Source organism: Bufo bufo, chromosome 4 (genome assembly GCF_905171765.1).
Source record: "Bufo bufo chromosome 4, aBufBuf1.1, whole genome shotgun sequence".
Taxonomy (NCBI): Eukaryota; Metazoa; Chordata; class Amphibia; order Anura; family Bufonidae; genus Bufo; species Bufo bufo.
In genome coordinates, this window is record NC_053392.1 from 15,558,763 (window position 1) to 15,629,590 (window position 70,828).

The 70,828-nt window shown below is 53.8% G+C and overlaps 1 protein-coding gene and 1 long non-coding RNA gene across 7 annotated transcripts; one reads left to right on the top strand and one right to left on the bottom strand.

The window, feature by feature from the left end:
• Positions 1–24,343: 24,343 nt before the first annotated feature.
• On the bottom strand, positions 24,344–53,160 carry CAD (carbamoyl-phosphate synthetase 2, aspartate transcarbamylase, and dihydroorotase). 6 transcript variants are annotated; one of them, XM_040426890.1, is made up of 45 exons: positions 53,027–53,160; positions 49,066–49,205; positions 48,395–48,524; positions 48,174–48,316; positions 47,960–48,101; positions 44,214–44,385; positions 43,591–43,776; positions 43,311–43,423; positions 43,081–43,229; positions 42,874–43,005; positions 42,567–42,800; positions 36,478–36,699; positions 36,033–36,221; positions 35,837–35,961; positions 35,613–35,746; positions 35,413–35,525; positions 35,092–35,339; positions 34,755–35,001; positions 34,515–34,613; positions 33,882–34,106; positions 33,619–33,801; positions 33,283–33,501; positions 33,018–33,185; positions 32,694–32,876; positions 32,455–32,559; positions 32,130–32,375; positions 31,963–32,044; positions 31,714–31,880; positions 31,470–31,634; positions 31,007–31,138; positions 30,727–30,928; positions 30,382–30,572; positions 28,764–28,904; positions 28,597–28,692; positions 28,346–28,490; positions 28,109–28,159; positions 27,517–27,561; positions 27,235–27,401; positions 27,054–27,128; positions 26,762–26,974; positions 26,565–26,690; positions 26,286–26,441; positions 25,406–25,507; positions 25,212–25,306; positions 24,344–24,847 (listed from the first exon to the last, which is right to left on the bottom strand). In XM_040426890.1, exons 1-45 carry the CDS (start codon positions 53,115–53,117, stop codon positions 24,745–24,747), a joined length of 6,792 nt encoding a protein of 2,263 aa, XP_040282824.1. In that variant the 5' UTR covers positions 53,118–53,160; the 3' UTR covers positions 24,344–24,744. The 6 variants fall into 6 exon arrangements, with proteins under 6 accessions (XP_040282824.1, XP_040282823.1, XP_040282827.1 ...); XM_040426889.1 differs by having other exon boundaries at positions 27,517–27,564; XM_040426893.1 differs by lacking the exon at positions 28,109–28,159.
• LOC120997007 lies at positions 27,701–36,728 on the top strand. Its single transcript, XR_005778010.1, has 3 exons — positions 27,701–27,838; positions 30,638–30,641; positions 36,718–36,728. It is a non-coding gene; the product is annotated as an uncharacterized LOC120997007 (long non-coding RNA).
• Positions 53,161–70,828: the final 17,668 nt, after the last annotated feature.

Below are 70,828 nucleotides of genomic sequence, written 5' to 3' on the forward strand. Positions count from 1 at the left end.
TATACCCTCCTCACCTCTCGCTCCCTCTCCTCCTGTATACCCTCCTCACCTCTCGCTCCATCTCCTCCTGTATACCCTCCTCACCTCTTGTTCCCTCTCCTCCTGTATACCCTCCTCACCTCTCGCTCCCTCTCCTCCTGTATACCCTCCTCACCTCTCGCTCCCTCTCCTCCTGTATACCCTCCTCACCTCTCGCTCCATCTCCTCCTGTATACCCTCCTCACCTCTTGTTCCCTCTCCTCCTGTATACCCTCCTCACCTCTCACTCCTTTCCTCCTGTATACCCTTCTCATCCCTCACTCTCTCTTCCTGTATATCCTCCTGACCGGTCACTCCCTTTCCTCCTGTATACCCTCCTCACCTCTCGCTCCATCTCCTCCTGTATACCCTCCTCACCTCTCGCTCCCTCTCCTCCTGTATACCCTCCTCACCTCTCGCTCCATCTCCTCCTGTATACCCTTCTCACCCCTCACTCCCTCTCCTCCTGTATACCCTCCTCACCTCTCGCTCCCTCTCCTCCTGTATACCCTCCTCACCTCTCGCTCCCTCTCCTCCTGTATTCCCTCCTCACCTCTCGCTCCATCTCCTCCTGTATACCCTCCTCACCTCTCGCTCCCTCTCCTCCTGTATACTCTCCTCACCTCTCGCTCCCTCTCCTCCTGTATCCTCCTCACCTCTCGCTCCATCTTCTCCTGTATACCCCCTCACCTCTTGCTCCCTCTCCTCCTGTTACCCTCCTCACCTCTCACTCCATCTCCTCCTGTATACCCTCATCACCTCTTGCTCCCCTTCCTCCAGTATACCCTCCTCACCTCTCACTCCCTCTCCTCCTGTATACCCTCCTCACCTCTCGCTCCCTCTCCTCCTGTATACCCTCCTCACCTCTCACTCCCTCTCCTCCTGTATACTCTTCTCACCTCTCGCTCCATCTCTCCTGTATACCCTCCTCACCTCTTGCTCCCTTTCCTCCTGTATACCCTCCTCACCTCTCGCTCCCTATCCTCCTGTATACCCTCCTCACCTCTCGCTCCCTCTCCTCCTGTATACCCTCCTCACCTCTCGCTCCCTCTCCTCCTGTATACCCTCCTCACCTCTCGCTCCCTCTCCTCCTGTATACCCTCCTCACCTCTCGCTCCCTCTCCTCCTGTATACTCTCCTCACCTCTCGCTCCCTCTCCTCCTGTATACCCTCCTCACCTCTCGCTCCCTCTCCTCCTGTATACCCTCCTCACCTCTCGCTCCATCTCCTCCTGTATACCCTCCTCACCTCTCGCTTTCTCTCCTCCTGTGTACCCTCCTCACCTCTCGCTCCATCTCCTCCTGTATACCCTCCTCACCTCTTGCTCCCTCTCCTCCTGTATACCCTCCTCACCTCTCACTCCATCTCCTCCTGTATACCCTCCTCACCTCTCGCTCCCTCTCCTCCTGTATACCCTCCTCACCTCTCTTCCTGTATACCCTCCTGACCTGTCACCCCCTTCTTCCTGTATACCCTCATCACCTCTTGCACCCCTTCCTCCAGTATACCCTCCTCACCTCTCACTCCCTCTCCTCCTGTATACCCTCCTCACCTCTCACTCCCTCTCCTCCTGTATACCTCCTCACCTCTCACTCCATCTCCTCCTGTATACCCTCCTCACCTCTCGCTCCCTCTCCTCCTGTATACCCTCCTCACCTCTCACTCCTCTCTCCTGTATACCCTCCTCACCTCTCGCTCCCTCTCCTCCTGTATACCCTCCTCACCTCTCGCTCCCTCTCCTCTTGTATATCCTCCTCACTCACGCTCCCTCTCCTCCTGTATACCCTCCTCACCTCTCGCTCCATCTCCTCCTGTATACCCTCCTCACCTCTCGCTCCCTCTCCTCCTGTATACCTCCACCTCCACTCCCTCTCCTCCTGTATACCCTTCTCACCTCTCACTCCCCTCCTCCTGTATACCCTCCTCACCTCTCGCTCCCTCTCCTCCTGTATACCCTCCACACCTCTCACTCCCTCTCCTCCTGTATACCCTTCTCACCTCTCACTCCCTCTCCTCCTGTATACCCTCCACACCTCTCACTCTCTTCCTGTATACCCTCCTCACCTCTCGCTCCCTATCCTCTTGTATACCCTCCTCACCTCACGCTCCCTCTCCTCCTGTATACCCTCCTCACCTCTCGCTCCCTCTCCTCCTGTATACCCTCCTCACCTCTCGCTCCCTCTCCTTCCTGTATACCCTCCTCACCCTCACCTCTCTCCTCCTGTATACCCTCCTCACCTCTCGCTCCCTCTCCTCTGTATACCCTCCTCACCTCTCGCTCCATCTCTCCTGTATACCCTCCTCACCTCTCACTCTCCTTCTTCCTGTATACCCTCCTCACCTCTCGCTCCCTCTCCTCCTGTATACCCTCCTCACCTCTCGCTCCCTCTCCTCCTGTATACCCTCCTCACCTCTCGCTCCCTCTCCTCCTGTATACCCTCCTCATCTCTCCTCCTGTATACCCTCCTCACCTCTCGCTCCCTCTCCTCCTGTATACCCTCCTCACCTCTCGCTCCCTCTCCTCCTGTATACTCTCCTCACCTCTCGCTCCCTCTCCTCCTGTATACTCTCTACCTTTCGCTCCCTCTCCTCCTGTATACCCTCCTCACCTCTCGCTCCATCTCCTCCTGTATACCCTCCTCACCTCTCGCTCCCTCTCCTCCTGTATACCCTCCTCACCTCTCACTCCCTCTCCTCCTGTATACCCTCCTCACCTCTCGCTCCCTCTCCTCCTGTATATCCTCCTCACCTCTCACTCCCTCTCCTCCTGTATACCCTCCTCACCTCTCGCTCCCTCTCCTCCTGTATACCCTCCTCACCTCTCGCTCCCTCTCCTCCTGTATACCCTCCTCACCTCTCACTCCCTCTCCTCCTGTATACCCTCCTCACCTCTCGCTCCCTCTCCTCCTGTATACCCTCCTCACCTCTCACTCCCTCTCTCCTGTATACTCTCCTCACCTCTCGCTCCCTCTCCTCCTGTATACCCTCCTGACCTGTCACTCCCCTTCCTCCTTTATACGCTCCTCACCTCCTGCTCCATCTCCTGTATACCCTCCTCACCTCTCGCTCCCTCTCCTCCTGTATACCCTCCTCCCCTCTCACTCCCTCTCTTCCTGTATACCCTCCTCACCTCTCGCTCCCTCTCCTCCTGTATACTCTCCTCACCTCTCACTCTCTTCCTGTATACCCTCCTCACCTCTCACTCTCTTCCTGTATACCCTCCTGACCTGTCACTCCCCTTCCTCCTTTATACGCTCATCACCTCCTGCTCCCATCCTCCTGTATACCCTCCTCACCTCTTGCTCCCTCTCTCCTGTATACCCTCCTCACCTCTCGCTCCCTCTCCTCCTGTATACCCTCCTCACCTCTCGCTCCCTCTCCTCCTGTATACCCTCCTCACCTCTTGCTCCCATCTCTCCTGTATACCCTCCTCACCTCTCACTCCATCTCCTCCTGTTTACTCTCCTCACCTCTCGCTCCCTCTCCTCCTGTATACCCTTCTCATCTCTCACTCCATCTCCTCCTGTATACCCTCCTCACCTCTCGCTCCCTCTCCTCCTGTATACCCTCCTCACCTCTCACTCCCTCTCCTCCTGTATACCCTCCTCACCTCTCGCTCCCTCTCTTCCTGTATACCCTCCTCACCTCTCGCTCCCTCTCCTCCTCCTCACCTCTCACTCCCTCTCCTCCTGTATACCCTCCTCACCTCTCGCTCCCTCTCTTCCTGTATACCCTCCTCACCTCTCGCTCCCTCTCCTCCTGTATACCCTCCTCACCTCTCGCTCCATCTCCTCCTGTATACCCTCCTCATCTCTCACTCCATCTCCTCCTGTATACCTGCCTCACCTCTCGCTCCCTCTCCTCCTGTATACCCTCCTCACCTCTCGCTCCCTCTCCTCCTGTATACCCTCCTCACCTCTCACTCCCTCTCCTCCTGTATACTCTCCTCACCTCTCGCTCCCTCTCCTCCTGTATACTCTCCTCACCTCTCGCTCCCTTCTTCCTGTATACCCTCCTCACCTCTCGCTCCATCTCCTCCTGTATACCCTCCTCATCTCTCACTCCCTCTCCTCCTGTATACCCTCCTCACCTCTCGCTCCCTCTCTTCCTGTATACCCTCCTCACCTCTCACTCCCTCTCCTCCTGTATACTCTCCTCACCTCTCGCTCCATCTCCTCCTGTATACCCTCCTCACCTCTCGCTCCTCTCCTCCTGTATACCCTCCTCACCTCTCGCTCCCTCTCCTCCTGTATACCCTCCTCACCTCTCGCTCCCTCTCCTCCTGTATACCCTCCTCACCTCTCGCTCCCCTCCTCCTGTATACCCTCCTCACCTCTCGCTCCCATCTCTCCTGTATACCCTCCTCACCTCTCGCTCCCCTCCTCCTGTATACCCTCCTCACCTCTTGCTCCCTCTCCTCCTGTATACCCTCCTCACCTCTCACTCCATCTCCTCCTGTATACCCTCCTCACCTCTTGTTCCCTTTACTCCTGTATACCCTCCTCACCTCTCGCTCCCTCTCCTTCTGTATACCCTCCTCACCTCTCGCTCCCCTCCTCCTGTATACCCTCCTCACCTCTCACTCCATCTCCTCCTGTATACCCTCCTCACCTCTCGCTCCCTCTCCTCCTGTATACCCTCCTCACCTCTCACTCCATCTCCTCCTGTATACCCTCCTCACCTCTTGTTCCCTTTACTCCTGTATACCCTCCTCACCTCTCGCTCCCTCTCCTCCTGTATACCCTTCTCACCTCTCGCTCCCTCTCCTCCTGTATACCCTTCTCACCCCTCACTCTCTCTTCCTGTATACCTTCCTCACCTCTCGCTCCATCTCCTCCTGTATACCCTCCTCACCTTTTGCTCCCCTTCCTCCAGTATACCCTATTCACCTCTCACTCTCTCTCTTCCTGTATACTCTCCTCACCTCTCGCTCCCTCTCCTCCTGTATACCCTCCTCGCCTCTCACTCTCTCTTCCTGTATACCCTCCTCACCTCTCGCTCCCCTCCTCCTGTATACCCTCCTCACCTCTCGCTCCCTCTCCTCCTGTATACCCTCCTCACCTCTCGCTCCCTCTCCTCCTGTATACCCTCCTCACCTCTCGCTCCCTCTCCTCCTGTATACCCTCCTGACCTGTTACTCTCCTTCCTCCTGTATACCCTCATCACCTCTCGCTCCCTCTCCTCCTGTATACCCTCCTCACCTCTCGCTCCCTCTCCTCCTGTATACCCTCCTGACCTGTTACTCTCCTTCCTCCTGTATACCCTCCTCACCTCTCACTCTCTCTCCTCCTGTATACTCTCCTCATCTCTCTTCCTGTATATCCTCCTGACCGGTCACTCCATTTCCTCCTGTATACCCCCCTCACCTCTCGCTCCCTATCCTCCTGTATACCCTCCTCACCTCTCGCTCCCTCTCCTCCTGTATACCCTCCTCACCTCTCGCTCCCTATCCTCCTGTATACCCTCCTCACCTCTCGCTCCCTCTCCTCCTGTATACCCTCCTCACCTCTCGCTCCCTCTCCTCCTGTATACCCTCCTCACCTCTCGCTCCCTATCCTCCTGTATACCCTCCTCACCTCTCGCTCCCTCTCCTCCTGTATACCCTCCTCACCTCTCGCTCCATCTCCTCCTGTATACCCTCCTCACCTCTCGCTCCCTCTCCTCCTGTATACCCTCCTCACCTCTCGCTCCATCTCCTCCTGTATACCCTCCTCACCTCTTGTTCCCTCTCCTCCTGTATACCCTCCTCACCTCTCACTCCCTTTCCTCCTGTATACCCATCTCATCCCTCACTCTCTCTTCCTGTATATCCTCCTGACCGGTCACTCCCATTCCTCCTGTATACCCTCCTCACCTCTCGCTCCATCTCCTCCTGTATACCCTCCTCACCTCTCGCTCCCTCTCCTCCTGTATACCCTCCTCACCTCTCGCTCCATCTCCTCCTGTATACCCTCCTCACCTCTCGCTCCCTCTCCTCCTGTATACTCTCCTCACCTCTCGCTCCATCTCCTCCTGTATACCCTCCTCACCTCTCGCTCCCTCTCCTCCTGTATACCCTCCTCACCTCTCGCTCCATCTCCTCCTGTATACCCTCCTCACCTCTCGCTCCATCTCCTCCTGTATACCCTCCTCACCTCTCGCTCCCTCTCCTCCTGTATACCCTCCTCACCTCTCGCTCCATCTCCTCCTGTATACCCTCCTCACCTCTTGTTCCCTCTCCTCCTGTATATCCTCCTCACCTCTCGCTCCCTCTCCTCCTGTATACCCTCCTCACCTCTCGCTCCCTCTCCTCCTGTATACCCTCCTCACCTCTCGCTCCATCTCCTCCTGTATACCCTCCTCACCTCTTGTTCCCTCTCCTCCTGTATACCCTCCTCACCTCTCACTCCCTTTCCTCCTGTATACCCTTCTCATCCCTCACTCTCTCTTCCTGTATATCCTCCTGACCGGTCACTCCCTTTCCTCCTGTATACCCTCCTCACCTCTCGCTCCATCTCCTCCTGTATACCCTCCTCACCTCTAGCTCCCTCTCCTCCTGTATACCCTCCTCACCTCTCGCTCCATCTCCTCCTGTATACCCTTCTCACCCCTCACTCCCTCTCCTCCTGTATACCCTCCTCACCTCTCGCTCCCTCTCCTCCTGTATACCCTCCTCACCTCTCGCTCCCTCTCCTCCTGTATACCCTCCTCACCTCTCGCTCCATCTCCTCCTGTATACCCTCCTCACCTCTCGCTCCCTCTCCTCCTGTATACTCTCCTCACCTCTCGCTCCCTCTCCTCCTGTATACCCTCCTCACCTCTCGCTCCATCTTCTCCTGTATACCCTCCTCACCTCTTGCTCCCTCTCCTCCTGTATACCCTCCTCACCTCTCACTCCATCTCCTCCTGTATACCCTCATCACCTCTTGCTCCCCTTCCTCCAGTATACCCTCCTCACCTCTCACTCCCTCTCCTCCTGTATACCCTCCTCACCTCTCGCTCCCTATCTTCCTGTATACCCTCCTCACCTCTCACTCCCTCTCCTCCTGTATACTCTTCTCACCTCTCGCTCCATCTCCTCCTGTATACCCTCCTCACCTCTTGCTCCCTTTCCTCCTGTATACCCTCCTCACCTCTCGCTCCCTATCCTCCTGTATACCCTCCTCACCTCTCGCTCCCTCTCCTCCTGTATACCCTCCTCACCTCTCGCTCCCTATCCTCCTGTATACCCTCCTCACCTCTCGCTCCCTCTCCTCCTGTATACCCTCCTCACCTCTCGCTCCCTCTCCTCCTGTATACTCTCCTCACCTCTCGCTCCCTCTCCTCCTGTATACCCTCCTCACCTCTCGCTCCCTCTCCTCCTGTATACCCTCCTCACCTCTCGCTCCATCTCCTCCTGTATACCCTCCTCACCTCTCGCTTTCTCTCCTCCTGTGTACCCTCCTCACCTCTCGCTCCATCTCCTCCTGTATACCCTCCTCACCTCTTGCTCCCTCTCCTCCTGTATACCCTCCTCACCTCTCACTCCATCTCCTCCTGTATACCCTCCTCACCTCTCGCTCCCTCTCCTCCTGTATATCCTCCTCACCTCTCACTCCCTCTCTTCCTGTATACCCTCCTGACCTGTCACCCCCTTCTTCCTGTATACCCTCATCACCTCTTGCACCCCTTCCTCCAGTATACCCTCCTCACCTCTCACTCCCTCTCCTCCTGTATACCCTCCTCACCTCTCACTCCCTATCCTCCTGTATACCCTCCTCACCTCTCACTCCATCTCCTCCTGTATACCCTCCTCACCTCTCGCTCCCTCTCCTCCTGTATACCCTCCTCACCTCTCACTCCCTCTCCTCCTGTATACCCTCCTCACCTCTCGCTCCCTCTCCTCCTGTATACCCTCCTCACCTCTCGCTCCCTCTCCTCTTGTATATCCTCCTCACCTCACGCTCCCTCTCCTCCTGTATACCCTCCTCACCTCTCGCTCCATCTCCTCCTGTATACCCTCCTCACCTCTCGCTCCCTCTCCTCCTGTATACCCTCCACACCTCCCACTCCCTCTCCTCCTGTATACCCTTCTCACCTCTCACTCCCCCTCCTCCTGTATACCCTCCTCACCTCTCGCTCCCTCTCCTCCTGTATACCCTCCACACCTCTCACTCCCTCTCCTCCTGTATACCCTTCTCACCTCTCACTCCCTCTCCTCCTGTATACCCTCCACACCTCTCACTCTCTTCCTGTATACCCTCCTCACCTCTCGCTCCCTATCCTCTTGTATACCCTCCTCACCTCACGCTCCCTCTCCTCCTGTATACCCTCCTCACCTCTCGCTCCCTCTCCTCCTGTATACCCTCCTCACCTCTCGCTCCCTCTCCTCCTGTATACCCTCCTCACCCCTCACTCTCTCTCCTCCTGTATACCCTCCTCACCTCTCGCTCCCTCTCCTCCTGTATACCCTCCTCACCTCTCGCTCCATCTCCTCCTGTATACCCTCCTCACCTCTCACTCCATCTCCTCCTGTATACCCTCCTCACCTCTCGCTCCCTCTCCTCCTGTATACCCTCCTCACCTCTCGCTCCCTCTCCTCCTGTATACCCTCCTCACCTCTCGCTCCCTCTCCTCCTGTATACCCTCCTCACCCCTCACTCTCTCTCCTCCTGTATACCCTCCTCACCTCTCGCTCCCTCTCCTCCTGTATACCCTCCTCACCTCTCGCTCCCTCTCCTCCTGTATACTCTCCTCACCTCTCGCTCCCTCTCCTCCTGTATACTCTCCTCACCTTTCGCTCCCTCTCCTCCTGTATACCCTCCTCACCTCTCGCTCCATCTCCTCCTGTATACCCTCCTCACCTCTCGCTCCCTCTCCTCCTGTATACCCTCCTCACCTCTCACTCCCTCTCCTCCTGTATACCCTCCTCACCTCTCGCTCCCTCTCCTCCTGTATATCCTCCTCACCTCTCACTCCCTCTCCTCCTGTATACCCTCCTCACCTCTCGCTCCCTCTCCTCCTGTATACCCTCCTCACCTCTCGCTCCCTCTCCTCCTGTATACCCTCCTCACCTCTCACTCCCTCTCCTCCTGTATACCCTCCTCACCTCTCGCTCCCTCTCCTCCTGTATACCCTCCTCACCTCTCACTCCCTCTCCTCCTGTATACTCTCCTCACCTCTCGCTCCCTCTCCTCCTGTATACCCTCCTGACCTGTCACTCCCCTTCCTCCTTTATACGCTCATCACCTCCTGCTCCCATTCTCCTGTATACCCTCCTCACCTCTCACTCCCTCTCCTCCTGTATACCCTCCTCACCCCTCACTCCCTCTCTTCCTGTATACCCTCCTCACCTCTCGCTCCCTCTCCTCCTGTATACTCTCCTCACCTCTCACTCTCTTCCTGTATACCCTCCTCACCTCTCACTCTCTTCCTGTATACCCTCCTGACCTGTCACTCCCCTTCCTCCTTTATACGCTCATCACCTCCTGCTCCCATCCTCCTGTATACCCTCCTCACCTCTTGCTCCCATCTCTCCTGTATACCCTCCTCACCTCTTGCTCCTCCTCTTGTATACCCTCTTCAGCTCTCGCTCCCCCTCCTCTTGTATACCCTCCTGCGGTGATACGTCACAGTGATATCGTGATATGAGCGCTACGGGAGCCGGCTGGAGCGCTCCGCTGAGGTGCCCTGGGATTTGTGTCACTGGTTTATATCACCTGCAGGAAGATCAAAGTGAGAATCATCACACTCATCATCCTGGCCTGCTCTCCGGGTCATCCTCCTGACTCATGGTAGTGTTTTATAATTGTATGTAGTATTTTTAGTCCTCTGCTCATCCCACAAGATGAGCTAAGATGACAGTTATCCATTAGTAAACCAATTGTCAGTCCTACCATAATGGCTGCCGTGTGAGCTCAGATCATGAGCCCAACAGAGGAGTCGAGACTGTGTGAGGGCAGACTGTGTGAATGTCGCTGATATGGAATTAACAGGAATAAATCTATACATAAATTCTGATTTTGTTTCGACCACCATAACACAGTCACATTTTTGGGTTCTTGGCCTGCAACGCTCTCACCTCTATTCAGGTCCAACTCCTTGGACCATCAAGGTTTACCAGAACATAATCTCCAAAAAATGTTCCAAAAAACGTAGGGGCGTCCTCCACCTCACTGGACAACCCAACCTCTGCATTTTCGCTAGTATTTTGGAGCGTGTGGAGGCAGTCTCACAATTCATGAATGGACAGAGATATTGCACCCTGTATGACCTTCTTACCAGTTCATGAGATGTAGCTCTACCCACTCAGTGATACACTTGGAAAGTACTGGCATCATGCGAAACATCACGGGAAGGACAGGTCATTACGTACCCATCGTCGACTGACCAAATAGGGATAATTATAAAAAAGTGGACATATTCTACATCTAACTTCACCAAAGTAGCTCCAGTGCCGAAAACATGGTCAACCATATAAAATTTGAGGATCTTCTGTCCTGATTCCATCATTCTTTGTAGGTTCTTATGGGCCTGAAATACAGTGAATGGAATTTACTGATATTTTCTTAAGGAGCGATAAGTGGATGTTGGGACCGCTGTGGGGTCCAACTCCACCCCATTCTTTTTCCCTAAACATCAGACTATATTACTTTAGGGATCTTTCCATACAATCGTCTGATTATAGCAAGAACCACAGGAGGTAGTAGAGGAAGACAGTAGCGAGGACTACAGGAGGCAGTATTGGAGGAGATCTACTACTAGTGAAAACCACAGGGGGCTGTATTGAGGAGCACTAATTACTAATGGGGTCCACGGGGGGCAGCAATGAGATCTCCATTACTAGTGAGGACCACAGGAGCAGTATTGGAGGGGACCTATTACTAGTGAGGACCACAGGGGGGCAGTATTGGAGTAGATCTATTACTAGTGAGGAACACAGGGGGGCAGTATTGGAGGGGATCTATTACTAGTGAGGACCACCGGTGGGCAGTATTGGAGGTAATCTATTACTAGGGAGGACCACAGGGGGGGAGTATTGAGGAGCTCTCATACCTAATGAGGACCACAGGAGGCAGTAATGAGATATTCAGTACTAGTCAGGACCACAGGGGGCAGTATTGAGGAGTGCTCATTACTAATAAGGACCATAGGTGGCAGTAATGGGATCTGCATTACTAGTGAGGACCACTGGGCAGTATTGGAGATGATCTATTACTAGTGACGACCACAGAAGGCAGTATTAGAGGGGACCTATTACTAGTGAGAACCTCGGGGGGCAGTTTGAAGGGGATCTATTATTATGGAGGACCACAAGGGAGGTAGTAGTGGAGGGGATTTATTACTAGGGAGGACCACAAGGAGGAAGTATTGAGGAGCTCTCATAACTAATAAGGGCCACAGGAGGCAGTAATGAGATCTCCGTTACTAGTGAGGACCACAGAGGGCAGTATTGAGGACTGCTCATTACTAATAAGGACCACAGGGGGCAGTAATGGGATCTGCATTACTAGTGAGGACCACAGGGGGCAGTAATGGGATCTGCATTACTAGTGAGGACCACAGGGGGCAGTATTGGAGATGATCAATTACTAGTGAGGACCACAGGGGGGCAGTATTGGAGGGGGATCTATTACTAGTAGGACCACAAGGGGGCAGTATTGGAAGGGATCTATTACTAGTGAGAACCAAAAGGGGGGCAGTATTGGAGGGGATCTATTACTAGGGAGGATCACAAGGGGGAAAAATGGAGGAGCTCTCATACCTAATGAGGGACACAGGAGGCAAAAATGAAATCTCCATTACTAGTGTGGATCACGGGCGGCTGTGGGGGGTGTATGGGGGTGCCGTATTGGAGAGGATCTATTACTAGTGAGGACCACAAGGGCCTGTAATGAGATCTCCGTTACTAGCGAGGACCACAGGGGGGTTGTAATGAGATCTCCGTTACTAGCGAGGACTACAGGGGGCAGTAATGAGATCTCCATTACTAGAGAGTACGACAGGGAGCAGTAATGAGATCTCCATTACTAGAGAGGACCACAGGGAGCAGTAATGAGATCACCATTACTAGTGAGGACCACAGGGAGAAGTAATGAGATCTCCGTTACTAGCGAGGACCACAGAGGGGTGTAATGGGATCTCCGTTACTAGCGAGGACCACAGAGGGCAGTAATGAGATCTCCATTACTAGTGAGGACCACAGGGGGCTGTAATGAGATCTCCATTACTAGCGAGGACCACAGGGGGCTGTAATGAGATCTCCGTTACTAGCGAGGACCACAGGGGGCAGTAATGAGATCTCCATTACTAGAGAGGACCACATGGGGCAGTAATGAGATCTCCATTACTAGCGAGGACCACAGGGGGGCAGTAATGAGATCTCCATTACTAGAGAGGACCACAGGGAGCAGTAATGAGATCTCCATTACTAGCGAGGACCACAGGGGGCTGTAATGAGATCTCTGTTACTAGCGAGGTCCACAGGGGGCAGTAATGAGATCTTCATTACTACATAGGACCACAGGGGGCAGTAATACGATCTCCATTGCTATTGAGGACCAAAGGGGGGCAGTAATGAGATCTCCATTACTAGAGAGGACCACAGGGAGCAGTAATGAGATCTCCATTACTAGAGAGGACCACAGGGAGCAGTAATGAGATCTCCATTACTAGAGAGGACCACAGGGGGGCTGTAATGAGATCTCCGTTACTAGTGAGGACCACAGGGAGCAGTAATGAGATCTCCATTACTAGTGAGGACCACAAGGGGGCAGTAAAGAGATCTCCGTTACTAGTGAGGACCACAGGGGGGCAGTAATGAGATCTCCATTACTAGAGAGGACCACAGGGAGCAGTAATGAGATCTCCATTACTAGCAAGGACCAAAGGGGGCTGTAATGAGATCTCCATTACTAGTGAGGACCACAGGGGGCAGTAATGAGATCTTCATTACTAGAGAGGACCACAGGGGGCAGTAATGAGATCTCCATTACTAGTGAGGACCACAGGGGGCAGTAATGAGATCTCCATTACTAGTGAGGACCACAGGGGGCAGTAATGAGATCTTCATTACTAGAGAGGACCACAGGGGGCAGTAATGAGATCTCCATTACTAGTGAGGACCACAGGGGGGCAGTAATGAAATCTCCATTACTAGAGAGGACCACAGGGGGCAGTAATGAGATCTCCATTATTAGTGAGGACCACAGGGAGCAGTAATGAAACAGGGGGGCTGTAATGAGATCTCCATTACTAGTGAGGACCACAGGGGGGCAGTAATGAAATCTCCATTACTAGTGAGGACCACAGGGAGCAGTAATGAGATCTTCATTACTAGAGAGGACCACAGGGGGCAGTAATGAGATATCCATTATTAGTGAGGACCACAGGGAGCAGTAATGACACAGGGGGGCTGTAATGAGATCTCCATTACTAGTGAGGACAACAGGGGGGCTGTAATGAGATCTCCATTACTAGCGAGGGCCACAGAGGGCAGTAATGAGATCTCCATTACTAGTGAGGAACACAGGGGACTGTAATGAGATCTCCATTACTAGAGAGGACCACAGGGAGCAGTAATGAGATCTCCATTACTAGTGAGGAACACAGGGGACTGTAATGAGAGCTCCGTTACTAGCGAGGACCACAGAGGGTAGTAATGAGATCTCCATTACTAGTGAGGACCACAGGGGGGCAGTAATGAGATCTCCATTACTAGTGAGGACCACAGGGGGGCTGTAATGAGATCTCCGTTACTAGCGAGGACCACAGGGGGCAGTAATGAGATCTTCATTACTAGTGAGGATCACAGGGGGGCAGTAATGAGATCTCCATTACTAGTGAGGACCACAGGGGGGCAGTAATGAGATCTCCATTACTAGCGAGGACCACAGGGGTGCAGTAATGAGATCTTCATTACTAGAGAGGACCACAGGGGGGCAGTAATGAGATATCCATTATTAGTGAGGACCACAGGGAGCAGTAATGACACAGGGGGGCTGTAATGAGATCTCCATTACTAGTGAGGACCACAGGGGGGCTGTAATGAGATCTCCATTACTAGCGAGGGCCACAGAGGGCAGTAATGAGATCTCCATTACTAGTGAGGAACACAGGGGACTGTAATGAGATCTCCATTACTAGAGAGGACCACAGGGAGCAGTAATGAGATCTCCATTACTAGTGAGGAACACAGGGGACTGTAATGAGAGCTCCGTTACTAGCGAGGACCACAGAGGGTAGTAATGAGATCTCCATTACTAGTGAGGACCACAGGGGGGCAGTAATGAGATCTCCATTACTAGTGAGGACCACAGGGGGGCTGTAATGAGATCTCCGTTACTAGCGAGGACCACAGGGGGCAGTAATGAGATCTTCATTACTAGTGAGGATCACAGGGGGGCAGTAATGAGATCTCCATTACTAGTGAGGACCACAGGGTGCAGTAATGAGATCTCCATTACTAGTGAGGACCACAGGGGGCAGTAATGAGATCTCCATTACTAGTGAAGACCACAGGGGGGCAGTAATGAGATCACCATTACTAGTGAGGACCACAGGGGGGTGTAATGAGATCTCCATTACTAGCGAGGACCACAGGGGGCAGTAATGAGATCTCCATTACTAGTGAGGACCACAGGGGGCAGTAATGAGATCTCCATTACTAGTGAAGATCACAGGGGGCAGTAATGAGATCGCCATTACTAGTGAGGACCACAGGGGGGCTGTAATGAGATCTCCATTACTAGTGAGGACCACAGGGGGGCAGTAATGAGATTTCAATTACTAGCGAGGACCACAGGGGGCAGTAATGAGATCTCCGTTACTAGCGAGGACCACAGAGGGCAGTAATGAGATCTCCATTACTAGAGAGGACCACAGGGGGCAGTAATGAGAACTCCATTACTAGTGAGGACCACAGGGGGGCAGTAATGAGTTCTCCATTACTAGTGAGGATCACAGGGGGCTGTAATGAGATCTCCATTACTAGTGAGGACCACAGAGGGCAGTAATGAGATCGCCATTACTAGTGAGGACCACAGGGGGGTGTAATGAGATCTCCATTACTAGTGAGGACCACAGGGGGGCAGTAATGAGATCTCAATTACTAGCGAGGACCACAGGGGGCAGTAATGAGATCTCCGTTACTAGCGAGGACCACAGAGGGCAGTAATGAGATCTCCATTACTAGTGAGGACCACAGGGGGCTGTAATGAGATCTCCATTACTAGAGAGGACCACAGGGGGCTGTAATGAGATCGCCATTACTAGTGAGGACCACAGGGGGGTGTAATGAGATCTCCATTACTAGTGAGGACCACAGGGGGCTGTAATGAGTTCTCCATTACTAGTGAGGACCACAGGGGGCAGTAATGAGATCTCCGTTACTAGCGAGGACCACAGAAGGCAGTAATGAGATCTCCATTACTAGAGAGGACCACAGGGGGCTGTAATGAGATCTCTATTACTAGTGAGGACCACAGAGGGCAGTAATGAGATCTCCATTAGGACCACAGGGGGGCAGTAATGAGATCTCCGTTACTAGCGAGGACCACAGAGGGCAGTAATGAGATCTCCATTACTAGCGAGGACCACAGGGGGCTGTAATGAGATCTCCGTTACTAGCGAGGACCACAGGGGACTGTAATGAGATCTCCGTTACTAGCGAGGACCACAGGGGGCTGTAATGAGATCTCCATTACTAGCGAGGACCACAGGGAGCAGTAATGAAATCTCCATTACTAGAGAGGACCACATGGGGCAGTAATGAGATCGCCATTACTAGTGAGGACCACAGGGGAGTGTAATGAGATCTCCATTACTAGTGAGGACCACAGGGGGGCAGTAATGAGATCTCAATTACTAGCGAGGACCACAGGGGGCAGTAATGAGATCTCCGTTAGGACCACAGGGGGGCAGTAATGAGATCTCCGTTACTAGCGAGGACCACAGAGGGCAGTAATGAGATCTCCATTACTAGCGAGGACCACAGGGGGCAGTAATGAGATCTCCGTTACTAGCGAGGACCACAGGGGACTGTAATGAGATCTCCTTTACTAGCGAGGACCACAGGGGGCAGTAATGAGATCGCCATTACTAGTGAGGACCACAGGGGGGCTGTAATAAGATCTCCATTACTAGTGAGGACCACAGGGGGGCAGTAATGAGATCGCCATTACTAGTGAGGACCACAGGGGGGCTGTAATAAGATCTCCATTACTAGTGAGGACCACAGGGGGGCAGTAATGAGATTTCAATTACTAGCGAGGACCACAGGGGGCAGTAATGAGATCTCCGTTACTAGCGAGGACCACAGAGGGCAGTAATGAGATCTCCATTACTAGAGAGGACCACAGGGGGCAGTAATGAGAACTCCATTACTAGTGAGGACCACAGGGGGGCAGTAATGAGTTCTCCATTACTAGTGAGGACCACAGGGGGCTGTAATGAGATCTCCATTACTAGTGAGGACCACAGAGGGCAGTAATGAGATCGCCATTACTAGTGAGGACCACAGGGGGGTGTAATGAGATCTCCATTACTAGTGAGGACCACAGGGGGGCAGTAATGAGATCTCAATTACTAGCGAGGACCACAGGGGGCAGTAATGAGATCTCCGTTACTAGCGAGGACCACAGAGGGCAGTAATGAGATCTCCTTTACTAGTGAAGACCACAGAGGGCAGTAATGAGATCTCCATTACTAGAGAGGACCACAGGGGGCTGTAATGAGATCGCCATTACTAGTGAGGACCACAGGGGGGTGTAATGAGATCTCCATTACTAGTGAGGACCACAGGGGGGCAGTAATGAGATCTCCATTAGGACCACAGGGGGGCAGTAATGAGATCTCCGTTACTAGCGAGGACCACAGAGGGCAGTAATGAGATCTCCATTACTAGTGAGGAACACAGGGGACTGTAATGAGAGCTCCGTTACTAGCGAGGACCACAGAGGGCAGTAATGAGATCTCCATTACTAGCGAGGACCACAGGGGGCTGTAATGAGATCTCCGTTACTAGCGAGGACCACAGGGGACTGTAATGAGATCTCCGTTACTAGCGAGGACCACAGGGGAGCTGTAATGAGATCTCCGTTACTAGTGAGGACCACAGAGGGCAGTAATGAGATCTCCATTACTAGCGAGGACCACAGGGAGCAGTAATGAAATCTCCATTACTAGAGAGGACCACATGGGGCAGTAATGAGATCGCCATTACTAGTGAGGACCACAGGGGGGTGTAATGAGATCTCCATTACTAGTGAGGACCACAGGGGGGTGTAATGAGATCTCCATTACTAGTGAGGACCACAGGGGGCAGTAATGAGATCTCAATTACTAGCGAGGACCACAGGGGGCAGTAATGAGATCTCCATTACTAGTGAGGACCACAGAGGGCAGTAATGAGATCTACATTAGGACCACAGGGGGGCAGTAATGAGATCTCCGTTACTAGCGAGGACCACAGAGGGCAGTTATGAGATCTCCATTACTAGCGAGGACCACAGGGGGCTGTAATGAGATCTCCGTTACTAGCGAGGACCACAGGGGACTGTAATGAGATCTCCTTTACTAGCGAGGACCACAGGGGGCTGTAATGAGATCTCCGTTACTAGCGAGGACCACAGGGGGCTGTAATGAGATCTCCGTTACTAGCGAGGACCACAGGGGGCAGTAATGAGATCTCCATTACTAGAGAGGACCACATGGGGCAGTAATGAGATCTCCATTACTAGTGAGGACCACAGGGGGGCAGTAATGAGATCTCCATAACTAGAGAGGACCACAGGGAGCAGTAATGAGATCTCCATTACTAGTGAGGACCATAGGGGGCTGTAATGAGATCTCTGTTACTAGCGAGGACCACAGGGGGCAGTAATGAGATCCTAATTACTACATAGGACCACAGGGGGCAGTAATGAGATCTCCATTACTATTGAGGACCACAGGGGGGCAGTAATGAGATCTCCATTACTAGTGAGGACCACAGGGGGGCTGTAATGAGATCTTCATTACTACATAGGACCACAGGGGGCAGTAATGAGATCTCCATTACTAGTGAGGACCACAGGGGGGCAGTAATGAGATCTCCATTACTAGTGAGGACCACAGGGGGGCTGTAATGAGATCTCCGTTACTAGCGAGGACCACAGGGGGCTGTAATGAGATCTCTGTAACTAGCGAGGACCACAGGGGGCAGTAATGAGATCTTCATTACTAGAGCGGACCACAGGAGGCTGTAATGAGATCTCCATCACTAGTGAGGACCACAGGAGGCAGTAATGAGATCTCCATTACTAGTGAGGACCACAGGGGGGCTGTAATGAGATCTCCATTACTAGTGAGGTCCACAGGGGGGCTGTAATGAGATCTCCATTACTAGTGAGGACCACAGGGGGGCTGTAATGAGATCTCCATTACTAGTGAGGACCACAGGGGGCAGTATTAGATTGGAGCAAAGTTCTTGGAGGTGGCCACATATATTAAGTGCACAGTATAACCTCCATGTGGCAGATGAGATTATATGAGGTTATATCCAGAGGAGGATAAAAATCCCACTGTATAGTGAATTGTAGACACCAGTGCCAGGCAGCTGCTGCCAAAGCTCAGGTATCGCAGGATGCGTTCAAGGCTTATACCGAACACATAAGCTTCAGCTCTGCTGTCACACTGTGGGGACATCCTGATGACGGGTGACTGAAGATGCCACAGATTCGGGTCCCTGACTCAGTTCTTATTATGGTTTATTTTGGAGTGATGTCATTCTCCTCTCTTTCATGTTCCTACATGACTTGTCCCGGATTGACTTGAGTGGCCCCGTGTCACAGGGATGACAGATCCATAAATGTCATCTCCTCCTACATTATAATGTTGATGGATCAATGACTGACATAACCACATCCGGTGTCACTGGCGAGCTGTGTGGTATATAAACCAGAGAGGAGATCCCAGAGGACAACTCTCCATCAAGCTCCATCCAGCATCATCTCAGCCTTGACCTGAAGAACATGGAAGCCCAGAGCGCCAAGTGTAGCCGTGGAGTGTGCCTGCTCCTGGTCTGTCTGGTTGCCAGCCTGCAGGGGGCAGGTGAGAGTAGCCGGGCACATTATGTGCTACTATTGGGCAGGGTATACTTTACATCAGACAGCCCGCATTAGGGTCTGCGCCACCTGACCCTCTACACGTATCTCTAAAGGGATTGTACGGTCACTACAGATGATCTTCATCTTGACCAACAGATGACTGGCGAGATCAGAGCACTGGAGGGGGGAGGGCTGTGATTTTGTCAATATAAGAGGCATGGTGTCATATCAACTGGTACATGACCAGCTCTCCTCCCAGGACATGTCCACAGGTGGTTTACACAGCGCTTTAACGGTTTTGCTGTATGTTGGGGTGGTTTTTAACCCATGGCGGTACCCTATATAATTCAGGAAGAAGGATGGTGACATAGGCTGGCGCTCCATTAAAAGGAAAGGCCACAGTGATGGGTTTCTTGTGGAAGAGCCGCCATTTTCCGTTTATTTTGACATATTCCCAAATTTATCCTGTTTTCTCTCAATTTTCCTTCACGGTCGATAATCTGGACATCTTTGGATCATTGACGCTCACTCTTCGGTCGGCAACACACAGCGGCACAGACAAACACAACCACAGGTAAGGCTGCAGTGTATGACAAGCCCCTCCCACTACAGGGCGAGAGAGCCAGTGGCAGGGCGAGTATTGACACCTCTTGTTATTTGCAGGTGTCCCTGGATGGGGCGTGGCTCTCCTGGTGATGACATCACTGATCCTGTCCTATCTGATCCTGTGCATGATCTTGGCGGTAAGATCTGAATGATATTATATAGGGTAGGGGGTTAACATGGGTGATTTACTCCAGCTGCATGTATACAGACCATGGCTGATGTGTAACCCTCCCCCACTCCGCAGCACCCCACTAACCCCCGGACAAGAACTGATGTCAACCCATAAATGTTCACAAGATCTAACAACCAAAACTCAACCAAACATGAGCTCCCCCAAAATTCCCAGTAATGTACCAAAGAGCAGCCTCCATCTCCCAATCCCAGTAATGTACCACAAAGCGGCCCCTCATCTCATAATCCCAGTAATGTACCACAGAGCAGCCTCCATCTCCCGATCCCAGTAATGTACCACAAAGCGGCCCCTCATCTCCTGATCCCAGTAATGTACCACAGAGCAGCCCCTCATCTCCTAATCCCAGTAATGTACCACAGAGCAGGCCCTTCATCTCCCAATTCCAGTAATGTACAACAGATCTACCCCTAATCTCCCAATAATGTACCACAGAGCTGACCCTCCATCTCCCAATCCCAGTAATGTACCACAGAGCTACCCCTAATCTCCCAATAATGTACCACAGAGCGGCCCCTCGTCTTCTAATCCCAGTAGTGTACCACAGAGCGGCCCCCATCTCCTAATCTCATTAATGTACCACAGAGCTACCCCTAATCTCCCAATAATGTACCACAGAGCGGACCCCATCTCCTAATCCCAGTAATGTACCACAGAGCGGCCCCCATCTCCTAATCCCAGTAATGTACCACAGAGCGGCCCCCATCTCCCAATCCCAGTAGTGTACCACAGAGCGGCCCCTCATCTACCAATAATGTACCATAGAGCAGCCTCCATCTCCTAATCCCAGTAATGTAACACAGAGCTACCCCTAATCTCCCAATAATGTACCACAGAGCGGCCCCCATCTCCTAATCTCAGTAATGTACCACAGAGCAGGCCCCTCATCTCCTAATTCCAGTAATGTACCATAGAGCTACCCCTAATCTCCCAATAATGTACCACAGAGCGGACCTCTCTCTCCTAATCCCAATAATGTACCACAGAGCAGCCTCCATTTCCCAATCCCAGTAGTGTACCACGGAGCGGCCCCTCATCTCCCAGTAATGTACCACAGAGCGGCCCCCATCTCCTAATCTCAGTAATGTACCACAGAGCAGGCCCCTCATCTCCTAATTCCAGTAATGTACCATAGAGCTACCCCTAATCTCCCAATAATGTACCACAGAGCGGACCTCTATCTCCTAATCCCAATAATGTACCACAGAGCAGCCTCCATCTCCCAATCCCAGTAGTGTACCACGGAACGGCCCCTCATCTCCCAATAATGTACCACAGAGCGGCCCCCATCTCCTAATCCCAGTAATGTACCACAGAGCGGCCCCCATCTCCTAATCCCAGTAATGTACCACAGAGCGGCCCCCATCTCCCAATCCCAGTAGTGTACCACAGAGCGGCCCCTCATCTACCAATAATGTACCATAGAGCGGCCTCCATCTCCTAATCCCAGTAATGTAACACAGAGCTACCCCTAATCTCCCAATAATGTACCACAGAGACGCCCCCATCTCCTAATCTCAGTAATGTACCACAGAGCGGCCCCCATCTCCTAATCCCAGTAATGTACCACAGAGCGGCCCCCATCTCCTAATCCCAGTAATGTACCACAGAGCGGCCCCCATCTCCCAATCCCAGTAGTGTACCACAGAGCGGCCCCTCATCTACCAATAATGTACCATAGAGCGGCCTCCATCTCCTAATCCCAGTAATGTAACACAGAGCTACCCCTAATCTCCCAATAATGTACCACAGAGACGCCCCCATCTCCTAATCTCAGTAATGTACCACGGAGCGGCCCCTCATCTCCTGATCCCAGTAACGTACCACAGAGCAGCCCCTCATCTCCTAATCCCAGTAATGTACCACAGATCTACCCCTAATCTCCCAATAATGTACCACAGAGCTGACCCTCCATCTCCCAATCCCAGTAATGTACCACAGAGCTACCCCTAATCTCCCAATAATGTACCACACAGCGGCCCCTCGTCTTCTAATCCCAGTAGTGTACCACAGAGCGGACCCTCCATCTCCTAATCCCAATAATGTACCACAGAGCGGCCTCCATCTCCCAATCCCAATAATGTACCACAAAGCTACCCCTAATCTCCCAATAATGTACTACAGAGCGGCCCCCATCTCCTAATCTCAGTAATGTACCACAGAGCAGGCCCCTCATCTCCTAATTCCAGTAATGTACCATAGAGCTACCCCTAATCTCCCAATAATGTACCACAGAGCGGCCCCCCATCTCCTAATCCCAGAAGTGTACTACAGAGCGGCCCCTCATCTCCTAATAATGTACCATAGAGCGGCCTCCATCTCCTAATCCCAGTAATGTAACACAGAGCGGCCCCCATCTCCTAATCTCAGTAATGTACCACAGAGCGGCCCCTGGTCTTCTAATCCCAGTAGTGTACCACAGAGCGGCCCCTAATCTCCTAATAATGTACCACAGAGCGTCCCCCATCTCCTAATCCCAGTAATGTACCACAGAGCGTCCCCCATCTTCTAATCCCAGTAGTGTACCACAGAGCGGCCCCTAATCTCCTAATAATGTACCACAGAGCGTCCCCCATCTCCTAATCCCAGTAATGTACCACAGAGCGGCCCCCATCTTCTAATCTCAGTAATGTACCACAGAGCGGCCCCCCATCTTCTAATCTCAGTAATGTACCACAGAGCGGCCCCCATCTTCTAATCTCAGTAATGTACCACAGAGCGGCCCCCTCATCTTCTAATCCCAGTAATGTACCACAGAGCGGCCCCCATCTCCTAATCCCAGTAATGTACCACAGAGCGGCCCCCCATCTTCTAATCTCAGTAATGTACCACAGAGCGGCCCCCCATCTTCTAATCTCAGTAATGTACCACAGAGCGGCCCCCATCTTCTAATCTCAGTAATGTACCACAGAGCGGCCCCCTCATCTTCTAATCCCAGTAATGTACCACAGAGCGGCCCCCATCTTCTAATCCCAGTAACGTACCACAGAGCGGCCCCTCGTCTCCCAATCCCAGTAATGCACCGCAGAGCGGCCCCTTCATCTCCCAATCCAAGTAGTGTACCACAGAGCGGGACCCTCATCTCCTAATCCCAGTAATGTACCACAGAGCGTCCCCCTCGTCTCCCAATCCCAGTAATGTACCACAGAGCGGCCCCTCATCTCCCAATCCCAGTAATGTACCACAGAGCGGCCCCCTCATCTCCCAATCCCAGTAATGTACCACAGAGCGGCCCCTCATCTCCCAATAATGTACCACAGAGCGGCCCCCTCGTCTCCCAATCCCAGTAATGTACCACAGAGCGGCCCCTCATCTCCCAATCCCAGTAATGTACCACAGAGCGGCCCCTCATCTCCCAATCCCAGTAATGTACCACAGAGCGGCCCCTCATCTCCCAATCCCAGTAATGTACCACAGAGCGGCCCCCATCTCCCCATCCCAGTAATGTACCACAGAGCGGCCCCCATCTCCCAATCCCAGTAATGTACCACAGAGCGGCCCCTCATCTCCCAATCCCAGTAATGTACCACAGAGCGGCCCCTCATCTCCCAATCCCAGTAATGTACCACAGAGCGGCCCCCTCGTCTCCCAATCCCAGTAATGTACCACAGAGCGGCCCCCTCGTCTCCCAATCCCAGTAGTGTACCACAGAGCGGCCCCTCATCTCCCAATCCCAGTAGTGTACCACAGAGCAGCCCCCTCATCTCCTAATCCCAGTAACATACCACAGAGCGGCCCCTCGTCTCCTAATGACAGTAATGTACCACAAAGCGGACCCTTGTCTCCCAATACCAGTAATATACCACAGAGAGGCCCCTAATCTTCCAATCCCAGTAATGTACCACAAAGCTACCCCTAATCTCCCAATAATGTACTACAGAGCGGCCCCCATCTCCTAATCCCAGTAATGTACCACAGAGCGGCCCCCATCTCCCAATCCCAGTAATGTACCACAGAGCGGCCCCCATCTCCCAATCCCAGTAATATACCACAGAGCGGCCCCCCATCTCCTAATCCCAGTAACGTACCACAGAGCGGCCTCCATCTCCTAATCCCAGTAATGTACCACAGAGCGGCCCCCATCTCCTAATCCCAGTAACATACGACATAGCGCCCCCTCGTCTCCTAATCAGATTCTGTTTTCTATTACAGCCCATGCTCAAGAAGCATCATGGAGGTCACGGGGGCCACTGATCGGGCACAGGGGCCACTCATGGACAGAGCCTGCGTTACATTGTCTCTGTATATTGTTACATGTATAAATAAAAGCAGAATAATCAGATCGGTCATGTGTCCTGCTGGTGGAGGATGGGGGGAGAACATGCTGAGGGTAGTAGTCATCCATGTACTTGTTACACTATGGCAGACTGCGCAGTCTGAACCAAGCAGCCAGCCAAATCCTCCCTGCAGCTCTGGATGTGACTGGAGCAGAAACCCGAGACCCTATGACGCGTAATCCCAGAACACGGAGGAATCAGAATAATTCAGAGAATTCTCTTTATTTAGAAAAAAGGAGGAAAAGCAAAGTTCCCTGTATCTTCACATATAAAACCAGTCCGAGCGTCCCGCCATCTACGAGCGACTAATCAGAGCAGCACAGATCAGACGTGACCCACAGAGGACAGCCACGAGCACAGAGCGCTTTACTGTCTGCCGAAAAGATGGCAGTGATGTCACCGGGTGGGTGTGGCCTCAGGGATAGTCACGACAATCAGAAAAAAAGCGTTGGATGAGGAAGTCATGTAATGTAACCAGTGTGACTGGGATAACTGGAGATGGGAATGACTGGTGAGCGGGACGACAGTGCACATATCATCCAATCAGGAACCAGCCCAGGGACGTCTCTCGGGGGGCACCGGGCGTTGGTCTAGTGTACAGCTCTCTGTATCAGTACTTTCCCAGGACTGTGGCCAGCAGCGCCATCCGCACGTACATCCCGTTCTCGGCCTGGCGGAAGTACGCTGCCCGAGGGTCCGAGTCCACTTCAAGACTGAGAGGAGAACAAGCAAAGAGAAGATGAGGTACATGGAGGATAGTGGGGGTGACCACACAGCGAGAAGGAGGATGGCGGGGGTCTGTATCCTCATAGTATGAGGTGAGCGGGGTCAGACTATCCTCCTCCATAGCAGAGGGAAGGACTCCGCTCAGGAACCCATCGCATGGTAAGGTTCCACTCGACTTCGGCCCCCACATCATCTCTACCAAAACTTCCAACCCCTCCCCCACTGCACCAAGACCCCAGGGTTCGCAGACTTCGTAGAGGCCGTACCCCGGGGTGAAAAGTCCACAGTAATATCAATGGCACAGGATGGTGAGAGTAGTAGTGATTTGTAGCCAGGGCGCCTGCTGCTCACCTGATCTCATTGACACGTGGCATCGGGTGCATCACCACCATCTTCTTCTTGGCACGGGTCATGATGTGTGGGGTGAGGATGAACTGTCCAAAACACTAAAGACAAAGACCCGGCGTCACCCAGAGCACGAGCTGCACACCCGACCCCCACAGCGGTGACACCCGCTGCCATGTTAGCCACGTCCCCAGACTCACATTGTCGTACTCCTCCTTGCTCTCAAACCTCTCCTTCTGTATCCGGGTCATGTAGAGGACGTCTGTGTCCGGGAGCGCCTCCTCAATGCTGCCGAACTCCTCCTACAAGAGTGTGGACCGTCACCAGCATACCAGAGCGACCCATCAACCCCCGCCGGGACCGTCACCAGCATACCAGACCGACCCGTCACCAGCATACCAGACCGACCCGTCACCAGCATACCAGACCGACCCGTCACCAGCATACCAGACCGACCCGTCACCAGCATACCAGACCGACCCGGACCACCACCAGCATACCAGACCGACCCGGACCACCACCAGCATACCAGACCGACCCGGACCACCACCAGCATACCAGACCGACCCGGACCACCACCAGCATACCAGACCGACCCGGACCACCACCAGCATACCAGACCGACCCGGACCACCACCAGCATACCAGACCGACCCGGACCACCACCAGCATACCAGACCGACCAGGACCACCACCAGCATACCAGACCGACCCGGACCACCACCAGCATACCAGACCGACCCGGACCACCACCAGCATACCAGACTGACCCATCACCCCCCCCCGCCGGGACCGTCACCAGCATACCAGAGCGACCCATCACCCCCAGACACAGCCCGGACCGTCACCAGCATACCAGACCGACCCATCACCCCCCCCCCCCCCCCCCCGCCCCTGGACAGTCACCAGCATACCAGACTGACCCATCACCCCCCCCCGCCCCTGGACAGTCACCAGCATACCAGAGCGACCCATCACCCCCAGACACAGCCCGGACCGTCACCAGCATACCAGACCGACCCATCACCCCCCGCCCCGTCACCAGCATACCAGACTGACCCATCACCCCCAGACACTCACCTGCTTGATTCCCTTGGAAGCCACAAAGTGGACGATCTTGGAGGGCATGCGCAGGCTGCGCGGCGTCACGTATCTCAGATTGATGCGGTACTGGGTCAGGAGGCAGGCGAGAGAGTGGACTGTGCGGCCATGCTTCAGATCTCCGACCATGGTGATCTAGAGGGGAGACGCCAAGGTCATACGTGGTAGCAACACATCATGTACCACAAAGAGGGCGTGAAACCAAAGACGGGTATATAAGTATGTGCCCCCTCCTCCTCCGAGCATGGCAGCACTTACCGTCATCCCGTTGACAGTGCCCAGCTCCTCCCGGATGGTGAAGATATCCAGCAGGGCTTGTGTTGGATGCTCTCCCACCCCGTCTCCCGCATTGATCACTGGTTTACGGCAGTGCTTAGCAGCAAGCTGAGGAAGACGTGAAGAGTTAATACCCAGTCAGTGGGGATGGCGGTAGAATAACGGTGAAGCACACCTACCTCCACAGCGCCTGGCTCTGGATGTCTCACCACCAGCAGATCCGCGTAACAGCTCATGGTCTGAACAGAGTCCGCCAGCGACTCCCCCTTCTGAGAGGACGACGTAGTCTCCGAAAAAGAGAGCACAGAGCCGCCCAGGCGATGCATGGCTGCCGCAAAGGAGCTGCTGGTCCGTGTGCTCGCCTCGAAGAACATGGCGGCCATTACTTTACCCTAGAGGAAAGAGCAGAGCGATGAGGAACGGAGCTGGACAGCGGCACGGCCGAGGAGGAAACCGTAAGACGCCAGGAACCTTGAGAATGTCCAGACTGCGCTCCTTCTGCACCAGCATCCGCAGCGTGTGCGCCACATTAAAGAGGTGCGACATCTGTAAGACAAGAGCAGTCTACAGTCACACCCAGAGCTGCACACAAAACCTGCAGCTCTGAATGTGACTGGAGCAGAACCCTTACTCCCGGGGACAATGGTCTCACCTGATCCTTGCTGAACTGCTTGACGGACAGGATGTGCTGTCCTATGAAGGGGTGCAGCAGCGGGGAGGTCTGCACGTGGGGGACAGTCTGTATGGGCATGTTCTGGGGGGACATGAGGCGAGGGATCGGGGGCGGGTGGGGGTAACCGTCCTGGATGGTGGCGAGATCTGCAACCACAAGATGACGACATTATAAGTAGCTGCTGCTCGACCCCCCAACCCGCCAGAAAGACAGCGGCCATTACAGTGGGGGGGGGGGGCCCAGCCGGGGGCAGATACCTACCTGCCTCTGGAGGCTTCTTGGCCACTCGCTCCCTCTGCTCCTCAGCTGCTGACACAAAGACAAGGCACGGTCAGCGATGGTAGGACACACGTACGTACACACACCGCCACAGCGTGCAGGCGAGAACCGTTACCCCGTCATCTATACTGACCCCCACAGACAGAGGATCCACAGCACAGGTCACCTCCAGAGCTGCACTCGCAACATAGCTCTGGATATGACTGGTGCATTAGAAATGATGTACCAAGAGAACAGCAGCAGCAGCTCTGGGTGTGACTGGAGTATAGGAAAGGGTGCTGCAGCAGCTTTGGATGTGACTGGAGTTACAGTTCTGACCAATCACAGACATCACTGTGCAAATTACCTCACTGCTGAGGGAAGGGGGCGGGCTCTCTCTATAAGCCCCTCCCACTATTCCCAGCAGTGATTGGCTGATTGGCGGATGATTGGTGATAATCAGCGGCTGATATTGGCGGTGGCGTCTGGTGATTGAGAATTTCACGCCCCTCCCCCAGTGATTTCACGCCCCTACCCCAGTGATTTCACGCCCCTCCCCCAGTGATTACGGACCCCTCCCCTCCGGTACAGTTACCGCTCCTGGCGCTGCCGCCCCGGTACAGAGATGCGGAGGTCCTCCTGAGCACTGGATATAGTGATAAAGGGTTAGATGATGGCATATGTCACATGACTGCCCCCCTGCCCCCCCCCCCCCCCGCCTTCAGGTCAAGTCTATAGGTGAAGGTCCAGTACACTAAAAAGTGCATCAGATCTCTGCCTGCTGTCAGTGAATAGATTGTGAGTAGGACAAGGTCAGGACAAAGTTTCTCACCTGGTAACCCGGGATCAGAGGAGCGATGGATTCTGGGGGGCAGATGGAAGCGGCCGTCTCCGGCGGGGCCGGCTCTGCGGGGGCTGGGAGCGCGGCTGCGGATGGTCTCGCTCTGCATGGTGACATGACGGTGACGCTCTGGAGTCTGAGAGAAAGTGAACAGACATTACCGACGGGCGAGATGACGCCCAATTATTGTGTGACCCCCCTCTGGGCACCACTGATTGGCTGAGAGGGTTCTTTACACTCACCTTCACCATCTCTTTAGGGGGCGCCGGCTGCGAGGCTGCGACCAGCGGTGGAGTCCATTTCCTGACATCCTGACCATAACCGGCCGGCACTAGAACCTGAGGAACAGACAGTGAGCACAGTGCAGGTAGAATACAGAGGAGATGATGGGGGTTGTGTGCTCTAGTACCTGGCCGTCTATGTAGGCGACTTCCCCTCGGAGAACCACCCTGCGTATCGCACCCTTCAGCTCCATCCCTTCAAACGGAGTCCACTTAGACTTGGTGAACTGCATGGACTGCGGGACGGTCCACTCCTGCTCCAGATCCACCTGCGGGGGGAGGAGAGGGTCAGAGGTGGAGGAGAAGCGAGGGTGGAAGAGAAGACACACAGTCAGAGGTGGAGGAGAAGCGAGGGGTGAAGAGAAGACACAGTCAGAGGTGGAGGAGAAGCGAGGGATGAAGAGAAGACACACAGTCAGACGTGGAGGAGAAGCGAGGGATGAAGAGAAGACACACAGTCAGACGTGGAGGAGAAGCGAGGGATGAAGAGAAGACACACAGTCAGACGTGGAGGAGAAGCGAGGGATGAAGAGAAGACACACAGTCAGAGGTGGAGGAGAAGCGAGGGATGAAGAGAAGACACAGTCAGAGGTGGAGGAGAAGCGAGGGGTGAAGAGAAGACACAGTCAGAGGTGGAGGAGAAGCGAGGGGTGAAGAGAAGACACACAGTCAGAGGTGGAGGAGAAGCGAGGGGCGAAGAGAAGACACACAGTCAGAGGTGGAGGAGAAGCGAGGGGCGAAGAGAAGACACACAGTCAGAGGTGGAGGAGAAGCGAGGGGTGAAGAGAAGACACACAGTCAGAGGTGGAGGAGAAGCGAGGGGCGAAGAGAAGACACACAGTCAGAGGTGGAGGAGAAGCGAGGGGCGAAGAGAAGACACACAGTCAGAGGTGGAGGAGAAGCGAGGGGCGAAGAGAAGACACAGCCAGAGGTGGAGGAGAAGCGAGGGGTGAAGAGAAGACACAGCCAGAGGTGGAGGAGAAGCGAGGGGGTGAAGAGAAGACACAGCCAGAGGTGGAGGAGAAGCGAGGGGGTGAAGAGAAGACACAGCCAGAGGTGGAGGAGAAGCGAGGGGGTGAAGAGAAGACACAGCCAGAGGTGGAGGAGAAGCGAGGGGATGAAGAGAAGACACAGCCAGAGGTGGAGGAGAAGCGAGGGGATGAAGAGAAGACACAGCCAGAGGTGGAGGAGAAGCGAGGGGATGAAGAGAAGACACAGCCAGAGGTGGAGGAGAAGCGAGGGGATGAAGAGAAGACACAGCCAGAGGTGGAGGAGAAGCGAGGGGTGAAGAGACGATAGGTGGAGTGGAAGCGCGGGAGGAATAGAAGACAGAGGAAGAGACAACAGTCAGAGGTGGAGAAGAAGCGAGGGTGGAAGAGACGACAGCCAGAGGTGGAGGAGAAGCGAGGGTGGAAGAGACGACAGCCAGAGGTGGAGGAGAAGCGAGGGTGGAAGAGACGACAGCCAGAGGTGGAGGAGAAGCGAGGGTGGAAGAGACGACAGCCAGAGGTGGAGTGGAAGCGCGGGAGGAATAGAAGACAGAGGAAGAGACAACAGTCAGAGGTGGCGGGGAAGGGAGGGAGGAGACCATCAGAGGCAGAGGAGAAGCGAGGGATGCAGAGAAGACAGTCAAAGGTGGAGAAGACTATAGAGGTGGAGGGGAAACGAGGGAGGAAGAGACAAGCAGGGGAAGAAGAAGAAGGCAAGCAAGCTGGAGGAAGGAGAAGTGGAGCAGTGAGCACTCGCCTCTATGTATGTGTTCTCTTGGACTGGGAGGGAGAAGATTTTTCGGGGGTTCTCGTACAGCCGTTTGATGATGTCATCGATAGTCAGTCGCCCATCGCTGACTGCAGTAAGTAGAAGGGGCAGCATGGTCTCCAGGCCCGGGAATCCAGGAGGAGGCTCAGGACCTTCCTTTTCCTCCACAGAATGAGGGGCTGAGAGAACAGAGACCACAGGTTACACCAGCACAGGTGTGCGATGTATCCATCTAGGCATGTAGGTATGTTTATTTGCATATGTGAGCACACAAATACGTATCTGGGTATGTGTGTGGTGGGGGAGACTTTTACACTTTGGGTCTCTTCTCACCGTGATCTGTGGCGAAGCAGTCAATAATGTCCAGGTTGTCCCACAGTGCCTGCAGGTCTTCTCTGGTGCCCAGCATGGGGCGCACCTGGCCTCGCTTCTGACCCAGCCGCTCCAGGTCATCCAGACACAGGAAGAGATGATGGGGGGCCACCTCGCAAGTCACCTGTATCCCCCGCTGCTTGGCCGCCTTGATGATGAGAATCTGAGGAGGAATCAGCTGATGAGAGAGGGTCTGTAGAGGTCTACAAGGGTCTTCACATCAGAAAGGATAGGAACCCACCTCCTCCTTCTTGGCCACATGGCAGATGTGCACCGATCGCTTGTACAACTGCGCCACCATCAAGATGGCGGCAACCGTCTGGTTCTCAGCGTGAGCCACGATGGGCAAGTGAGCGGGCCACTTCTCAAAGTGCTAGAAACAGAAGAGAGGAATCAGTGATGGAGGTAGCACTCCCTGAGAAACTACCGGCCCACCAAACCCGAGCAAAGATATCCCCACAGCACAAAAAAGGAGTCAAAATATCCCCTCCCACAGACACAGAGGCCGTCTGAGAACCTGCTCCTGGGACCATAAGCAGTCAAGATACTCTCTCTCTTCCTAAAACAGAGTAAAGGTGGCACAAAACCCCCTACCAACCAACAGGAACCAAGATACCTCAGAACCAGGGCAGACGAGGGATAACAACCCCACCCAGCACAGAAAAAGAGGCCCAACCATGTAGCAGAGCCGGTGTCATGCTCACCTCCATCCACAGGGACACGTTGTCCATCTTCAGCTGGGAGTAGGTGTCGTTCAGGTACATCTTCAGTCCAGCCGCTGAGCTGGCGATGGGGGTGAGGGAACCCGCGTTCTCTGAACATGCTCCAAGGAACAGGGCAAAGTCACAGCGGGCGCCGGCCTCTGCCAACTGAAGAGGTAAAACATGAGGGGTCACCAGCGCTCAATCCCACCACCTGGGTACATCGGGACCTGCACCAGTAACTGACCTTCTGCGCCAATGAGAATGTGGCTGCGTCTGTGATGGCAGGGTTGGTATTGGGCATGGCGCACACCATGGTCACACCACCAGCCAGCGCTGCCGCCGTTCCAGACGAGAAGTCTTCCTTGTGTGTGGCGCCTGGCTCACGCAGATGCACGTGGACGTCAATCAGACCTGTGCAAAGAGGACCCCAAAATAAGGTAACGGACCCCAGAACTGACATACAGCTGATACTCGGAAGGTCTCTACTCCTCACCTGGTAGGCGGATGAGTTTCTGGGAGGTCATACAGTCCACGTGGGTCTTCACTGGAGGCGCCACTCTGATCTGCCTGAGAGCCTGAAGGAGAAGAAGATCTGAAACCCAGTCCTGACACTACATCCATCACTGTGATGACCCCCGCACCTCCACCCCCCCACCTCACCTCCACAAACAGTTTGGTGCACTTGATATCAATGATAAGGGGCACCGAGTAGTCCACGGCCAACCGGCGGGTGCGGTAACCACGCGTCACAAAGGAGGACAGTCTGCGCCCCCCAGAGTTCCTCATGGAGAGGTTGATGACAAGGTCAAAGTGGTTCTCAGACAGATGGTCCATGATGCTCCGCTGCTTCTCCTTCAGGGCCCCATCGTTGTCAGTTTCCTCAAAGGGCCAATCCATGGCTTTCACCTGCAGATGAGCCGGCCGTTAGATGTCACCTGCAAGTGACCTGTGCCACGGAGCAGGGCTACTGGTCACCTGGTCGTACCTTGATGCCATGCTCTGTGTAGAAGTCCGCTGTACCCACGCTGGCATACAGACTGTATCCCAGGCTCTCCAATGTCCGCACCGCGGGCAGAAGCTCACTCTTATTCTGTAAGACAGACAGACCACCCATCAATAAGTGGCTCCAATCTTATCCAGAGCTGCATTCAAAAGGCTGCAGACGCACACTGCATTTGGAGCAGGGGAACATCTCTGTTCAACCTGTCCCCACCAAGTTCTCACCTTGTAGCTCCCGATGGTCAGCAGGATGTTGTTCTGAGGGATCTTGAAGCCGGTGCTCAGCATGGCCTTCAGATACGCCTCATAGCGGTTCTCCCCAAAGCAAGCCACCTCCCCGGTGCTGGTCATCTCCACCCCGAGAACCACATCTGCTCCAGCCAGACGAGAGAAGGAGAACTGCGGCACCTTAGAAAAAGCAAGGCAACACTGGAGGTAAGTAATGAGGGAAGGTGGGGGTAAAGAGGTTAGTGATGGAGGTGGTAAGCGGTCAAGAGGTAAGTGGTGGAAGGAGGTCGGCACTCGGGAAGAAAGGACACAGTCACTTACCTTTAATCCAACAATTCCTGTGCCTGCCATAAGCCCGAGTGGCTCCACCTCTTCCCCCATAATGACTTGCGTGGCCAGGGCCACCAGATCCGCCCCCAGCGTCTTGGAGACAAAGGGAAAGGAGCGAGAGACTCGGACATTACACTCAATCACCCTCAGCTGATCGTCCTGCAGAGACAATGAAGGGTTAACAGGGATAAGTCGCCTCTTCGGAGTCCATACCACATCTTCCATTAACGCTATTCAGCAGCACACGTGATGTCACCTTGGCGATCAGCTGGAGGTTAAAGGGCCCTGTCACCTGGAGCTCCAACCCCACCGCGTGGACGATGGCCTTAATCCTCTCCAGAGTTTTGGGGGTGATATCCTGAGGAGGGGTGACCAGCGTGGCATCTCCAGAGTGCACCCCCGCATTCTCCACGTGCTCAGAAATGGCCACAGCGACCACCACCCCGTCACATGCCACCGCGTCAACGTCGATCTCCTGGAGACAAAGGATATGATCAGCGAGGGAAGTCCCTGGTGCATCTCATATTCCGAACCCACCCCTCCTCCCCGACTGCTGACCCTCTCCCCATCTCTCAGCTTCCACCACACGCACCTTGGCTTCCTGGATGAACTTGGAGATGACCACCGGATACTCCTTAGACACGGCCACAGCACTGGTGAGGAACTTCTCCAGATCATCATCAGTATAGGCCACATTCATGGCAGCGCCGCTCAAAACGTACGATGGCCGCACAACACAGGGGTAACCAACCGCGTTACAGAACTGAAGCGCAGACTGAAGACAAGCAAATGGACGGTTAGAAATCACGAGGGAGGGGGGTTAGCAAAGCCCAGCCCCCCAGGACGTGAGATCACCTGTGTGTCTGAGAGCTCCTTCCACTGCGGCTGACTGATCCCGATTGTGTCCAGCAGGCGAGAGAACTTGAAGCGGTTCTCAGCAGAGTCGATGGCCTCGGGGGAAGTGCCCAGGACACGGCACTGCTGACGGTGCAGGGACATGGCGATGTTATTAGGGAGCTGCCCCCCCATGGACAGGATAATCCCCTCCGGGTTCTCCAGCTCATAGATGTCCATCACCACCTGCAATAAGACGAGGTCCGGATTATACTCCAAACAAGTAAGATTGTCCCCGATCGACCCTGCCCCACAGCCCGGCGAGCGTCCCCCGATCGACCCTGCCCCACAGCCCGGCGAGCGTCCCCCGATCGACCCTGCCCCGAAGCCCGGCGAGCGTCCCCCGATCGACCCTGCGCCGAAGCCCGGCGAGCGTCCCCGATCGACCCTGCCACACAGCCCGGCAAGCGTCCCTCGATCGACCCTGCCACACAGCCCGGCAAGCGTCCCCCGATCGACCCTGCCACACAGCCCGGCAAGCGTCCCCCGATCGACCCTGCCACACAGCCTGGCACAGCCCGGGGATCGTCCCCGATCCCTACAGTCCGGTGAGCGTCCATCTCCCTCCATAAGTCTTAAATCACCATCACTGACCTCAAAGGAAATCTCATCGAAATACAGGCGGTCGCACATGTCGTAGTCGGTGCTCACAGTCTCCGGGTTGTAGTTCACCATGATCGTCTTATAGCCCATCTGCCGTGAGGAAAACCCAAGAATAAGGAGGATGTGATGTCACAGAAGAACGTGTCGCCCCCCCAACCTCTCCAGGACACTCAGACCCCCCTCCCCCAGACTTTCCACTGCAGCTACTACTCTCTGGTAGCAGCGCCTCACCTTGCGCAGTTCCTGAATGCAACCCACCGCACACCAGTCAAACTCCACGCTGCTGCCGATGCGGTAGACGCCGGATCCTAACACCATGACGTGCGGCTCCTGGAAGTCCAGGTCGTGCTCGATGCCGTTGTAGGTCAGGTACAGGTAATTAGTCTGCGCTGGCCACTCTGCAGCCACCGTGTCGATCTGCTTCACCTGCGGCAGGATCTGCCATTCCTGCCTCACCTTCCGGACGGCCAGCTCCGTGCTGCAGAAAAACCAGGGAAGGTTACAGGACCTGACGCCCCTGAGGGGTGGGGGGGTGGGAGAACCAACGGGGGGGGGGGGGGGCAGTCACCTCTGCACGGCCTGTGCGATCTGCTTGTCGGAGAAGCCCAGCTGTTTGGCGCGGTACAGGAGACTGCGCGGCATGGCGCTCTTGTCCCGGCATGCCTCCAGCGCGTTGACGTGGTCGGTGATGTTCTTCATCTTGTGCAGGAACCAGCGATCGATCTTGGTCAGCTCGTACAGCCGCTCAATGGTGTAACCAGCGCGCAGGGCGGCCGCCAGCACAAAGATCCGCTTATCAGTGGGAGTGGCCAGTTCCTGGGGGGGGGGGGGAGGAGTTTAGTGACCTCGTTATGACTCCCCCCATCACGAGGCCTCCCCTCCAACTCACCTCATCAGATGCAGACTCCATTGTGTGATCGAAGCCCACGCAGTTCTCGTCCACCATGCGCAACGCCTTCTGAAAAGCCTCCTCAAAGCTCCGCCCGACCGACATCACTTCACCTGAGAGGTCAGAGGTCATCAACTCACAGCAGCCCCATGTAAAAACTTGACGGTGACGACATTCACTGAAAGCAAGCAGAAACTCACCCACGCTCTTCATGGAGCTGCCGATCTTGGTGCTGACCCGCAGGAACTTGCTGAGGTCCCAGCGCGGCACCTTCACCACGCAGTAGTCCAGGCTGGGCTCGAAGTTGGCGGTCGTGGAATTGGTGACCGAGTTCCTGAGGAAGAGAAGACGACAACCGATAACTATCAACACGGCCACATGAGCGTGGCACCCCCCCCCCCCCCCCCCGCCGGGTCACCCGTACCTGAGGACAGGCAGCGGGATGCCCAGAGCCAGCTTTGCTGCCACATATGCCAGGGGGTAACCAGTCGCTTTACTCGCCAGGGCAGAGCTGCGGGACAGGCGAGCATTCACCTCGATGATGTAATACTGCAGAGAGAGCACAGGTGAGACCCCGCGGAGACCACCCCCCGATGGCGCCCCGATCACGTGACACTCACCTGCTCAGATTCGGGGTTTAGCGCGTACTGGATGTTACACTCCCCCACGATCCCCAGGTGCTGGATCACCTTTATGGCGGTTTTCCGCAGCAGGTTGTACTCGCGGTCGTTCAGGGTCTGGCTGGGGGCCACCACGATGGACTCTCCGGTGTGAATGCCCAGTGGGTCCACGTTCTCCATGTTACACACCTGCAGGGGGTGTCATTCACAGACGCCATGAGGGGGGGCAGCAACGTCACAATGCAGACCGCCCCCCCTCACTAGACAGGGCACTGTACACGGTAGTGGCCTGCCTGCTGACGCTTTCCATATCATGCAGTGATACATATGAAATGGGGGACGGGGGCGCGCGCTCATAACCGATCTAACGAGGGCACTGCCCGCTAGTGGGCACATACTCCCAGGGCTATGGCACAGGGTGTACAGGCACCGGCGCAGTCCTCACCGTCACACAGTTGTTGTAGGCGTCCCGCACCACCTCGTACTCTATCTCCTTCCAGCCCTTCAGGGATTTATCCACCAGCACCTGGGTCGTGTGGGCAAACGCCTGGCACACCAACGACGCCAGCTCCTCCTTCGAGTTGGCAAATCCGGATCCCAACCCGCCCAATGCGTAGGCAGAGCGCACCAGAACCGGATACCCGAGCCGTTCAGCGGCTGCCTGTGCCTGTGAGAGAGAGCGGAGAGGACAGAGTGAAAAGAAAGCACAAGCTCTGCTGGTTCAGTGTCTGCACAGAGCGGTAGGAGATGTAGTACAGGGCAGTAGTCTTATATAGTGCAGTGTTATCTCATGCTGGTTCAGTGTCTGCACAGAGCGGTAGGAGATGTAGTACAGGGCAGTAGTCTTATATAGTGCAGTGTTATCTCATGCTGGTTCAGTGTCTGCACAGAGCGGTAGGAGATGTAGTACAGGGCAGTAGTCTTATATAGTGCAGTGTTATCTCATGCTGGTTCAGTGTCTGCACAGAGCGGTAGGAGATGTAGTACAGGGCAGTAGTCTTATATAGTGCAGTGTTATCTCATGCTGGTTCAGTGTCTGCACAGAGCGGTAGGAGATGTAGTACAGGGCAGTAGTCTTATATAGAGCAGTGTTATCTCATGCTGGTTCAGTGTCTGCACAGAGCGGTAGGAGATGTAGTACAGGGCAGTAGTCTTATATAGTGCAGTGTTATCTCATGCTGGTTCAGTGTCTGCACAGAGCGGTGGGAGATGTAGTACAGGGCAGTAGTCTCATATAGTGCAGTGTTATCTCATGCTGGTTCAGTGTCTGCACAGAGCGGTAGGAGATGTAGTACAGGGCAGTAGTCTTATATAGTGCAGTGTTATCTCATGCTGGTTCAGTGTCTGCACAGAGCGGTAGGAGATGTAGTACAGGGCAGTAGTCTTATATAGAGCAGTGTTATCTCATGCTGGTTCAGTGTCTGCACAGAGCGGTAGGAGATGTAGTACAGGGCAGTAGTCTTATATAGTGCAGTGTTATCTCATGCTGGTTCAGTGTCTGCACAGAGCGCGGTGGGAGATGTAGTACAGGGCAGTAGTCTTATATAGTGCAGTGTTATCTCATGCTGGTTCAGTGTCTGCACAGAGCGGTAGGAGATGTAGTACAGGGCAGTAGTCTTATATAGTGCAGTGTTATCTCATGCTGGTTCAGTGTCTGCACAGAGAGCGGTAGGAGATGTAGTACAGGGCAGTAGTCTTATATAGTGCAGTGTTATCTCATGCTGGTTCAGTGTCTGCACAGAGCGGTAGGAGATGTAGTACAGGGCAGTAGTCTTATATAGAGCAGTGTTATCTCATGCTGGTTCAGTGTCTGCACAGAGCGCGGTAGGAGATGTAGTACAGGGCAGTAGTCTTATATAGTGCAGTGTTATCTCATGCTGGTTCAGTGTCTGCACAGAGCGCGGTAGGAGATGTAGTACAGGGCAGTAGTCTTATATAGTGCAGTGTTATCTCATGCTGGTTCAGTGTCTGCACAGAGCGGTAGGAGATGTAGTACAGGGCAGTAGTCTTATATAGTGCAGTGTTATCTCATGCTGGTTCAGTGTCTGCACAGAGCGGTGGGAGATGTAGTACAGGGCAGTAGTCTTATATAGTGCAGTGTTATCTCATGCTGGTTCAGTGTCTGCACAGAGCGGTGGGAGATGTAGTACAGGGCAGTAGTCTTATATAGAGCAGTGTTATCTCATGCTGGTTCAGTGTCTGCACAGAGCGGTAGGAGATGTAGTACAGGGCAGTAGTCTTATATAGTGCAGTGTTATCTCATGCTGGTTCAGTGTCTGCACAGAGCGGTAGGAGATGTAGTACAGGGCAGTAGTCTTATATAGAGCAGTGTTATCTCATGCTGGTTCAGTGTCTGCACAGAGCGGTAGGAGATGTAGTACAGGGCAGTAGTCTTATATAGTGCAGTGTTATCTCATGCTGGTTCAGTGTCTGCACAGAGCGGTAGGAGATGTAGTACAGGGCAGTAGTCTTATATAGTGCAGTGTTATCTCATGCTGGTTCAGTGTCTGCACAGAGCACAGTAGGAGATGTAGTACAGGGCAGTAGTCTTATATAGTGCAGTGTTATCTCATGCTGGTTCAGTGTCTGCACAGAGCGGTAGGAGATGTAGTACAGGGCAGTAGTCTTATATAGTGCAGTGTTATCTCATGCTGGTTCAGTGTCTGCACAGAGCGCGGTAGGAGATGTAGTACAGGGCAGTAGTCTTATATAGTGCAGTGTTATCTCATGCTGGTTCAGTGTCTGCACAGAGCGGTAGGAGATGTAGTACAGGGCAGTAGTCTTATATAGTGCAGTGTTATCTCATGCTGGTTCAGTGTCTGCACAGAGCGCGGTAGGAGATGTAGTACAGGGCAGTAGTCTTATATAGTGCAGTGTTATCTCATGCCGGTTCAGTGTCTGCACAGAGCGCGGTAGGAGATGTAGTACAGGGCAGTAGTCTTATATAGAGCAGTGTTATCTCATGCTGGTTCAGTGTCTGCACAGAGCGGTAGGAGATGTAGTACATGGCAGTAGTCTTATATAGTGCAGTGTTATCTCATGCTGGTTCAGTGTCTGCACAGAGCGGTAGGAGATGTAGTACAGGGCAGTAGTCTTATATAGTGCAGTGTTATCTCATGCTGGTTCAGTGTCTGCACAGAGCGGTAGGAGATGTAGTACAGGGCAGTAGTCTTATATAGTGCAGTGTTATCTCATGCTGGTTCAGTGTCTGCACAGAGCGGTAGGAGATGTAGTACAGGGCAGTAGTCTTATATAGTGCAGTGTTATCTCATGCTGGTTCAGTGTCTGCACAGAGCGGTAGGAGATGTAGTACAGGGCAGTAGTCTTATATAGAGCAGTGTTATCTCATGCTGGTTCAGTGTCTGCACAGAGCGGTAGGAGATGTAGTACAGGGCAGTAGTCTTATATAGTGCAGTGTTATCTCATGCTGGTTCAGTGTCTGCACAGAGCGCGGTAGGAGATGTAGTACAGGGCAGTAGTCTTATATAGTGCAGTGTTATCTCATGCTGGTTCAGTGTCTGCACAGAGCGCGGTAGGAGATGTAGTACAGGGCAGTAGTCTTATATAGTGCAGTGTTATCTCATGCTGGTTCAGGGTCTGCACAGAGCGGTAGGAGATGTAGTACAGGGCAGTAGTCTTATATAGTGCAGTGTTATCTCATGCTGGTTCAGTGTCTGCACAGAGCGGTAGGAGATGTAGTACAGGGCAGTAGTCTTATATAGTGCAGTGTTATCTCATGCTGGTTCAGTGTCTGCACAGAGCGGTAGGAGATGTAGTACAGGGCAGTAGTCTTATATAGTGCAGTGTTATCTCATGCTGGTTCAGTGTCTGCACAGAGCGGTAGGAGATGTAGTACAGGGCAGTAGTCTTATATAGTGCAGTGTTATCTCATGCTGGTTCAGTGTCTGCACAGAGCGCGGTAGGAGATGTAGTACAGGGCAGTAGTCTTATATAGTGCAGTGTTATCTCATGCTGGTTCAGTGTCTGCACAGAGCGGTAGGAGATGTAGTACAGGGCAGTAGTCTTATATAGAGCAGTGTTATCTCATGCTGGTTCAGTGTCTGCACAGAGCGCGGTAGGAGATGTAGTACAGGGCAGTAGTCTTATATAGTGCAGTGTTATCTCATGCTGGTTCAGTGTCTGCACAGAGCGGTAGGAGATGTAGTACAGGGCAGTAGTCTTATATAGTGCAGTGTTATCTCATGCTGGTTCAGTGTCTGCACAGAGCGGTAGGAGATGTAGTACAGGGCAGTAGTCTTATATAGTGCAGTGTTATCTCATGCTGGTTCAGTGTCTGCACAGAGCGGTAGGAGATGTAGTACAGGGCAGTAGTCTTATATAGTGCAGTGTTATCTCATGCTGGTTCAGTGTCTGCACAGAGCGGTAGGAGATGTAGTACAGGGCAGTAGTCTTATATAGTGCAGTGTTATCTCATGCTGGTTCAGTGTCTGCACAGAGCGGTAGGAGATGTAGTACAGGGCAGTAGTCTTATATAGAGCAGTGTTATCTCATGCTGGTTCAGTGTCTGCACAGAGCGGTGGGAGATGTAGTACAGGGCAGTAGTCTTATATAGTGCAGTGTTATCTCATGCTGGTTCAGTGTCTGCACAGAGGGCGGTAGGAGATGTAGTACAGGGCAGTAGTCTTATATAGTGCAGTGTTATCTCATGCTGGTTCAGTGTCTGCACAGAGCGCGGTAGGAGATGTAGTACAGGGCAGTAGTCTTATATAGAGCAGTGTTATCTCATGCTGGTTCAGTGTCTGCACAGAGCGGTAGGAGATGTAGTACAGGGCAGTAGTCTTATATAGAGCAGTGTTATCTCATGCTGGTTCAGTGTCTGCACAGAGCGGTAGGAGATGTAGTACAGGGCAGTAGTCTTATATAGTGCAGTGTTATCTCATGCTGGTTCAGTGTCTGCACAGAGCGCGGTAGGAGATGTAGTACAGGGCAGTAGTCTTATATAGAGCAGTGTTATCTCATGCTGGTTCAGTGTCTGCACAGAGCGGTAGGAGATGTAGTACAGGGCAGTAGTCTTATATAGTGCAGTGTTATCTCATGCTGGTTCAGTGTCTGCACAGAGCGGTAGGAGATGTAGTACAGGGCAGTAGTCTTATATAGAGCAGTGTTATCTCATGCTGGTTCAGGGTCTGCACAGAGCGGTAGGAGATGTAGTACAGGGCAGTAGTCTTATATAGTGCAGTGTTATCTCATGCTGGTTCAGTGTCTGCACAGAGCGGTAGGAGATGTAGTACAGGGCAGTAGTCTTATATAGAGCAGTGTTATCTCATGCTGGTTCAGTGTCTGCACAGAGCGGTAGGAGATGTAGTACAGGGCAGTAGTCTTATATAGTGCAGTGTTATCTCATGCTGGTTCAGTGTCTGCACAGAGCGCGGTAGGAGATGTAGTACAGGGCAGTAGTCTTATATAGTGCAGTGTTATCTCATGCTGGTTCAGTGTCTGCACAGAGCGGTAGGAGATGTAGTACAGGGCAGTAGTCTTATATAGAGCAGTGTTATCTCATGCTGGTTCAGTGTCTGCACAGAGCGGTAGGAGATGTAGTACAGGGCAGTAGTCTTATATAGAGCAGTGTTATCTCATGCTGGTTCAGTGTCTGCACAGAGCGGTAGGAGATGTAGTACAGGGCAGTAGTCTTATATAGTGCAGTGTTATCTCATGCTGGTTCAGTGTCTGCACAGAGCGGTAGGAGATGTAGTACAGGGCAGTAGTCTTATATAGTGCAGTGTTATCTCATGCTGGTTCAGTGTCTGCACAGAGCGGTAGGAGATGTAGTACAGGGCAGTAGTCTTATATAGTGCAGTGTTATCTCATGCTGGTTCAGTGTCTGCACAGAGCGGTAGGAGATGTAGTACAGGGCAGTAGTCTTATATAGAGCAGTGTTATCTCATGCTGGTTCAGTGTCTGCACAGAGCGGTAGGAGATGTAGTACAGGGCAGTAGTCTTATATAGAGCAGTGTTATCTCATGCTGGTTCAGTGTCTGCACAGAGCGGTAGGAGATGTAGTACAGGGCAGTAGTCTTATATAGTGCAGTGTTATCTCATGCTGGTTCAGTGTCTGCACAGAGCGGTGGGAGATGTAGTACAGGGCAGTAGTCTCATATAGAGCAGTGTTATCTCATGCTGGTTCAGTGTCTGCACAGAGCGGTAGGAGATGTAGTACAGGGCAGTAGTCTTATATAGAGCAGTGTTATCTCATGCTGGTTCAGTGTCTGCACAGAGCGGTAGGAGATGTAGTACAGGGCAGTAGTCTTATATAGTGCAGTGTTATCTCATGCTGGTTCAGTGTCTGCACAGAGCGGTAGGAGATGTAGTACAGGGCAGTAGTCTTATATAGTGCAGTGTTATCTCATGCTGGTTCAGTGTCTGCACAGAGCGGTAGGAGATGTAGTACAGGGCAGTAGTCTTATATAGTGCAGTGTTATCTCATGCTGGTTCAGGGTCTGCACAGAGCGGTAGGAGATGTAGTACAGGGCAGTAGTCTCCTAGTTCACCTCAGATGACACAAGGGCCACTTACCTGTTCTAGAGAGAAGGCGGCTTCACTCGGAGCGACGTGCTCACCAATCTCCTCCATCTTCTCCACAAACACCTTCCGGTCCTCGGTCATTTCTATGGAGCTGACAGGGGTCCCGAGCACCCGTACGTTGTACTTCTCCAGTACGCCGCGCTTGGTCAGCTCCACGCCGCAGTTCAGAGCCGTCTGACCACCAAACGTTAGCAGGACGCCGTCTGGCCGCTCATTCTTAATCACCTGCAGAGGAGATCGTGAGACTGAGAACATAGAGGACGGTACCGGTACCGGCACCGCCGCCCGCCAGACCTACCTGAGTCACGTAGTCCGCTGTGATGGGCAGGAAGTAGACCTTGTCGGCCAGCCCCTTGGAGGTCTGCACTGTGGCAATGTTGGGGTTAATGAGCACGGTCTGAATTTTCTCCTCCTTCAAAGCTTTAATGGCCTAAATGAAGAAAAGGATTGTGGGAAATGTCCCGAGCAGCAGGCCACCCTCCCCGCAGCCACGGAGAGGACCTACCTGAGAGCCCGAGTAGTCAAACTCTCCGGCCTGGCCGATGGACAGCCCCCCGGAGCCCAGGATGAGCACCTTCCGGGGGCGGCCGCTCTGCAGGTCAGTCACGTCCGGGGAGTCCTTGTAGGTCAGGACATGATCGAGACGTTCCTTCACTGAGGAGAGACCAGATGGATGTGGCACAGAGCGCAACCGGCACAGGTCACATGACCTCTCCTCCAAGAACCGCCACCTACCTGTGCGCAGCTCCGTCTTCCCAGCTTTCATGTCACGTACGGTGTCCAGGAAGACATCGAAGAGACAGACGAGGTCCATGGGGCCGGCGCGGTGCTCCGGGTGGAACTGCACGCTGGAGGAGGAAGGAATGTCAGGAAAGAGGCAAATCTGAGGACGGCGGGACCCCCCCCATGACAAACGCCCCCCATGTGACCTCCCCATGACAAACCCCCCCCCCCCATGTGACCTCCCCATAACAAACCCCCTCCATGTGACCTCTCCATGACAAGTCCCGCTCACCTGAAAAACGGCTTGGAGTTATGAATGATTCCCTCGTTGGTGTGGTCATTGGCGTTGGTGAAGAGCGGAGACCACCCGTCTGGGAGAGTGTGGGGGTCCACAGCGTAGCCATGGTTCTGGGAAGTGATGAAGCAGCGCTGGGATGCCGCGTGGATACACGGCTGGTTGTGACCGCGATTTCCGTATCTAGAGAGACAGCAGAAGAATAAGAGGAAGAGGAACCCCCCCAAGGACAGAGACAGAAGCGCAGTGATGGTCAGGCCCGAGATCAGAGGCGCCATAGCTGCCAGCCCAGTGATGGCCGGGCCCGAGATCAGGGGCACCACAGCTGCCAGCCCAGTGATGGCCGGGCCCGAGATCAAGGGCACCACAGCTGCCAGCCCAGTGATGGCCGGGCCCGAGATCAGGGGCACCACAGCTGCCAGCCCAGTGATGGGCGGGCCCGAGATCAGGGGCGCCACAGCTGCCAGCCCAGTGATGGGCGGGCCCGAGATCAGGGGCGCCACAGCTGCCAGCCCAGTGATGGCCGGGCCTGAGATTAGGGGCACCACACCTTCCAGCCCAGTGATGGCGGGGCTCGAGATCACAATGAGAACTGGCACACAGACCATGGCTTGACTTACTTCATCTTGAAGGTCTTGGCGCCGATCACCAGGGAGAGGATCTGGTGCCCCAGGCAGATTCCAAACAGGGGTTTTGGGTTCTCGCCCTCCATGTAGCGGTGGATGTGGCGCACGGACTGCTGACAGTACACGGGGTCCCCGGGGCCATTACTGAGGAAGAGGCCGTCATACTCTAGAGGAGAATGAAGAACAGCACTGGGTGTGAAGGGCCGGCACGGGCACGGTGCCCTCAAGGCACATAGACTACTACAGAGGGTAAGAATAGCTCACAGGTGCCCCCTGCTGGCTCAATGCTGAACTGTGGGAGATGCAGAGGCTCCACTATACTGCCACCCACATGGAGGTGATCCCCTCGTCACCACCAGCGGAGGAGGAGCGCGCCAGGCGGCACAATATCTGAGGAAGGTCACGATGAAAAAACATTAGGATGTGCTCCTCCCCCGCACCCTGGCAGGATGGCTGCAATTCAGGGCAGAGGTAATGCCCCAAGTGCCAGGAAGAGGGAGAACCTGGCACCGATCCCGGCTCTAATACTGCAACCTTGGCACAGGAACCACCTGACGTGGAGGGCACCGGATCAGTAGGGACTGGGCTGGTGTGTGCATATGTATACACGCCCGGCTGGATGCCAGCCACAGACCGCGTATGACCAGTACATGTAGGAGGGAGTGCATATGTATACACGCCCGGCCTGACCCCAGCTGCAGTGTGTGAGTGGTACATACGAGTGTGCATATGTATACACGCCCGGCCTGACCACATACGAGTGTGCATATGTATACACGCCCGGCCTGACCCAAGCTGCAGTGTGCGAGTGGTACATACGAGTGTGCATATGTATACACGCCCAGCCTGACCCCAGCTGCAGTGTGCGAGTGGTACATACGAGTGTGCATATGTATACACGCCCCGGCCTGACCCCAGCTGCAGTGTGCGAGTGGTACATACGAGTGTGCATATGTATACACGCCCGGCCTGACAAGCTGCAGTGTGCGAGTGGTACATACGAGTGTGCATATGTATACACGCCCGGCCTGACAAGCTGCAGTGTGCGAGTGGTACATACGAGTGTGCATATGTATACACGCCCCGGCCTGACCCCAGCTGCAGTGTGCGAGTGGTACATACGAGTGTGCATATGTATACACGCCCGGCCTGACCCCAGCTGCAGTGTGAGTGGTACATACGAGTGTGCATATGTATACACGCCCAGCCTGACCCCAGCTGCAGTGGGAGTGGTACATACGAGTGTGCATATGTATACACGCCCGGCCTGACCCAAGCTGCAGTGTGCGAGTGGTACATACAAGTGTGCATATGTATACACGCCCGGCCTGACCACATACGAGTGTGTGCATATGTATACACGCCCGGCCTGACCCAAGCTGCAGTGTGTGAGTGGTACATACGAGTGTGCATATGTATACACGCCCGGCCTGACCCCAGCTGCAGTGTGCGAGTGGTACATACGAGTGTGCATATGTATACACGCCCGGCCTGACCCAAGCTGCAGTGTGCGAGTGGTACATACAAGTGTGCATATGTATACACGCCCGGCCTGACCACATACGAGTGTGTGCATATGTATACACGCCCGGCCTGACCCAAGCTGCAGTGTGTGAGTGGTACATACGAGTGTGCATATGTATACACGCCCGGCCTGACCCCAGCTGCAGTGTGCGAGTGGTACATACGAGTGTGCATATGTATACACGCCCGGCCTGACCACAGCTGCAGTGTGTGAGTGGTACATACGAGTGTGCACATGTATACACGCCCGGCCTGACCACAGCTGCAGTGTGTGAGTGGTACATACGAGTGTGCATATGTATACACGCCCGGCCTGACCCCAGCTGCAGTGTGCGAGTGGTACATACGAGTGTGTGCATATGTATACACGCCCGGCCTGACCACATACGAGTGTGTGCATATGTATACACGCCCGGCCTGACCACATACGAGTGTGTGCATATGTATACACGCCCGGCCTGACCCAAGCTGCAGTGTGAGAGTGGTACATACGAGTGTGCATATGTATACACGCCCAGCCTGACCCCAGCTGCAGTGGGAGTGGTACATACGAGTGTGCATATGTATACACGCCCCGGCCTGACCCCAGCTGCAGTGTGCGAGTGGTACATACGAGTGTGCATATGTATACACGCCCAGCCTGACCCCAGCTGCAGTGGGAGTGGTACATACGAGTGTGCATATGTATACACGCCCAGCCTGACCCCAGCTGCAGTGGGAGTGGTACATACGAGTGTGCATATGTATACACGCCCGGCCTGACCCAAGCTGCAGTGTGTGAGTGGTACATACGAGTGTGTGCATATGTATACACGCCCGGCCTGACCCAAGCTGCAGTGTGTGAGTGGTACATACGAGTGTGTGCATATGTATACACGCCCGGCCTGACCCAAGCTGCAGTGTGAGAGTGGTACATACGAGTGTGCATATGTATACACGCCCGGCCTGACCCAAGCTGCAGTGTGAGAGTGGTACATACGAGTGTGCATATGTATACACGCCCGGCCTGACCACAGCTGCAGTGTGTGAGTGGTACATACGAGTGTGCACATGTATACACGCCCGGCCTGACCCAAGCTGCAGTGTGCGAGTGGTACATACGAGTGTGTGCATATGTATACACGCCCGGCCTGACCACATACGAGTGTGTGCATATGTATACACGCCCGGCCTGACCACATACGAGTGTGTGCATATGTATACACGCCCGGCCTGACCCAAGCTGCAGTGTGAGAGTGGTACATACGAGTGTGCATATGTATACACGCCCAGCCTGACCCCAGCTGCAGTGGGAGTGGTACATACGAGTGTGTGCATATGTATACACGCCCGGCCTGACCCCAGCTGCAGTGGGAGTGGTACATACGAGTGTGTGCATATGTATACACGCCTGGCCTGACCCCAGCTGCAGTGTGCGAGTGGTACATACGAGTGTGCATATGTATACACGCCCGGCCTGACCACAGCTGCAGTGTGTGAGTGGTACATACGAGTGTGCACATGTATACACGCCCGGCCTGACCCAAGCTGCAGTGTGTGAGTGGTACATACGAGTGTGTGCATATGTATACACGCCCGGCCTGACCCAAGCTGCAGTGTGCGAGTGGTACATACGAGTGTGCATATGTATACACGCCCGGCCTGACCCAAGCTGCAGTGTGTGAGTGGTACATACGAGTGTGTGCATATGTATACACGCCCGGCCTGACCCAAGCTGCAGTGTGTGAGTGGTACATACGAGTGTGTGCATATGTATACACGCCCGGCCTGACCCAAGCTGCAGTGTGTGAGTGGTACATACGAGTGTGTGCATATGTATACACGCCCGGCCTGACCCAAGCTGCAGTGTGTGAGTGGTACATACGAGTGTGTGCATATGTATACACGCCCGGCCTGACCCAAGCTGCAGTGTGAGAGTGGTACATACGAGTGTGCATATGTATACACGCCCGGCCTGACCACATACGAGTGTGCATATGTATACACGCCCGGCCTGACCACATACGAGTGTGCATATGTATACACGCCCGGCCTGATCCCAGCCACAGACAGTACGTGTACACATGCCTGCGTGATCCCCATGCAGCGCATGAGCAGTCCGTGTATATGTATGCGCATATGTATACAGTCCCAGCATGACCCCAGCCGCTGTGTATCACACTGCTATGTGTGTGCATATGTTTACACGCCTAGCGCGCACGTATACCAGTTGTTACCTGCGCTGTCGATTGGCGAGTCCCAGGGCAGCACGGTCACCTCGGCCCCCCTCTGGCACAGGCAGCGGATCTGGTTGTACTTCAGGCCGCAGTCCAGAGCTGCGATCTTCACGTCACCTCCGGGGTTGAACACGCGAGGCTCCTGCAGCGACACGGCAGTGAGGACACGCCATCCTGCAGCCACAGGAGACGCAGCCCTGACCCCACCACTCACCTTCAGGGACACCTCCTGCACCAGGTTCCTCTTCCCGGGGTCGTCATACGGCACCTGCTTCTCATCCGTGCCCTGTACCACCAGTTTGCCCAGCATGGTGCCCTTCTCCCGGATCTTCTTGGTGAGGGCCCGGGTGTCCACGCCTGTAGAGAGAGGGTCGTTACATGGGCGAGGGGCACAACATCCCAGCCTGGTGTCATTCCTCCTCCGGACCCTCGTACCTTGCAGTCCCGGGATCCCCTGCTCTGAAAGCCATTGGTCCAGTGATTTGGCGCAGCTCCAGTGACTGGGGTTCTCCGAACATTCCCCCACGATGAGGCCGGCAGCGTGGATCCGGCCGGACTCGAACCACTGCGGGCGGCGGAGAGTTATTACCTATCACATGTGCTGGGCGACAACTGACAACACGAGCAGAGACCGGAGCCCCCTCCATGATCAGCACAAGGACGGCGGGAGCAAGAGGAACTCCGCGTCTCAAGGCCAAGAAGAAGAATTCCAGATAACACCAGGGAAACTGCACCAAACCCCCCACACGACCCCGACGGGGTGGAGCCAAGGTCCCACCGACACGACCCCCGACAGGGGGTGGAGCCAAGGTCCTACCGACACGACCACTGACAGGGGGTGGAGCTAAGGTCCTACCGACACGACCACTGACAGGGGGTGGAGCTAAGGTCCTACCGACACGACCACTGACAGGGGGTGGAGCCAAGGTCCCAGTGACGCGACCCCGATAGAAGAGATGACACCCTTACATCCCTCTGACTCAATCCTGATAGCAGTAAGAGCCCACCCCCCAACATGAACTGGATAATGCCAAGCAGTAGGGGGTCCCAGAGCACCATGGCCGCGGTGGACCGAGGACTTCCCGGTTCAGGCGGCCACATCTCACCTTACTAAGTCCAAACTCATCCAGCTCATCCTGCGGGACGCCGTAGTTACCAACCAGCGGGTAGGTGAGGACGAGGATCTGAGACTTGTAGGAGGGGTCCGTCAGGGCCTCGGGGTATCCCACCATGCCCGTCTGGAAGACTGCGGAGAGAGGGACAGACGTCAGGTCACCTGCATCACCTCAACCCCCAGCGAGGACGGCCCATGACCTGAGGGGGGGGGGGAACGGCTACTTCTTGCCCCCCCCCCTCTTCTCCTCCTCACACACCTCATGTCCCCCCCCCCTCTTCTCCTCCTCACACACATCATGTCCCCCCCTCTTCTCCTCCTCACACACATCATGTCCCCCCCTCTCTTCTCCTCCTCACACACATCATGTCCCCCCCTCTCTTCTCCTCCTCACACACATCATGTCCCCCCCTCTTCTCCTCCTCACACACATCATGTCCCCCCCCCTCTTCTCCTCCTCACACACCTCATGTCCCCCCCTCTTCTCCTCCTCACACACATCATGTCCCCCCCTCTTCTCCTCCTCACACACATCATGTCCCCCCCTCTTCTCCTCCTCACACACATCATGTCCCCCCCTCTCTTCTCCTCCTCACACACATCATGTCCCCCCCTCTCTTCTCCTCCTCACACACATCATGTCCCCCCCTCTTCTCCTCCTCACACACATCATGTCCCCCCCTCTTCTCCTCCTCACACACATCATGTCCCCCCCTCTCTTCTCCTCCTCACACACATCATGTCCCCCCCTCTCTTCTCCTCCTCACACACATCATGTCCCCCCCTCTCTTCTCCTCCTCACACACATCATGTCCCCCCCTCTCTTCTCCTCCTCACACACATCATGTCCCCCCCTCTCTTCTCCTCCTCACACACATCATGTCCCCCCCTCTCTTCTCCTCCTCACACACATCATGTCCCCCCCTCTCTTCTCCTCCTCACACACATCATGTCCCCCCCTCTCTTCTCCTCCTCACACACATCATGTCCCCCCCTCTCTTCTCCTCCTCACACACATCATGTCCCCCCCTCTCTTCTCCTCCTCACACACATCATGTCCCCCCCTCTCTTCTCCTCCTCACACACATCATGTCCCCCCCCCTCTTCTCCTCCTCACACACATCATGTCCCCCCCTCTCTTCTCCTCCTCACACACATCATGTCCCCCCCTCTCTTCTCCTCCTCACACACATCATGTCCCCCCCCTCTCTTCTCCTCCTCACACACATCATGTCCCCCCCCCTCTTCTCCTCCTCACACACATCATGTCCCCCCCTCTCTTCTCCTCCTCACACACATCATGTCCCCCCCTCTCTTCTCCTCCTCACACACATCATGTCCCCCCCTCTCTTCTCCTCCTCACACACATCATGTCCCCCCCTCTCTTCTCCTCCTCACACACATCATGTCCCCCCCTCTCTTCTCCTCCTCACACACATCATGTCCCCCCCTCTCTTCTCCTCCTCACACACATCATGTCCCCCCCTCTCTTCTCCTCCTCACACACATCATGTCCCCCCCCCTCTTCTCCTCCTCACACACATCATGTCCCCCCCTCTCTTCTCCTCCTCACACACATCATGTCCCCCCCTCTCTTCTCCTCCTCACACACATCATGTCCCCCCCTCTCTTCTCCTCCTCACACACATCATGTCCCCCCCTCTCTTCTCCTCCTCCTCACACACATCATGTCCCCCCCTCTCTTCTCCTCCTCCTCACACACATCATGTCCCCCCCTCTCTTCTCCTCCTCCTCACACACATCATGTCCCCCCCTCTCTTCTCCTCCTCCTCACACACATCATGTCCCCCCCTCTCTTCTCCTCCTCACACACATCATGTCCCCCCCTCTCTTCTCCTCCTCACACACATCATGTCCCCCCCTCTCTTCTCCTCCTCACACACATCATGTCCCCCCCTCTCTTCTCCTCCTCACACACATCATGTCCCCCCCTCTCTTCTCCTCCTCACACACATCATGTCCCCCCTCTCTTCTCCTCCTCACACACATCATGTCCCCCCCTCTCTTCTCCTCCTCACACACATCATGTCCCCCCCTCTCTTCTCCTCCTCACACACATCATGTCCCCCCCTCTTCTCCTCCTCACACACATCATGTCCCCCCCTCTTCTCCTCCTCACACACATCATGTCCCCCCCTCTTCTCCTCCTCACACACATCATGTCCCCCCCTCTTCTCCTCCTCACACACATCATGTCCCCCCCTCTTCTCCTCCTCACACACATCATGTCCCCCCCTCTTCTCCTCCTCACACACATCATGTCCCCCCCCCTTCCCCTCCTCACACACATCATGTCCCCCCCTCTTCTCCTCCTCACACACATCATGTCCCCCCCTCTTCTCCTCCTCACACACATCATGTCCCCCCCTCTTCTCCTCCTCACACACATCATGTCCCCCCCTCTTCTCCTCCTCACACACATCATGTCCCCCCCTCTTCTCCTCCTCACACACATCATGTCCCCCCCTCTTCTCCTCCTCACACACATCATGTCCCCCCCTCTTCTCCTCCTCACACACATCATGTCCCCCCCTCTTCTCCTCCTCACACACATCATGTCCCCCCCTCTTCTCCTCCTCACACACATCATGTCCCCCCCTCTTCTCCTCCTCACACACATCATGTCCCCCCCTCTTCTCCTCCTCACACACATCATGTCCCCCCCTCTTCTCCTCCTCACACACATCATGTCCCCCCCTCTTCTCCTCCTCACACACATCATGTCCCCCCCTCTTCTCCTCCTCACACACATCATGTCCCCCCCTCTTCTCCTCCTCACACACATCATGTCCCCCCCTCTTCTCCTCCTCACACACATCATGTCCCCCCCTCTTCTCCTCCTCACACACATCATGTCCCCCCCTCTTCTCCTCCTCACACACATCATGTCCCCCCCTCTTCTCCTCCTCACACACATCATGTCCCCCCCTCTTCTCCTCCTCACACACATCATGTCCCCCCCCTCTTCTCCTCACACACATCATGTCTCCCCCCCTCTTCTCCTCCTCACACATCATGTCTCCCCCCCTCTTCTCCTCCTCACACACATCATGTCCCCCCCCTCTTCTCCTCCTCACACACACACATAGTGCCCCCCTCTTCTCCTCCTCACACACACACATAGTGCCCCCCTCTTCTCCTCCTCACACACACACATAGTGCCCCCCTCTTCTCCTCCTCACACACACACATAGTGCCCCCCTCTTCTCCTCCTCACACACACACATAGTGCCCCCCTCTTCTCCTCCTCACACACATCATGTCCCCCCCTCTTCTCCTCCTCACACACATCATGTCCCCCCCTCTTCTCCTCCTCACACACATCATGTCCCCCCCTCTTCTCCTCCTCACACACATCATGTCCCCCCCTCTTCTCCTCACACACATCATGTCTCCCCCCCTCTTCTCCTCCTCACACACATCATGTCCCCCCCTCTTCTCCTCCTCACACACATAGTGCCCCCCTCTTCTCCTCCTCACACACATCATGTCCCCCCCTCTTCTCCTCCTCACACACATCATGTCCCCCCCTCTTCTCCTCCTCACACACATCATGTCCCCCCCTCTTCTCCTCCTCACACACATCATGTCTCCCCCCCTCTTCTCCTCCTCACACACATCATGTCCCCCCCCTCTTCTCCTCCTCACACACATCATGTCCCCCCCCTCTTCTCCTCCTCACACACATCATGTCCCCCCCTCTTCTCCTCCTCACACACATCATGTCCCCCCCTCTTCTCCTCCTCACACACATCATGTCCCCCCCTCTTCTCCTCACACACATCATGTCCCCCCCTCTTCTCCTCCTCACACACATCGTGCCCCCCCCCTCTTCTCCTCACACACATCATGTCCCCCCCTCTTCTCCTCCTCACACACATCGTGCCCCCCTCTTCTCCTCCTCACACACATAGTGCCCCCCTCACACTCACCCACTTCCCCGGACACCGGGACCTCGGCCCCGAACATGCGCCCGGTGAAGCGGGTTCCATCCTCCAGGAGCAGCTCTGCCTGCACCGCCATGTGAAAGACGACTCAGCCAGGCAGGCCTGATACCGGGACACGTGTTCTCAGAGAGGGAGGGGCCAGCGGGGGGGGGCTGCCCATCTACAAAGGGGGAGGAGCTCTAAACGCTATGGAAATAAGCAGGGTACCAGTGAGGACTGCGAGATGTGGGCGGAGTCAGATCGGGGGCGGAGACAAACAGTTTATTAAAGCGCAGAGATAAGAAGGGAAAGCCAATGGGCGGCAATAAGAAGTAAGAAGACCACGCCCAGGGTCGTTACATAGACACGCCCATAAATTGATTTGGCTGGCTGAGGAAGATGCTTTTCTGGTTCCCAGGTATGCGGCCGCCTGCGGAATATTCTGTGTGACGTCCCTGTCCTCCCCCCAGGCAGTGTAATGGACTCTTCCACCATTATCTCGCTGGACTGCTGATCGGCTCAAACGGAGGGGACGAATGCAAAGTGCAGCGGCCGAGCAGGGCAGCCAATCAGAGCGCGGCTTACATGTGTAAAGAGCAGGTTACAAGATGATAGCTGCGCTCTGATTGGCTGAGACGCCCGTCACAGACTCCCCGCTCTCTCGGCCAGAATCCTGGTAGACAGAGCTGTATAGAGGTCCGTGGCCCCAATATTTACCCTGTAGCGCGGTGTCTGTATGTGAGGGGTAATGGAGGAGACCCTCACATAGGGGCAAGAGATGGCGGAATGTGCCCCCGGTATAGCCTGACACCGGGGAGGGGATTACAGGGGTCTCTGTCCTGAGGGGACCCTGCTCCGGGGAGAACTGTGTAATAGGGGCCACTACGGCAGACTGCTGAGGGTGCCAGAACACAGATCACACTCTATGGGGATGATGGGGTTAATAGAGACCGCTCCGGTGGTCCATGGGGATGATGGGGTTAATAGAGACCGCTCCGGTGGTCCATGGGGATGATGGGGTTAATGGAGACAGCACTGGTGGTCCATGGGGATGATGGGGTTAATAGAGACAGCTCTGGTGGTCCACGGTGATGATGGGGTTAATAGAGACAGCACTGGTGGTCCACGGGGATGATGGAGTTAATGGAGACCGCTCCAGTGGTCCATGGTGATGATGGGGTTAATAGAGACAGCTCTGGTGGTCCACGGTGATGATGGGGTTAATAGGGACCGCACTGGTGGTCCACAGTGATGATGGGGTTAATAGAGGCAGCTCTGGTGATCCACAGTGATGATGGGGTTAATAGAGGCAGCTCTGGTGGTCCATGGTGATGATGGGGTTAATAGGGACCGCACTGGTGGTCCACAGTGATGATGGGGTTAATAGAGGCTGCTCTGGTGGTCCACGGTGATGATGGGGTTAATAGAGGCCGCTCTGGTGGTCCACGGTGATGATGGGGTTAATAGAGGCCGCTCTGGTGGTCCACGGTGATGATGGGGTTAATAGAGGCAGCTCTGGTGGTCCATGGGGATGATGGGGTTAATAGGGACAGCACTGGTGGTCCACGGTGGTGATGGGGTTAATAGAGGCCGCACTGGTGGTCCACGGTGGTGATGGGGTTAATAGAGGCCGCTCTGGTGGTCCCCGGTGATGATGGGGTTAATAGAGGCAGCTCTGGTGGTCCCCGGTGATGATGGGGTTAATAGAGGCAGCTCTGGTGGTCCCCGGTGATGATGGGGTTAATAGAGGCAGCTCTGGTGGTCCCCGGTGATGATGGGGTTAAGGCTACTTTCACACTTGCGCTGTGAGGACCCGGCAGGCGGTTCCGTCACCAGAACTTCCTAACTAACGGACATCATTTGTAGACGGATCTGTCTGACAAATGCATTGAAATACCCGGATCCGTCTCTCCGTTGTCATCCGGAAAACGGATCCGGTATTTATTATTTTCACATTTTTAAAGGTCTGCGCGTGTGCAGACCGGATCCGTCAGTGCGGCGATTTCAATGGAAATGAAGGCATTCTGGCAAGTGTCCAGGAGACGATACCGCAGCGTGAGCTGATGCGTCCTGAGCGGACCGCTCTCCGTCCGGAAGGCATAGAGCCCCTGTGACGCTGGTGTGACGGTGCCCTGATGGAGACGGTCCTAGAGTCTGTCCGCACAATGTATGAGCGCGCCGTACTACCGTCATAGTGACCCCGACAAGCGTCTTCTCATCCCCCTGAGCCAGAACAAGAGAGACCCTCTATTCAAGGTACATAGCAGACATGACATCACAGAAGGGGTGGTCTTTAACCTCTTCAGGACACAGGGCGTACCTGTGATCGGAAGCCGGTGCCTGCCTAAATCATTGAGCAGGCACCTCAGGCTAAATGCACGGGGGGGGGTCCCGTGACCCCCCATGTCGGCGATTGCCGCAAACCGCAGGTCAATTCAGACCCTGCGGTTTGCGGCTTTTACCTATTGCGGTGGCGGCGGTGCCATCGGGTCCCCATGCGGCTGTAGGGGGACCCGATGGCATGGAAGGCAGCTCGATGTCTAAGTGAAGAGCCTGTGAGATCCAGCCCCCTGGATCTCACAGGCCCCGGAAGCTGTATGAGTAATACACACAGTATTACTCATACAGCCAATGCATTCCAATACAGAAGTATTGGAATGCATTGTAAAAGGGATTAGACCCCAAAAGTTCAAGTCCCAAAGTGGGACAAAAAAGAAAGTAAAAAAAAAGTTGAAAAAATACAGTTTTCCCCCCCAAAAATTAAAAGTTTCAAGTAAAAATAAACCAAAACATCATTTCCCCCAAATAAAGTAAAAAAAAATTGGTAAAACATAGGGGGAAAAAAAAAAGTTCACATATTAGGTATCGCCGCATCCGTATCGACCGGCTCTATAAACATATCACATGACCTAACCCCTCAGATGAACACCGTAAAAAATAAAAGCTGTGCTAAATAAAAAAAAAATAGTCGCCTTACATCACAAAAAGTACAACAGCAAGCGATCAAAAAGGCGTTTGCCCACCAGAATCTTTTCTACAAAGTCCCTTTTAGAGACCCTCGGGATATTAATATTCATGCACCAGTGGTCTCTTGAGACCTACAATCCCTATAGGGGTCCCTAACTGATAATAAAATATTTATCTTTATTGGTTATTTTTTTAATAAAGTTTTATATTTGCAATAACACACTCAAAAAAAAAGAATAACATTTAAAATTGTCAGTGTCCAGTGGTCTATGGGATAATGTCCGTTGGGGTAGTGTACTTGTTTTCACACTCGTTTGGTGAGGGCCCCCTTGTTTAGTATTGGGTAGTGTTCACACTGGTTGTGGGTTGGCTGGTTATTGGCATGTGTTTGCATACGGAGTGCTGGTAGAGGTATCGCTCCTGCTGAGATTCGCTACTTTTTGGCCCTTATACTTAAGGTAACCATACAGCTACAATGTTACTGTCCTTTTAGTGATTGTAGCTATTTCTTCTCTGCTGCAGGGTTACCTCTGTATCCCTATTCACTCTTTGCTGCTGTTTCCCTAGCTCTCTCCCTATACCGCGGCTGTACTAGGTCCTCTATTCCTCTTCATAGAGGTCTCTGTGGCGCTGTGAGTATCTGTTTCCCTAGCTCTCTCCCTATACCGCGGCTGTACTAGGTCCTCTATTCCTCTTCATAGAGGTCTCTGTGGCGCTGTGAGTATCTGTTTCCCTAGCTCTCTCCCTATACCGCGGCTGTACTAGGTCCTCTATTCCTCTTCATAGAGGTCTCTGTGGCGCTGTGAGTATCTGTTTCCCTAGCTCTCTCCCTATACCGCGGCTGTACTAGGTCCTCTATTCCTCTTCATAGAGGTCTCTGTGGCGCTGTGAGTATCTGTTTCCCTAGCTCTCTCCCTATACCGCGGCTGTACTAGGTCCTCTATTCCTCTTCATAGAGGTCTCTGTGGCGCTGTGAGTATCTGTTTCCCTAGCTCTCTCCCTATACCGCGGCTGTACTAGGTCCTCTATTCCTCTTCATAGAGGTCTCTGTGGCGCTGTGAGTATCTGTTTCCCTAGCTCTCTCCCTATCCCGCGGCTGTACTAGGTCCTCTATTCCTCTTCATAGAGGTCTCTGTGGCGCTGTGAGTATCTGTTTCCCTAGCTCTCTCCCTATACCGCGGCTGTACTAGGTCCTCTATTCCTCTTCATAGAGGTCTCTGTGGCGCTGTGAGTATCTGTTTCCCTAGCTCTCTCCCTATACCGCGGCTGTACTAGGTCCTCTATTCCTCTTCATAGAGGTCTCTGTGGCGCTGTGAGTATCTGTTTCCCTAGCTCTCTCCCTATACCGCGGCTGTACTAGGTCCTCTATTCCTCTTCATAGAGGTCTCTGTGGCGCTGTGAGTATCTGTTTCCCTAGCTCTCTCCCTATACCGCGGCTGTACTAGGTCCTCTATTCCTCTTCATAGAGGTCTCTGTGGCGCTGTGAGTATCTGTTTCCCTAGCTCTCTCCCTATCCCGCGGCTGTACTAGGTCCTCTATTCCTCTTCATAGAGGTCTCTGTGGCGCTGTGAGTATCTGTTTCCCTAGCTCTCTCCCTATACCGCGGCTGTACTAGGTCCTCTATTCCTCTTCATAGAGGTCTCTGTGGCGCTGTGAGTATCTGTTTCCCTAGCTCTCTCCCTATACCGCGGCTGTACTAGGTCCTCTATTCCTCTTCATAGAGGTCTCTGTGGCGCTGTGAGTATCTGTTTCCCTAGCTCTCTCCCTATACCGCGGCTGTACTAGGTCCTCTATTCCTCTTCATAGAGGTCTCTGTGGCGCTGTGTGTATCTGTTTCCCTAGCTCTCTCCCTATACCGCGGCTGTACTAGGTCCTCTATTCCTCTTCATAGAGGTCTCTGTGGCGCTGTGAGTATCTGTTTCCCTAGCTCTCTCCCTATACCGCGGCTGTACTAGGTCCTCTATTCCTCTTCATAGAGGTCTCTGTGGCGCTGTGAGTATCTGTTTCCCTAGCTCTCTCCCTATACCGCGGCTGTACTAGGTCCTCTATTCCTCTTCATAGAGGTCTCTGTGGCGCTGTGAGTATCTGTTTCCCTAGCTCTCTCCCTATACCGCGGCTGTACTAGGTCCTCTATTCCTCTTCATAGAGGTCTCTGTGGCGCTGTGAGTATCTGTTTCCCTAGCTCTCTCCCTATACCGCGGCTGTACTAGGTCCTCTATTCCTCTTCATAGAGGTCTCTGTGGCGCTGTGAGTATCTGTTTCCCTAGCTCTCTCCCTATACCGCGGCTGTACTAGGTCCTCTATTCCTCTTCATAGAGGTCTCTGTGGCGCTGTGAGTATCTGTTTCCCTAGCTCTCTCCCTATACCGCGGCTGTACTAGGTCCTCTATTCCTCTTCATAGAGGTCTCTGTGGCGCTGTGAGTATCTGTTTCCCTAGCTCTCTCCCTATACCGCGGCTGTACTAGGTCCTCTATTCCTCTTCATAGAGGTCTCTGTGGCGCTGTGAGTATCTGTTTCCCTAGCTCTCTCCCTATCCTGTGGCTGTACTGGGTCCTCTATTCCTCTTCATAGAGGTCTCTGTGGCGCTGTGAGTATCTGTTTCCCTAGCTCTCTCCCTATCCCGTGGCTGTACTAGGTCCTCTATTCCTCTTCATAGAGGTCTCTGTGGCGCTGTGAGTATCTGTTTCCCTAGCTCTCTCCCTATACCGCGGCTGTACTGGGTCCTCTATTCCTCTACATAGAGGTCTCTGTGGCGCTGTGAGTATCTGTTTCCCTAGCTCTCTCCCTATCCCGCGGCTGTACTGGGTCCTCTATTCCTCTTCATAGAGGTCTCTGTGGCGCTGTGAGTATCTGTTTCCCTAGCTCTCTCCCTATACCGCGGCTGTACTAGGTCCTCTATTCCTCTTCATAGAGGTCTCTGTGGCGCTGTGCGTATCTGTTTCCCTAGCTCTCTCCCTATACCGCGGCTGTACTAGGTCCTCTATTCCTCTTCATAGAGGTCTCTGTGGCGCTGTGAGTATCTGTTTCCCTAGCTCTCTCCCTATACCGCGGCTGTACTAGGTCCTCTATTCCTCTTCATAGAGGTCTCTGTGGCGCTGTGAGTATCTGTTTCCCTAGCTCTCTCCCTATACCGCGGCTGTACTAGGTCCTCTATTCCTCTTCATAGAGGTCTCTGTGGCGCTGTGAGTATCTGTTTCCCTAGCTCTCTCCCTATACCGCGGCTGTACTAGGTCCTCTATTCCTCTTCATAGAGGTCTCTGTGGCGCTGTGAGTATCTGTTTCCCTAGCTCTCTCCCTATCCCGCGGCTGTACTAGGTCCTCTATTCCTCTTCATAGAGGTCTCTGTGGCGCTGTGAGTATCTGTTTCCCTAGCTCTCTCCCTATACCGCGGCTGTACTAGGTCCTCTATTCCTCTTCATAGAGGTCTCTGTGGCGCTGTATCTGTTTCCCTAGCTCTCTCCCTATACCGCGGCTGTACTAGGTCCTCTATTCCTCTTCATAGAGGTCTCTGTGGCGCTGTGAGTATCTGTTTCCCTAGCTCTCTCCCTATACCGTGGCTGTACTAGGTCCTCTATTCCTCTTCATAGAGGTCTCTGTGGCGCTGTGAGTATCTGTTTCCCTAGCTCTCTCCCTATACCGCGGCTGTACTAGGTCCTCTATTCCTCTTCATAGAGGTCTCTGTGGCGCTGTGAGTATCTGTTTCCCTAGCTCTCTCCCTATACCGCGGCTGTACTAGGTCCTCTATTCCTCTTCATAGAGGTCTCTGTGGCGCTGTATCTGTTTCCCTAGCTCTCTCCCTATACCGCGGCTGTACTAGGTCCTCTATTCCTCTTCATAGAGGTCTCTGTGGCGCTGTGAGTATCTGTTTCCCTAGCTCTCTCCCTATACCGCGGCTGTACTAGGTCCTCTATTCCTCTTCATAGAGGTCTCTGTGGCGCTGTGAGTATCTGTTTCCCTAGCTCTCTCCCTATACCGCGGCTGTACTAGGTCCTCTATTCCTCTTCATAGAGGTCTCTGTGGCGCTGTGAGTATCTGTTTCCCTAGCTCTCTCCCTATCCCGTGGCTGTACTAGGTCCTCTATTCCTCTTCATAGAGGTCTCTGTGGCGCTGTGAGTATCTGTTTCCCTAGCTCTCTCCCTATACCGCGGCTGTACTAGGTCCTGTATTCCTCTTCATAGAGGTCTCTGTGGCGCTGTGAGTATCTGTTTCCCTAGCTCTCTCCCTATACCGTGGCTGTACTAGGTCCTCTATTCCTCTTCATAGAGGTCTCTGTGGCGCTGTGAGTATCTGTTTCCCTAGCTCTCTCCCTATACCGCGGCTGTACTAGGTCCTCTATTCCTCTTCATAGAGGTCTCTGTGGCGCTGTGAGTATCTGTTTCCCTAGCTCTCTCCCTATACCGCGGCTGTACTAGGTCCTCTATTCCTCTTCATAGAGGTCTCTGTGGCGCTGTGAGTATCTGTTTCCCTAGCTCTCTCCCTATACCGCGGCTGTACTAGGTCCTCTATTCCTCTTCATAGAGGTCTCTGTGGCGCTGTGAGTATCTGTTTCCCTAGCTCTCTCCCTATCCCGCGGCTGTACTAGGTCCTCTATTCCTCTTCATAGAGGTCTCTGTGGCGCTGTGAGTATCTGTTTCCCTAGCTCTCTCCCTATACCGCGGCTGTACTAGGTCCTCTATTCCTCTTCATAGAGGTCTCTGTGGCGCTGTGAGTATCTGTTTCCCTAGCTCTCTCCCTATACCGCGGCTGTACTAGGTCCTCTATTCCTCTTCATAGAGGTCTCTGTGGCGCTGTGAGTATCTGTTTCCCTAGCTCTCTCCCTATACCGCGGCTGTACTAGGTCCTCTATTCCTCTTCATAGAGGTCTCTGTGGCGCTGTGAGTATCTGTTTCCCTAGCTCTCTCCCTATACCGCGGCTGTACTAGGTCCTCTATTCCTCTTCATAGAGGTCTCTGTGGCGCTGTGAGTATCTGTTTCCCTAGCTCTCTCCCTATACCGCGGCTGTACTAGGTCCTCTATTCCTCTTCATAGAGGTCTCTGTGGCGCTGTGAGTATCTGTTTCCCTAGCTCTCTCCCTATACCGCGGCTGTACTAGGTCCTCTATTCCTCTTCATAGAGGTCTCTGTGGCGCTGTGAGTATCTGTTTCCCTAGCTCTCTCCCTATCCCGCGGCTGTACTAGGTCCTCTATTCCTCTTCATAGAGGTCTCTGTGGCGCTGTGAGTATCTGTTTCCCTAGCTCTCTCCCTATACCGCGGCTGTACTAGGTCCTCTATTCCTCTTCATAGAGGTCTCTGTGGCGCTGTGAGTATCTGTTTCCCTAGCTCTCTCCCTATACCGCGGCTGTACTAGGTCCTCTATTCCTCTTCATAGAGGTCTCTGTGGCGCTGTGAGTATCTGTTTCCCTAGCTCTCTCCCTATACCGCGGCTGTACTAGGTCCTCTATTCCTCTTCATAGAGGTCTCTGTGGCGCTGTGAGTATCTGTTTCCCTAGCTCTCTCCCTATACCGCGGCTGTACTAGGTCCTCTATTCCTCTTCATAGAGGTCTCTGTGGCGCTGTGAGTATCTGTTTCCCTAGCTCTCTCCCTATACCGCGGCTGTACTAGGTCCTCTATTCCTCTTCATAGAGGTCTCTGTGGCGCTGTGAGTATCTGTTTCCCTAGCTCTCTCCCTATCCCGTGGCTGTACTAGGTCCTCTATTCCTCTTCATAGAGGTCTCTGTGGCGCTGTGAGTATCTGTTTCCCTAGCTCTCTCCCTATACCGCGGCTGTACTAGGTCCTCTATTCCTCTTCATAGAGGTCTCTGTGGCGCTGTGAGTATCTGTTTCCCTAGCTCTCTCCCTATACCGCGGCTGTACTAGGTCCTCTATTCCTCTTCATAGAGGTCTCTGTGGCGCTGTGAGTATCTGTTTCCCTAGCTCTCTCCCTATACCGCGGCTGTACTAGGTCCTCTATTCCTCTTCATAGAGGTCTCTGTGGCGCTGTGAGTATCTGTTTCCCTAGCTCTCTCCCTATACCGCGGCTGTACTAGGTCCTCTATTCCTCTTCATAGAGGTCTCTGTGGCGCTGTATCTGTTTCCCTAGCTCTCTCCCTATACCGCGGCTGTACTAGGTCCTCTATTCCTCTTCATAGAGGTCTCTGTGGCGCTGTGAGTATCTGTTTCCCTAGCTCTCTCCCTATCCCGCGGCTGTACTAGGTCCTCTATTCCTCTTCATAGAGGTCTCTGTGGCGCTGTGAGTATCTGTTTCCCTAGCTCTCTCCCTATACCGCGGCTGTACTAGGTCCTCTATTCCTCTTCATAGAGGTCTCTGTGGCGCTGTGAGTATCTGTTTCCCTAGCTCTCTCCCTATACCGCGGCTGTACTAGGTCCTCTATTCCTCTTCATAGAGGTCTCTGTGGCGCTGTGAGTATCTGTTTCCCTAGCTCTCTCCCTATACCGCGGCTGTACTAGGTCCTCTATTCCTCTTCATAGAGGTCTCTGTGGCGCTGTGAGTATCTGTTTCCCTAGCTCTCTCCCTATACCGCGGCTGTACTAGGTCCTCTATTCCTCTTCATAGAGGTCTCTGTGGCGCTGTGAGTATCTGTTTCCCTAGCTCTCTCCCTATACCGCGGCTGTACTAGGTCCTCTATTCCTCTTCATAGAGGTCTCTGTGGCGCTGTGAGTATCTGTTTCCCTAGCTCTCTCCCTATACCGCGGCTGTACTAGGTCCTCTATTCCTCTTCATAGAGGTCTCTGTGGCGCTGTGAGTATCTGTTTCCCTAGCTCTCTCCCTATACCGCGGCTGTACTAGGTCCTCTATTCCTCTTCATAGAGGTCTCTGTGGCGCTGTGAGTATCTGTTTCCCTAGCTCTCTCCCTATACCGCGGCTGTACTAGGTCCTCTATTCCTCTTCATAGAGGTCTCTGTGGCGCTGTGAGTATCTGTTTCCCTAGCTCTCTCCCTATCCCGTGGCTGTACTAGGTCCTCTATTCCTCTTCATAGAGGTCTCTGTGGCGCTGTGAGTATCTGTTTCCCTAGCTCTCTCCCTATACCGCGGCTGTACTAGGTCCTCTATTCCTCTTCATAGAGGTCTCTGTGGCGCTGTGAGTATCTGTTTCCCTAGCTCTCTCCCTATACCGCGGCTGTACTAGGTCCTCTATTCCTCTTCATAGAGGTCTCTGTGGCGCTGTGAGTATCTGTTTCCCTAGCTCTCTCCCTATCCCGTGGCTGTACTAGGTCCTCTATTCCTCTTCATAGAGGTCTCTGTGGCGCTGTGAGTATCTGTTTCCCTAGCTCTCTCCCTATCCCGCGGCTGTACTAGGTCCTCTATTCCTCTTCATAGAGGTCTCTGTGGCGCTGTGAGTATCTGTTTCCCTAGCTCTCTCCCTATACCGCGGCTGTACTAGGTCCTCTATTCCTCTTCATAGAGGTCTCTGTGGCGCTGTGAGTATCTGTTTCCCTAGCTCTCTCCCTATACCGCGGCTGTACTAGGTCCTCTATTCCTCTTCATAGAGGTCTCTGTGGCGCTGTGAGTATCTGTTTCCCTAGCTCTCTCCCTATACCGCGGCTGTACTAGGTCCTCTATTCCTCTTCATAGAGGTCTCTGTGGCGCTGTGAGTATCTGTTTCCCTAGCTCTCTCCCTATACCGCGGCTGTACTAGGTCCTCTATTCCTCTTCATAGAGGTCTCTGTGGCGCTGTGAGTATCTGTTTCCCTAGCTCTCTCCCTATACCGTGGCTGTACTAGGTCCTCTATTCCTCTTCATAGAGGTCTCTGTGGCGCTGTGAGTATCTGTTTCCCTAGCTCTCTCCCTATACCGCGGCTGTACTAGGTCCTCTATTCCTCTTCATAGAGGTCTCTGTGGCGCTGTGAGTATCTGTTTCCCTAGCTCTCTCCCTATACCGCGGCTGTACTAGGTCCTCTATTCCTCTTCATAGAGGTCTCTGTGGCGCTGTGAGTATCTGTTTCCCTAGCTCTCTCCCTATACCGCGGCTGTACTAGGTCCTCTATTCCTCTTCATAGAGGTCTCTGTGGCGCTGTGAGTATCTGTTTCCCTAGCTCTCTCCCTATACCGCGGCTGTACTAGGTCCTCTATTCCTCTTCATAGAGGTCTCTGTGGCGCTGTGAGTATCTGTTTCCCTAGCTCTCTCCCTATACCGCGGCTGTACTAGGTCCTCTATTCCTCTTCATAGAGGTCTCTGTGGCGCTGTGAGTATCTGTTTCCCTAGCTCTCTCCCTATCCCGTGGCTGTACTAGGTCCTCTATTCCTCTTCATAGAGGTCTCTGTGGCGCTGTGAGTATCTGTTTCCCTAGCTCTCTCCCTATCCCGTGGCTGTACTAGGTCCTCTATTCCTCTTCATAGAGGTCTCTGTGGCGCTGTGAGTATCTGTTTCCCTAGCTCTCTCCCTATCCCGCGGCTGTACTAGGTCCTCTATTCCTCTTCATAGAGGTCTCTGTGGCGCTGTGAGTATCTGTTTCCCTAGCTCTCTCCCTATCCCGCGGCTGTACTAGGTCCTCTATTCCTCTTCATAGAGGTCTCTGTGGCGCTGTGAGTATCTGTTTCCCTAGCTCTCTCCCTATCCTGCGGCTGTACTAGGTCCTCTATTCCTCTTCATAGAGGTCTCTGTGGCGCTGTGAGTATCTGTTTCCCTAGCTCTCTCCCTATACCGCGGCTGTACTAGGTCCTCTATTCCTCTTCATAGAGGTCTCTGTGGCGCTGTGAGTATCTGTTTCCCTAGCTCTCTCCCTATACCGCGGCTGTACTAGGTCCTCTATTCCTCTTCATAGAGGTCTCTGTGGCGCTGTGAGTATCTGTTTCCCTAGCTCTCTCCCTATACCGCGGCTGTACTGGGTCCTCTATTCCTCTTCATAGAGGTCTCTGTGGCGCTGTGAGTATCTGTTTCCCTAGCTCTCTCCCTATCCCGCGGCTGTACTGGGTCCTCTATTCCTCTTCATAGAGGTCTCTGTGGCGCTGTGAGTATCTGTTTCCCTAGCTCTCTCCCTATCCCGCGGCTGTACTGGGTCCTCTATTCCTCTTCATAGAGGTCTCTGTGGCGCTGTCAGTATCTGTTTCCCTAGCTCTCTCCCTATACCGCGGCTGTACTAGGTCCTCTATTCCTCTTCATAGAGGTCTCTGTGGCGCTGTGAGTATCTGTTTCCCTAGCTCTCTCCCTATACCGCGGCTGTACTAGGTCCTCTATTCCTCTTCATAGAGGTCTCTGTGGCGCTGTGAGTATCTGTTTCCCTAGCTCTCTCCCTATACCGCGGCTGTACTAGGTCCTCTATTCCTCTCCATAGAGGTCTCTGTGGCGCTGTGAGTATCTGTTTCCCTAGCTCTCTCCCTATACCGCGGCTGTACTAGGTCCTCTATTCCTCTTCATAGAGGTCTCTGTGGCGCTGTGAGTATCTGTTTCCCTAGCTCTCTCCCTATACCGCGGCTGTACTAGGTCCTCTATTCCTCTTCATAGAGGTCTCTGTGGCGCTGTGAGTATCTGTTTCCCTAGCTCTCTCCCTATACCGCGGCTGTACTAGGTCCTCTATTCCTCTTCATAGAGGTCTCTGTGGCGCTGTGAGTATCTGTTTCCCTAGCTCTCTCCCTATCCCGTGGCTGTACTAGGTCCTCTATTCCTCTTCATAGAGGTCTCTGTGGCGCTGTGAGTATCTGTTTCCCTAGCTCTCTCCCTATACCGCGGCTGTACTAGGTCCTCTATTCCTCTTCATAGAGGTCTCTGTGGCGCTGTGAGTATCTGTTTCCCTAGCTCTCTCCCTATACCGCGGCTGTACTAGGTCCTCTATTCCTCTTCATAGAGGTCTCTGTGGCGCTGTGAGTATCTGTTTCCCTAGCTCTCTCCCTATCCCGTGGCTGTACTAGGTCCTCTATTCCTCTTCATAGAGGTCTCTGTGGCGCTGTGAGTATCTGTTTCCCTAGCTCTCTCCCTATACCGCGGCTGTACTAGGTCCTCTATTCCTCTTCATAGAGGTCTCTGTGGCGCTGTGAGTATCTGTTTCCCTAGCTCTCTCCCTATACCGCGGCTGTACTAGGTCCTCTATTCCTCTTCATAGAGGTCTCTGTGGCGCTGTGAGTATCTGTTTCCCTAGCTCTCTCCCTATACCGCGGCTGTACTAGGTCCTCTATTCCTCTTCATAGAGGTCTCTGTGGCGCTGTGAGTATCTGTTTCCCTAGCTCTCTCCCTATCCCGTGGCTGTACTAGGTCCTCTATTCCTCTTCATAGAGGTCTCTGTGGCGCTGTGAGTATCTGTTTCCCTAGCTCTCTCCCTATCCCGCGGCTGTACTAGGTCCTCTATTCCTCTTCATAGAGGTCTCTGTGGCGCTGTGAGTATCTGTTTCCCTAGCTCTCTCCCTATCCCGTGGCTGTACTAGGTCCTCTATTCCTCTTCATAGAGGTCTCTGTGGCGCTGTGAGTATCTGTTTCCCTAGCTCTCTCCCTATCCCGTGGCTGTACTAGGTCCTCTATTCCTCTTCATAGAGGTCTCTGTGGCGCTGTGAGTATCTGTTTCCCTAGCTCTCTCCCTATACCGCGGCTGTACTAGGTCCTCTATTCCTCTTCATAGAGGTCTCTGTGGCGCTGTGAGTATCTGTTTCCCTAGCTCTCTCCCTATACCGCGGCTGTACTAGGTCCTCTATTCCTCTTCATAGAGGTCTCTGTGGCGCTGTGAGTATCTGTTTCCCTAGCTCTCTCCCTATCCCGCGGCTGTACTAGGTCCTCTATTCCTCTTCATAGAGGTCTCTGTGGCGCTGTGAGTATCTGTTTCCCTAGCTCTCTCCCTATCCCGCGGCTGTACTAGGTCCTCTATTCCTCTTCATAGAGGTCTCTGTGGCGCTGTGAGTATCTGTTTCCCTAGCTCTCTCCCTATCCCGCGGCTGTACTAGGTCCTCTATTCCTCTTCATAGAGGTCTCTGTGGCGCTGTGAGTATCTGTTTCCCTAGCTCTCTCCCTATACCGCGGCTGTACTAGGTCCTCTATTCCTCTTCATAGAGGTCTCTGTGGCGCTGTGAGTATCTGTTTCCCTAGCTCTCTCCCTATACCGCGGCTGTACTAGGTCCTCTATTCCTCTTCATAGAGGTCTCTGTGGCGCTGTGAGTATCTGTTTCCCTAGCTCTCTCCCTATACCGCGGCTGTACTAGGTCCTCTATTCCTCTTCATAGAGGTCTCTGTGGCGCTGTGAGTATCTGTTTCCCTAGCTCTCTCCCTATCCCGTGGCTGTACTAGGTCCTCTATTCCTCTTCATAGAGGTCTCTGTGGCGCTGTGAGTATCTGTTTCCCTAGCTCTCTCCCTATCCCGCGGCTGTACTAGGTCCTCTATTCCTCTTCATAGAGGTCTCTGTGGCGCTGTGAGTATCTGTTTCCCTAGCTCTCTCCCTATCCCGTGGCTGTACTAGGTCCTCTATTCCTCTTCATAGAGGTCTCTGTGGCGCTGTGAGTATCTGTTTCCCTAGCTCTCTCCCTATACCGCGGCTGTACTAGGTCCTCTATTCCTCTTCATAGAGGTCTCTGTGGCGCTGTGAGTATCTGTTTCCCTAGCTCTCTCCCTATACCGCGGCTGTACTAGGTCCTCTATTCCTCTTCATAGAGGTCTCTGTGGCGCTGTGAGTATCTGTTTCCCTAGCTCTCTCCCTATCCCGTGGCTGTACTAGGTCCTCTATTCCTCTTCATAGAGGTCTCTGTGGCGCTGTGAGTATCTGTTTCCCTAGCTCTCTCCCTATCCCGCGGCTGTACTAGGTCCTCTATTCGTCTTCATAGAGGTCTCTGTGGCGCTGTGAGTATCTGTTTCCCTAGCTCTCTCCCTATACCGCGGCTGTACTAGGTCCTCTATTCCTCTTCATAGAGGTCTCTGTGGCGCTGTGAGTATCTGTTTCCCTAGCTCTCTCCCTATACCGCGGCTGTACTAGGTCCTCTATTCCTCTTCATAGAGGTCTCTGTGGCGCTGTGAGTATCTGTTTCCCTAGCTCTCTCCCTATCCCGTGGCTGTACTAGGTCCTCTATTCCTCTTCATAGAGGTCTCTGTGGCGCTGTGAGTATCTGTTTCCCTAGCTCTCTCCCTATCCCGTGGCTGTACTAGGTCCTCTATTCCTCTTCATAGAGGTCTCTGTGGCGCTGTGAGTATCTGTTTCCCTAGCTCTCTCCCTATACCGCGGCTGTACTAGGTCCTCTATTCCTCTTCATAGAGGTCTCTGTGGCGCTGTGAGTATCTGTTTCCCTAGCTCTCTCCCTATACCGCGGCTGTACTAGGTCCTCTATTCCTCTTCATAGAGGTCTCTGTGGCGCTGTGAGTATCTGTTTCCCTAGCTCTCTCCCTATACCGCGGCTGTACTAGGTCCTCTATTCCTCTTCATAGAGGTCTCTGTGGCGCTGTGAGTATCTGTTTCCCTAGCTCTCTCCCTATACCGCGGCTGTACTAGGTCCTCTATTCCTCTTCATAGAGGTCTCTGTGGCGCTGTGTGTATCTGTTTCCCTAGCTCTCTCCCTATACCGCGGCTGTACTAGGTCCTCTATTCCTCTTCATAGAGGTCTCTGTGGCGCTGTGTGTATCTGTTTCCCTAGCTCTCTCCCTATACCGCGGCTGTACTAGGTCCTCTATTCCTCTTCATAGAGGTCTCTGTGGCGCTGTGAGTATCTGTTTCCCTAGCTCTCTCCCTATACCGCGGCTGTACTAGGTCCTCTATTCCTCTTCATAGAGGTCTCTGTGGCGCTGTGAGTATCTGTTTCCCTAGCTCTCTCCCTATACCGCGGCTGTACTAGGTCCTCTATTCCTCTTCATAGAGGTCTCTGTGGCGCTGTGAGTATCTGTTTCCCTAGCTCTCTCCCTATCCCGCGGCTGTACTAGGTCCTCTATTCCTCTTCATAGAGGTCTCTGTGGCGCTGTGAGTATCTGTTTCCCTAGCTCTCTCCCTATACCGCGGCTGTACTAGGTCCTCTATTCCTCTTCATAGAGGTCTCTGTGGCGCTGTGAGTATCTGTTTCCCTAGCTCTCTCCCTATACCGCGGCTGTACTAGGTCCTCTATTCCTCTTCATAGAGGTCTCTGTGGCGCTGTGAGTATCTGTTTCCCTAGCTCTCTCCCTATCCCGCGGCTGTACTAGGTCCTTTATTCCTCTTCATAGAGGTCTCTGTGGCGCTGTGAGTATCTGTTTCCCTAGCTCTCTCCCTATACCGCGGCTGTACTAGGTCCTCTATTCCTCTTCATAGAGGTCTCTGTGGCGCTGTGAGTATCTGTTTCCCTAGCTCTCTCCCTATACCGCGGCTGTACTAGGTCCTCTATTCCTCTTCATAGAGGTCTCTGTGGCGCTGTGAGTATCTGTTTCCCTAGCTCTCTCCCTATACCGCGGCTGTACTAGGTCCTCTATTCCTCTTCATAGAGGTCTCTGTGGCGCTGTGAGTATCTGTTTCCCTAGCTCTCTCCCTATACCGCGGCTGTACTAGGTCCTCTATTCCTCTTCATAGAGGTCTCTGTGGCGCTGTGAGTATCTGTTTCCCTAGCTCTCTCCCTATCCCGCGGCTGTACTAGGTCCTCTATTCCTCTTCATAGAGGTCTCTGTGGCGCTGTGAGTATCTGTTTCCCTAGCTCTCTCCCTATCCCGTGGCTGTACTAGGTCCTCTATTCCTCTTCATAGAGGTCTCTGTGGCGCTGTGAGTATCTGTTTCCCTAGCTCTCTCCCTATCCCGCGGCTGTACTAGGTCCTCTATTCCTCTTCATAGAGGTCTCTGTGGCGCTGTGAGTATCTGTTTCCCTAGCTCTCTCCCTATCCCGCGGCTGTACTAGGTCCTCTATTCCTCTTCATAGAGGTCTCTGTGGCGCTGTGAGTATCTGTTTCCCTAGCTCTCTCCCTATACCGCGGCTGTACTAGGTCCTCTATTCCTCTTCATAGAGGTCTCTGTGGCGCTGTGAGTATCTGTTTCCCTAGCTCTCTCCCTATACCGCGGCTGTACTAGGTCCTCTATTCCTCTTCATAGAGGTCTCTGTGGCGCTGTGAGTATCTGTTTCCCTAGCTCTCTCCCTATACCGCGGCTGTACTAGGTCCTCTATTCCTCTTCATAGAGGTCTCTGTGGCGCTGTGAGTATCTGTTTCCCTAGCTCTCTCCCTATCCCGCGGCTGTACTAGGTCCTCTATTCCTCTTCATAGAGGTCTCTGTGGCGCTGTGAGTATCTGTTTCCCTAGCTCTCTCCCTATCCCGTGGCTGTACTAGGTCCTCTATTCCTCTTCATAGAGGTCTCTGTGGCGCTGTGAGTATCTGTTTCCCTAGCTCTTTCCCTATCCCGCGGCTGTACTAGGTCCTCTATTCCTCTTCATAGAGGTCTCTGTGGCGCTGTGAGTATCTGTTTCCCTAGCTCTCTCCCTATCCCGTGGCTGTACTAGGTCCTCTATTCCTCTTCATAGAGGTCTCTGTGGCGCTGTGAGTATCTGTTTCCCTAGCTCTCTCCCTATACCGCGGCTGTACTAGGTCCTCTATTCCTCTTCATAGAGGTCTCTGTGGCGCTGTGAGTATCTGTTTCCCTAGCTCTCTCCCTATCCCGCGGCTGTACTAGGTCCTCTATTCCTCTTCATAGAGGTCTCTGTGGCGTTGTGAGTATCTGTTTCCCTAGCTCTCTCCCTATACCGCGGCTGTACTAGGTCCTCTATTCCTCTTCATAGAGGTCTCTGTGGCGCTGTGAGTATCTGTTTCCCTAGCTCTCTCCCTATACCGCGGCTGTACTAGGTCCTCTATTCCTCTTCATAGAGGTCTCTGTGGCGCTGTGAGTATCTGTTTCCCTAGCTCTCTCCCTATACCGCGGCTGTACTAGGTCCTCTATTCCTCTTCATAGAGGTCTCTGTGGCGCTGTGAGTATCTGTTTCCCTAGCTCTCT

Excerpts from the sequence above, each read along its gene's own strand:
- CAD (XM_040426889.1), bottom strand. The coding sequence starts at position 53,117 with ATGGCGGTGCAGGCAGAGCTGCTCCTGGAGGATGGAACCCGCTTCACC. Across the intron at positions 43,777-44,213 it reads GCCAAGACCTTCAAGATGAA|ATACGGAAATCGCGGTCACA; the intron begins GTAAGTCAAGCC and ends CTGTCTCTCTAG. Across the intron at positions 33,802-33,881 it reads AGGAGCTCTCAGACACACAG|TCTGCGCTTCAGTTCTGTAA; the intron begins GTGATCTCACGT and ends GCTTGTCTTCAG.